General features: G+C 43.3%; 1 protein-coding gene across 1 annotated transcript; it reads right to left on the bottom strand.

Annotated features, from left to right (window-relative positions):
- Positions 1–11,043: 11,043 nt before the first annotated feature.
- On the bottom strand, positions 11,044–42,724 carry GNG4 (G protein subunit gamma 4). The gene is made up of 3 exons (XM_004372799.2): positions 42,644–42,724; positions 34,139–34,247; positions 11,044–11,172 (listed from the first exon to the last, which is right to left on the bottom strand). The coding sequence occupies exons 2-3, from the start codon at positions 34,235–34,237 to the stop codon at positions 11,044–11,046; spliced, it is 228 nt and encodes a 75-aa protein (XP_004372856.1). The 5' UTR covers positions 34,238–34,247; positions 42,644–42,724.
- Positions 42,725–57,749: the final 15,025 nt, after the last annotated feature.

Raw genomic sequence — 57,749 nt, 5'->3', positions numbered from 1 at the left:
GCATAGTACTCCATTGTGTGTATGTACCATAGTTTGTTTATCCATTCATCTGTTGATGGGCACCTACGTTGTTTCCATTGTTTTGCTATTGTGAACAATGCTGCCATGAACATAGGTGTGCATAATGCTTATGTGTATTTAAATATAAATATTATACTGATAAAGCTTAAGCTCAATGTTCTATTAAATGAGTCCTTAATTTATTCTCAATAGGTCTGATGGGCCTTATTTTTTATTAGTCTTCATGATTAATGGAATATGTATGTTTTAATTTAACTTTATCAGCATTTCAATTATAGTAAGTGAGAGTGTTGTTAATGCACAGGCTAGCATCACAAACCATCACATTTTCTGCAGCCAGGATGGCTTTATATTGGAGAACTGTTCAACCTAGATGCTTTGAAGTTCGTCTCTTCAGGTGACTGCCTCCTTCAGAAAAAAGGAATAGCTTGCTTGTATGATGTTTACAGTGGAGTCCCTGGGTGGTGCAAACATTTAAGCGCTGGGTTACTAAGCAAAAGGTTGGTGGTTCAAGCCCATCTAGAGGTGCCTTGGAAGAAAGGCCTGGTGATCTGCTTCTGAAAGATCAGAGCCACGAAAACCCTATGGATCATAGTTCTACTCTGCAACACATGGGGTTATCATGAATCAGAATCAACTCAATGGCAACTGGTTTCTGGGTTTTATGACATTTTCAAAATAGCAGATGTCAACGGTTAAGAAGATAACAGAGCTCGAAGCACCATGGAAACCTGCTTCCTGGATGGAGGAGGCTGAATGCTGTGGCCATTGAAGCTCTTCTCACTCAAAATGCCCTGAGGTCACCAGACAAATACCTTGTTTGCCTTGGTGAAGTCTCCCTTGCAGTGGGAATCCTTTCCAAGAATTTTTTTTTAAATAACAGGAGTTGAGTCCAGGCTCAGCAACCAGATTGCAAGAAAATCAGTATAAACAGATGGCGCCTCTTACGTAGGCAAAAAGGGACACTCCCAGGGGTGCTGGGGATGCCCCCAGGGAGAAGTGCTTTTCCCATACTTCCCTGTTCCTGCTTCTCCAGGCCCCAGAGCCGGGCCTCCTGGGTCCCATGTGACTTAGTTCCAATTTGTGTTCAAGTAGTTTGGCCCCCTCTGAAGGATTTTGTCCCCGCCCCTCCTCAGGCTGAGCTGGGATTCGGTGCCCAGGCTGCCCTGGCTGAACATCTGTGATGTTCTTCTGACCACAGCCCCCACTCATCCTGCTCATGTGGTGTCTGCCCTGGAGTCCCCAGGCCTGGGTTCTTCTGCCCATTGGGTGCCTCGGTCTGCAGGATTAGGCTCCTGCCTTGGTCTCCATCCCCCGTTCTTTTCCACAAATTCTCATTCTCCAGACTCATTACTCAATCACGATCTTGCTGTAGCCAGGCTTATCATGGGGGCTGGAGCCTGACACAGTGCCTTTGTCCCAGCTCTTTGTAGGTTTATGTGTACCCCATCCCCACGTACAGGGTCCCCATGATGACTGCCAACCTGCCAGGATTCTTCAGCATCACCTGCCAATATTCTCAAACTCTCCTCTGCCCCCCTGTTCAGTTGCCCACGATTTCAACTTGAACCCTGGGTATCAGAGATTTTCCTACTTACTCTGAGGGGCAGCATGGCAAAGTGGGTAAGAGTCTGTGCTCGGTCACTGGACTGCCCGACCTCAAGCTCTGCCCTTTACAGGGCCTGTGACTCCGGCAAGTTATCGACCTCTTTGTGCCTCATTTGCCCATCTTAAAATGGGTTAAATCTGATCCTCCTAGGGTTGTTATGAGGATTAACAAAGTGATGTTTGATTAGAAGAAGGATTGGCACATAATAAGCTCTATGGGTGCCACAACGGTTAAGCACTGTGAAATAAAAGTGTAAGTTTTGCTTCATGAAAACAGAGAGTTCTCTCACCCATGACACTAAAGGTCACCTTATTAAATGTTAAAAACCTATGTGCTGTATAATTATATATATAATTTTTAAAGCTTATAGTTATGCCTAAAGTGTAACTAACCTTTAGAAGCACTTTGTCTTGTTTCACATAGTTGTATTTAGGTGATCAGGCTCACTGAAACACTTGAAACTTGTTCTTTCAGAAAACAACCTAAGATTAAGGAACATGTCCTGTTTCTAAGACTCCAGAGGCCTTACAATCATAGCTCGCTGATCTTTCAATTGTCTTAACAAGATTTCTATTTTTCTATTCTTTATGTTTGAGCACATACTGCTCTCTTGTAAGATTTATGTATTCTGACATAACTGTAAACCAATCAAAATTTTTTTTGTTCAAAGTTCTGATGAAATTATATATAAGTACCCTGAAATCTTAATTAATCTTAATGATGTACTGCCCAACTTTAAAGTTGTCTATTAAACCTGCATAGCAATCTGTTAATGGTGTTCTGAGTTGTTTATTTTTGATAGTGCTCGACTACTAGTCGAAAGGTTGGTGGTTCAAACCCATTTATAGGTGCCTCAGAAGAAAGGCCTGGTGATCTGCTTCCAAAAGATCACTGCCTTGAAAACACTATGGAGCAGTTCTACTCTGCACATGTGGGGTCACCATGAGTTGGAATCAACTCAACAGCAATAAATAACAAGGATTTAATAATTAAACAAGTAATGCACGCCTGGACAATGAATAAGGAAGACCGAAGAAGAACTGATGCATTTGAATTACGGCATTGGCGAAGAATATTGAATATACCATGGACTGCCAGAAGAATGAACAAATCTGTCTTGGAAGAAGTACAGCCAGAATGCTCCTTAGAAACAAATATGGTGAGACTTCATTATATTCTTTGGGCACATTATTAGGAGGGACCAATCCCTAGAGAAAGACATCATGCTTGGTATACTAGAAGGTCAGCAAAAAAGAGGAAGACCCTCAATGAGATGGATTGACACAGTGCCTGCAACAATGGGTTCAAACATAGCAATGATTGTGAGGATGGCGCAGGACTGGACAGTGTTTCCTTCTGTTGTACACGTCACTATGAGTTGGAACCGACTCGATGGCACCACCACCACCAACAAATGTTTTACCAAACACTTGGACCTTCTTCAAGTGAATATTATTATCACCCCTTTGAAATAGCAAATTTGAAGTTTGCAAACTTTGAAATATAGGATTGACCTCCCACTTGGCTGCTGCTTACCACGGCATCTAGTCTTCCCTGCATGTCATGAGGTCCCTTCTACATAAAAAGTCTTAGGTTGTAGTCATGTACAAAAAAGCCAGTCATTTTGATGTGTTAAGTTACCAGGGTGTGATGGGTGCCCGGAACATTCTACTTTCTCTCCTTCCAGCAATGCATCTTTGATAAATGACAGATTGACATAGTGGGCAGCTGAACAGGTGGGCAGAGGAGAGTTGGGGCATTTTGGCAGGTGATGCTGAAGGTGGTCCTGTTTCCACAACAATCGTTAACAAGGCAAATAGAGTTAGTCCCTGTTTATTGAGCATATATTATGTCCCAGTTAGTGCCAAGTTCTTATGTTATTTCATTTAATCCTCAAAAGCCCTCCATGAGATAGGTGTTATTATCCTCATTTTATTAAATGAGGAAACTAAAGTTTAGAAAGGTAGCAAAGCTAGTAGGGGCGAAGTCAGGATTTGAACTCAAGTCTTAACTGCAAAGCATTGCCTCTAACCACTCTGATTTTTTTTTGGGGGGTCTATTAAATACTTACTGGCTCAATCATTATTTCTCTATTAAATGGGGCCTCTCCTTTCTTCTTGCATTTTTCTGGTTCCTATGTAATTTTAAGAACCAGAATGCTCCTTAGAAGCAAGAATGGTGAGATTACATCTCACATACTTTGGACGCATTATGAGCAGGGATCAGTCCCTGGAGAAGGAAATCATGCTTGGCAAAGCGGAGGGTCGGTAAAAAAGAGGAAGACCCGCAACAAGATGGACTGACACAGTGGCTGCAACAATGGGCTCAAGCATAACGATTGTGAGGATGGTGCAGGACCGGGAAGTGTTTCGTTCTGTTGTGCATAGGGTCACTATGAGTCAGAATGGACCCAACCTCACCTACCAACAACAATGTAATTTTAACTAAAGAGAGATGTGACTTTGTAGAGCTGCACTTCCAATGTTAGAGAGCAGTAATGGCTAAAATGAAACAACTCATTATTCTATCAGGAAACAGGTATTGTAAAAGTGACATCCTCTACAAAGGACTGAACTCATTTATTCTATGCCAGGGATTGGTTTACACTTAAAATTGAGTTGAATGAATTTCTTAATTTTCTTAAACGCACACACGCAAACACACAAAAACCAAAATAAAATAAAATATGATAACAATGCAAAAGCTCCAAGTAAATGATCAGAATATTTTCAAAAGATTTGGAAAGAAAAATCAGACAATTAACACTTGCACAAACCTGTCCGTGGCAAAAATAGGTCTCTTTTCTCCCAGAGACTTAAATACCCCCTATTCCAAATAATGGGCATTAGGCATGAATGAGACCTACTAATGTTACCTTTATGCTTCACGGGACAACGTTTCTTTCCTGTTCAAGCTGTGCTTTTATTTCTTCCCCAGAAGTGGCCCTCCCCTGGCCTTAATTACCACAATTAAACCGCTGTGCAGCACCATAGTGCTAAGGTGCATTTATAGCATGCAGGTGCTTTATGGCTTTTAAACGGCAAGTAAATGGAACCATACTATAAAATCAATAGTGTGTTTCAGGTTCCCTAGTAGCTTTTTGTTTTGGTAAATGGAGTTCAGAGTTGATGAGAGAGATTTTTGGCTTTTACACTCCTCGGTCTAACAGCAGGCAGTGTGGTGGTGGTGTTACAAGGACTGATTTGGATTGAAATCCAGCCACTTAGTGGTTGCTTGGAGTCACTGGGTAGTGCAAACAGTTAATGTACTTGGCTGCTAACTGAAAGGTTGGAGGTTTGAGTTCACTCAGAGGTACCTTGGAAGAAAGGCCTGGTGATCTACTTCCAAAAGACCAGCCATAGAAAACCCCTGTGGAGCACAGTTCTACTCTGACACACGTGGGGTTGCCCTGAGTTGGAGTCAACTCCACGGCAACTGGTTTGGTTTTTGGTTTAGTGTCTGTCCGGCCTTGAACAAGTGACTTAATTTGAACCTCAGTTTCCTCCTATACCTATGAGGCATACACATGTACAGAAAGCGAATAATAAATCTCACAACTCTTGTAAGGATTAAAAAATTAACTGCTTTGCAGAGTGCCTGGCACATGTGAGCACTCAACAATTTCCTTCCTCCTCTTTTCAGTTCTACTACGTCTTATAGGGTCGCTATGAGTTGGAATCGACTCGACGGCAACGGGTTTGGTTTGTTTGGTCTCTTGGTTAGGAGCTCTGGTGGCGCAGTGGTTAAGTGCTCGGCTGCTAACTGAAAGGTCAGCAGTTCGAACCCATTAGCCTTTCCATAGGAGAAAGACGTGCCATAGTCTGCCCTATGGGGCAGTTCTACTCTGTCCTATAGGGTCGCTGAGTCAGAATCGACTCGATGGCAATGGTTTTCCCTTGGTTGCTCTTTCACAGAGCCTTCTGAGGGTTCAAAATAAATTGGTTAGCAGCTAACAGCAAACCCCCAAGGAGAAGCACTGAATGTCAAAAAAAGTAATAGTAGCACTTATGCTCATTTACTCAGACAATACTTACTGAGTGCCTATCAGGTGATATGTTAAGTGTGGGAGACACAATGATTCGTAAAAGCAAGGCCTCTGCTCTCAGAGTTGCAGTGGTGTCGGGGGGACACATCTTCACTGAGTAATTGCATATACAAATGTAAAACTGCAACAAAGATGGGTCCATAAAGGAGAGGTTTGTACACCAGGGGTCAGAACATACTCGATGGCAACTAACAACAGGCCTATAAACAAATTTGACCTGGTCAGAGACGTCAGGGAAGGCTTGAGCCTTCAGTAATGCTTGAGTTGAGATCTAAAAAATAAGTAGATGTTAAGCTGGCAAAGCGAGGAGAGAAGAGTGTGCTAGGCAGAGGAGGCAAGAGGTACGAAGGCCCTGTGGCAGACAGAACAGGGCTAGTAAAGTAGGCTTGAATATGACTAGGGTGGATGGAGCACAGGGTTTTGAGGCACAGTGTGGTGTGACTGTGAGGCTGGAGAGTAAGTAGGGGCCAGAACATGCAGGCCTTTGTAGGTCGCCCTATGTCGTCAGCGAATCCTTGAAAGTAAATGGTTACAATAATACTGGCATATGTTTAATTACCACGCATGGCCTTAACATTTTTAAAGTTAGTAAATTACTTACAACTAAAACAGAATCAAATGTAGGGATTTTATTAGGAACCAGCTGAGATGTCAGGCTGTGACCAGAGGAGTTGACACTGGTTCATCTACATTTACCTCCAGAAGCGTTAAAGTCACGCAGCACCCAGCTTACCTGCCATCACTGCTTCTCTGGCCCACACCCTCGTCCTGGGAGGCAGAGCAGTGTACCAGCAGGGGACACAGCTGAAATGTGGGGTTGGATAGGGAGCTTTGTTCTGATCCTCCATAAAAACCACCCCAAAGAGCCAGAAGAAATGGCAATGTAAATAAAGTCTGTGTAATCTATTAACCAGGTGCCATTTAGTCAATTCCAACTCATGGTGACCCTATGTATGCCAGAGTAGAACTGTGCTCCATGGAGTTTTCAGCGGCTGATTTTTTGGAAGCAGATCACCAGGCCTTTCTTCTGAGGTACCTCTGGGTGGATTTGAACCTCCAACCTTTTGGCTAGCAACTGAGTGCATTAACTGCACCACCCAGGTGTAATCTATTATCCATATTCTTCTTAGGTCAAAATGTTAGTTGCTATCACCAGTATTATTATTTTAGTCTCAACTTTGAAAAGCCACCGGAACAAACTTCTGACCTTCAGTGTGCTCACCTCCCATGGCTTCCTTGCAGGAGGCAGCTGACAATCCATCGATTCATTGCTGAGTTCCGTGGGGACTGGAGTAATCAAACGTAAGACTTTTTGACTCATGTATCAGGGGCCCCAGCATGAAGCCACTCTGTGATCTCCCTGGGATTCAGCATGTCAGAGCTGAAAGAAGGAAATGGCAGTTCGCTTGGTAGCCGAGAGCATGTGGGACAGCACCGGGAACCCTCTGGAACAATTGGAGGTTTGAATGGGGCTAGAGCTTCCCAGGAGTGGGAGCAGAGCCAAAGGAGCAGCTTGTGACACCAGCTGTGTCTCCAGGCTGGTGTGGCCTGGGAGGCTGGGGTTGCGTTTAGAAGACAAGTCATCACAGGGCAAGATGGTGTTTGATACTAGGACTTTGTGGCAGGCTAGTCCCTCTATTCATCCCTGATGGTCGGAAGGCAGGAGAGGCTGAGAGGATAGCATTTGCCTCATCACAGAGAGGTTGATCCAAGTGGGAAATCCCAATAGGATTCCTGACTGTTGTCCCGGAATACAAATTCCACAGTGTGGCATTCCCATGTCCTATTCACAGGGAGCCCTCAGCATAGTGCTCGCTGTGGATGGTATTTTGTATTTCGACATGCCTATCTCAATGCTGCCAAGCACTCTTAAATTGCCCTGCTAATGCTGTTATATCTAAAGAGTGAAAAGTTGAGCAAAGTGCCAAAAAAGGAAGAAAAGTTTTTTGGTTATTGGCCACAGAAACCAACTTTTTATTGAAGTATAACATACTTACAGAAAAGTGCGCAAGTCATTAAGCATACAGTATGAAGAATTTTCACAAATGGAATACACCCAGGCAGCCAACACCAGATCAAGAAACAGAATATCCCAGAAGCTCCCCTTCTGGTCACCATCACCTCAAGAGAAATCACGATCCCTACTTCCAACAGCATAGATTGGTTTTGCCGGTTTTGTACTTTCTATACATGCAATCTTATAGTATGTATGTATTCTGCCTTATCTCGCTCAACATTAGGCTTGTGCGATTCATCCATGTTGTGGTATGTAGTTGCAGACCATTCGTTTTCAATGCTGTGTAGGATTCCATTGTGCAAATATACCATAATTTATTCATCCACTCAACATAGGCATTTGGGTACTTTCTAGTTCGGGGTTATGATGAAGAGTGCTTCTATGAACGTTCTAGTACAAGTCTTCTGGTGAATATATATGCACACATTTCTGTTGGGTATACACCTAGGAATGGAACTGTTAGGTCATAGGGCACGCACATTCAACTCAAGCTATTTCATGGAAGAATAAGGAATTTAATTGGATGCAGCCTAGAGGATCAAATAATTGACAAGAAGCTAGAAGGGGGAGCTAGGAAGGTGGGTGGGAGCCAAGACAGCTCTGTGGGGCCAAGGAGAGGAACAGGAGTGGTCTGCCCAGGACTCTGCCAGCCCTGAATGCCATTGTCAGTGGACACCACCATCCCTACAGACTGCCAGCCCTGGACACGACCGCAGGGATCAAGAAATTAGTCTCATATCCTTTCGTTTCTGTGTCACTTGCTCAAGGTTCACAGTCCCAAAAGGCAAGTCCAACTAGCCCCTCCCAGGTCACTGGCCACTTCTGCTGGTGCAGCGCTGGCAGGGGGTGCATCTGAGAGAGACGATCTCCCTACCTCAGCTCCCACAGGGGAGGTGGCACCACATCCCACCAAATCTATACACAAGGCGTCATCTTCCCAAACAGGAGCGGAGGTCAGATGTTGGCCAGCAAAGTGAAAACCAAAAATGACAAGTGTGCACTGCAGGCACACTCCATGTGTGAGCAGGTTTTATTTCATTCACCTTCCAATGGCTGTTAAAAGGGACAAGGGCACTCACTCACGGGTTTGTATACCTCCTCTGCCATGGGCATGAGCCTGTCCTTGACGAGGGGAACACTGAGTTCTTGGGACATCTTGGGGGGAAAGAAGCCATACACTGCCTTAAGCTTAGAAGGCAGAGGTGTAGCAAAGGACAAAAAAGCATCCCTTAGAAGAGAGGAGGAAAAGGAAAAAAGGAGAGAGTAATGGTGGGCAGAATGTGGAGGCATGGTCAAAGGAAAAACAAAGAGGAGAAGGCTTCGTGGAAGACAAAAAGCAAATTTTTTCGTGGCCTAATTTCACTGAGCATCTGTGCTGTCCCACTTTCCTGGCTTCTCTGATGTGCTTTTATGGATTGTGCTTTGCCTTATCAGGTTAATGATGTTGACACGGACAACAGAAGAAAAGGACGCTGGTCATAAACCAAGATACAGAAGGATCTGGAGTCTTATTATCACACACAGCATACAATTCTTCCTGAGCTTGAGCACGCAGCTTCCTAATAACACTGGCAGTATCAGTGAGCTTTAATGAAGCCAGGTATGGGTTTCAATAAAAGAATCAAAGAATTAAAATGTACTAAAGCCATTTACAAGAGGAGCAAGTCATTAATTGATCTGAAAATCATATTTGCTTCTTTGTAGGCAATTTTTCATTATTCCTCCAACTAAACCACGCTACCTTTGAAGCTGTTGCATTCTTCCCTACATTAGATCTTGGCAGTTAGTACATTTATATGTTTTAAATAATAATCAGAGCTTTAATCTATGTAGCACCTCTCTATTTATCCCTAGACAGAAAGGCAGGAGGAGTAATTACCATTATCTCCAGTTTGCAGATTAGAACATTTTAGGCACACAACAGCTACATCCCTACATCCCACGGTGCTGCTGTCAGAGCCACGGGGAAACTCAGTTTCCAAACAAATGGCACCAAGCAAACCTAGACAAAGAGCTCTCTACCCCTGCGCTGCAGCCTCCTCTTTCATCAGGTGTGGTAGGATTTTTCAGGCGGGCCTGCAGGTTTGTCTCAGAAAACCAAGAGCTCATTTACTGAGGTCTAGCCTTTCCCCCGGGATCCAAGTACTGTCTTCTGGGAACTGCCAGAATATGGGGTCAACATGCTGCCTACTGGTAAAGAAGGGAGGAGTGGTGTGCAGCTGAGTGGACCATGGACAGTGCAACACAGGGTGTCTGTAGGTGGACCTGCTTGGCAAGCGGAAAGAGAACAGCTCAGGGGTTAAGAGAGAGGATTCTGGGGCCAGACTTCTGTGCTCAAATCCCAGTTTTCCTGTTTACTATCCATAACCTTGGGCCAATGACTTAATCTCTCTGTGCCCCAGTTACTTAAGCTCTGCCTCAGTTTCCCTATCTCTAAAGCAGGCACACACTCATGGGATTGTTGGAGGATTGAATAAATGTATATGTGGGAATGCTTAGACCAGTGTCTGGCACATAGCAAGCTGTTGCCATATGACTCACTGCTCAGGGCAGGGGCTGCTCTGGTGAAGCCCCACAGGGTCTCGGGCACAGGACGGGCACTTACTAATGCCAGACAGGAGGGAGCAGGCAAAGGTGGCATCTGGAGAGGGCACATCACTCCCTCGACAGGTCTGGCAAGTCGGCCAGAGCACACGAGACAGACAGCTGTCAAATGTGCTAAAATGCTCACCTAACATCTACATTTGTTGAAGGGTTGCCTACAAAAGGGTCAATAACAAGCCATGGGAAAGCAGGGGCAAGGACCCCCACAGTAGGAACATACAGTCCTAGGAAGATACAAATTGAGAAAACCATTCCAATCCTCTGGATTGTTCTCTCTGAACAGGGTAATGGAAAAGCAGGAAGGAGAGAAATTTCCAGAACGGCTGTCTCCCAGAAAGGAGATGGAAACGTTCCCATATATTTCTGTTGCTCAAAATGCTTTAATCTGAAACAGAATTACTTTGAATGGGGGAATCTTGGGCAGTTTTCTTTCCAATAAATTATCCACTGAAATGTACTAACTTTATGTGTTTGAACTTGGAAATTGATGTTTAAAAATTTAAACCCCTAAATCTGTATTTGTTTTTACTTGGTACATTTGTTATTTGGCTAAAGAGATGTCTATTTTCTTTATCAATAATGAAAATGAAATGGAATGCAATGCAAAAGAACAAGTGAAAAACCAGGTAAACCGGGGTAGTGGTCCTGGGTCGGGGCTATGAGTGGGGCTCACTAAGGCTCAGAGCATGCACGGTCTCTACGAGGGAGCTCACGGACGGACATGGAGACATTTCCTCACACATGGAGTTACAGGATGGTACAAAAGAACTTCTTCTCTCGGAAGGGGTTTTCTGACACAGGCACTGGGATGATGAGGGGGTCTTCCCGTACGTGGGCTTCACAGTACGCCAGCAAGTCCGCTGCTGCCTGGGAGACCTGCGAGGAGAGAACAGCACAGGGGATGGTGAGAGTGGTCCAGTGAGGATATGTCCCCGGACAGCCTCCAGCCTGGAGGGAGGGTCCGTGCACACCTGGGGAGACAGGCTTGAAATGGGCCTCCGAGGTAGGAGATGCTGCCCTGGGATGACGCAGGTCAGCATCCAGAGGGGAATGGGTTGAGTAAAGGGTCTAGGCCAGTAGCCTCACAGTTACTCTGCTAAACCATTTCTAGAAGGATAAAGCACAGTGCCACCCTGGCCATGCCAGTATAATTTATTTTGGTGTCATTGAAATCTACTCTCCTGGCCAACATACCAAAAAACAAAAAACCCCCAGTTGCCATGGATTCTGACACATGGCGACCCATGTGTGTCAAGTAGATCTGTGCTCCATGGGGTTTTCTTTTACTTTTTAAAAAAATAATATTTTATTGTGTTTAAGGGGAAAGTTTACACAGCAGACTGTTGTTGTTAGGTGCTGTCGAGCCAATTCCGACTCATAGCGACCCTACGTACAACAGTAGGAAACATTGCCCGGTCCTGTGCCATCCTCACAATCATTGTTATGCTTGAGCACAGGGTTGCAGCCACTGTGTCAATCCATCTCACTGAGGGTCTTCCTCTTTTTCGCTGACCCTCTACTTTACCAACTGTCTTAGTTATGTAGTGCTGTTATAACAGAAATACCACAAGTAGATGGCTTTAACAAAGAGAAATTTTTTCTCTCACAGTTTAGAAGGCGAGAAGTCCATATTCTGGGTGCCAACTCTAGGGGAAGGCTCTCTGTCTCTCTGTCAGCTCTGGGGGAAGGTCCTTGTCATCAATCTTCCCCTAACGTAGGAACCCCGGGACCAAAGGACGCGCTCTACTCCTGGTGCTGCTTTTTTGGTGGTATGAGGTCTCCATAAATCTCTGTTTGCTTCTCTCTTTCAAATCTCAAAAAAGACTGGCTGTAGACAAAACCTAATCTTGTAGATTGAGTCCTGCATCATTAACATAACTGCTGCTAATCCCACCTCATTAGCAGCACAGAGGTAGGATTTACAACACATAGGAAAATCACATCAGATGACAAAATGGTGGACAATCACACAATACTGGAAATCATGGACTAGCCAAGTTGACACACATTTTTTGAGAGGACACAATCCAATCCATAACACTAAGCATGTTACATCTGTCTACAGGGACTGGTCCCTCCTGATAGTAGGTGAGACAAAATCTTGCCATCCTTGCTTCTAAGGGAGCATTCTGGTTGTACTTCTTCCAAGACAGATGTGTTCGTTTTTCTGGCAGTCCATGGTATATTCAATATTCTTCACCAACACACAATTCAAAGGCATCAGTTCTTCTTCCATCTTCTTTATTCACTGTCCAGCTTTCACATGCATATGAGGCAACTGAAAACACCATGGCTTGGGTCAGGCGTACCTTAGTCCTTAAAGTGACATATTTGCTTTTAAACACTTTAAAGAGGTCTTTTTGCAGCAGATTTTCCCAATGAAATGCCTTGGGTTCATGACTGCTGCCTCCATGGGCAGTGACTGTGGATCCAAGTAAAATGAAATCCTTGACAATTTCAGTCTTTTCTTCGTATACCATGATGTTGCTTATTGGTCCAGTTGTGAGGATTTTTGTTTTATGTGGAGATGTAATCCATACTGAAGGCTGTGGTCTTTGATCTTCATCATTAAGTGCTTAAAGTCCTCTTCACTTTCAGCAAGCCATGAGTCTTCCTCCAATTCTGATGCCCCGTTCTTCTTCATATAGTCCAGCTTCTCAGATTATTTGCTCAGCATACAGATTGAATAGGTATGGTGATCGGATACAACCCTGACGTACACCTTTCCTGATGTTAAACCACACAGTATCCTCTTGTTCTGTTAGAACAACTGCCTCTTGGTCTAAGTACAAGTTCCCCATGAGCACAATTAAGTGTTCTGGAATTCCCATTCTTTGTAACATCCTCCATAATTTGTTATGATCCACATAGTCGAATGCCTTTGCATAGTCAATAAAACAAAGGTGAACATATTTTTTGGTATTCTCAGCTTTCAGCCAAGATCCATCCAACATCAGCAATGATATCCCTTGTTCCATGTCCTCTTCTGAATCTGGCTTAAATTTCTGGCAGTTCCCTGTTGATGTACTGCTGTAGCTGCTTTTGAATGATCTTCAGTAAAATTGTACTTGTGTGTGATATTAATATTGTTTGATAATTTCTGCATTTTGTTGGATCACCTTTCTTTGGAATGGGCACAAATATGGATCCCTTCCATTTGGTTGGCCAGGTAGCTGTCTTCCAAATTTCTTGGTGTAGACGAGTGAGTACCTCCAGTTCTGCATCCGTTTGCTGAAACATCTCAATTGGTATTCCGTCAATTCTTGGAGCCTTGTTTTTTGCCAATGTCTTCAGCGCAGCTAGACTTCTTCCTTGAGTACCATTGGTTCTTGATCATATGTTACCTCCTGAAATGGCTGAATGTCAACCAAGTCTTTTTGGTATAGGAACTCTGTGTATTCCTTCCATCTTCTTTTGATGCTTCCTGCATCATTCAATTTTTTGCCCATAGAATCCTTCAATATTGCAACTCGAGGTTTGCATTCTTTCTTCAGTCCTTTCAGCTTGAGAAATGCTGAGTGCGTTCTTCCCTTTCGAACTCTAGGTCTTTGCACATTTCATTACAAAACTTTATTTTGTCTTTTTGAGCTGCCCTTGAAATCTTCTGTTCAGCTCTTTTACTTTATCATTTATTCCTTTTGCTTTAGCTATTCTATGTTCAAGGGCAAGTTTCAGAGTCTCTTCTGACATCCATTTTGGTCTTTTCTTTCTTTTCTGTCTTTTTAATGACCTCTTGCTTTCTTCATGTATGATGTCCTTGATGTCATTCCACAACTCATCTGGTCTTCGATCATTAGTGTTTAATGAGTCAAATTTATTCTTGAGGTGGTCTCTAAATTCAGGTGGAATATACTCACGGTCATGCTCTGGCTCTTGTGGACTTGTTCGAATTTTCTTCAGCTTCAGCTTGAACTTGCACGTGAGCAACTGATGGTCTGTTCCAGTCAGCTCCTGGCCTTGTTCTGAGTGATAATATTGAGCTTTTCCATCGCCTCTTTCCACAGATGTAGTCAACTGGATTCCTGTGTATTCCATCTGGTGAGGCCCACATGTATAGTCGCCGTTTATGTTACTGAAAAAAGTTATTTGCAATGAAGAAGTTGCTGGTCTTGCAAAATTCTATCATGTGATCTCTGGCGTCGTTTCTATCACCAAGGCCATATTTTCCAACTACTGATCCTTCTTTGTTTCCAACTTTTGCATTCCAAACACCAGTAATTATCAATGAATCTTGATTGCATGCTTGATCAATTTCAGACTGTGGAAGTTGGTAAAAATCTTCAATTTCCTCATCTTTGGCATTAGTGGTTGGTGCATAAATTTGAATAATAGTATTAACTGGTCTTACACAGCAGATTTGGTTTCCATTTAACAATATCTACACAAATTATTCAGTGATATCGGTTAATTTTTTACAATGTGTCATCATTCTCATTCACTCCGTTCTGGTTGCACCATTTTCAGTATGCTAATTTCCCTGCCCCCTTATCTTCGCATTTTTGCTTTAAAGTAATTTTTGACCATTTGGTCTCATATAGATGGTCTTTAAAAGGAGCTCATTACTTATGGGTGATAATATTTAATTAATGAGCCAATCTGTTATTTAGCTAAAAGGTGACCTCAAAAGATAATGTTGGTTTAAGGTTTAAAGAGTATCTCAGGATGATTGTCTCAGGGAGTCCTCTAGTCTCAATTACTGTAAGAATAGCCTCCCAGCTGAGGTCCAGGAGTTCCAGAAGAAAGGATGGGTGACACAGGGTAGGGCTCTGATGAGTACCACTAAGAAGATGAGGTTACAGCTCATTTCACTGTGCACTGTGTCATGTGCTTGGCAAACACATGGCCTGTGCATTAACTCATCCTGCCAATTAGATTGTCCCACCTGTAAGTGCTTATTAGAGGCTTACAGGCAGGGGTAAGTATACAGAAGTCAGATGAAATCCTTTTAGTACACTTCAGCGTCTAAAACTTCTCCAGAATGATAAAAACACTCCACAAATGAATGAAAAAAAAAGTTTTAATGCTTCCAGGGCATGCAAGCCACACACTTCCCCTTCTGGATTTTTAAAACTGGCTCAGCTTCCAAAATTTAAAAAGATTCTACTTCTGATCTCCAGTCCAGACTTTCGCAGTGGCTGGACTCCTACAAATAATTCCAGGAGAGATATACGATGAATTCTCCCCACAAATAAATCAAGTAGAAATTGGGCAGATGAGTCAGCCTAATGCCTGGCAAAGCCTACATTTGCTGGGAGTGTGGCACGGAGAAAAGGGTACCAAAGAGCATCACGCTTCTAGTTCCAGCTCTGCCCCTAAGCTGTGTGACCTTGGGCAAGTAACTCAATCTCTCTGAGCTTCCATTTCCTCATTTGTAAAATGTGGGAAAGGTAGATTTCTTTAAAGTCTCTTTTATCCTAATAGTCTACGATTCTACCTCTAATAGCACTATGTTCAGTATTTTAGATCCTGAATAAATGTAAGTTGAGTTGAGTGCGGGTGTTTGAAGTGTGTAGTGGTTTACAGGACACCCCATACAGGAATCTTCTAGGTGAAGCAGAGGCCATATATATAAGCCCAGGGAGGACCAGGCCTGCAGGGGACCTGTGAAGCTGTCACAGGGAACTAGAGCACAGGAGCAGGGAAGCTGACCTCTGAGGCCCTCACGGCTGTAATGAATACACACCAGGACAGGAGTCACGTAGGGAGTATGTCAGGCACAGATCATGGGTCCGGGCCAGTTGAGCCCTTCATGCAGCGTCATTGCCACCATCTTCTGAACTAAAGCCAAGTGCTCTCCTCAGCTGCCTAAGTCCTGACCTCTCTCCCTCCACTACCGGCTTCTCACCATGACCAGAGATGCAGATGCTGCTGGGGTATCCCCCGTGGCCTCTGAATTCATCCAGTGACCCCTCTGGCAATCAATGCACTGCTGTCCTGGCCAGCCCACACGAAAGGGTTGTTGTATTAGGACTGACCATTGTCCTCTAACACCCACCTAACCCCTTCTCTGAGGTGTTCTAAGTCTCGGTCCTTGACTTACGTGAGCTCTTCCTGGTGGTTCATTTAAGAATGTCTTGTCTGACTATGATCCCTCTCAAGTCTTCTAATTTCCATTTTCGTATCTATTTCATTTTTTGGACATCCTCCAGTTTATTTCAAATTCTCTATAAACCTTATTATCTCATTCAGGAAGTATTTACTGAGTATCTACCTTTTAGCTCATTGAGAGGACACAGGGGGAAGATTAAGGCATGATTTTTGCCCTCTGGAAGATCTGAGAAGACTCAAAAATTATAAAGTTAGCATAATAATCAAAACCCAAACCAAACCTGTTGCTGTCGAGTCGATTCTGACTCATAGTCACCATATAGGACAGGGGAGAACTGCTCTATAGGGTTTCCAAGGCTGTAATCTTTACAGAAGCAGACGGCCACATTTTTCTCCCTTGGAGAGACTGGTGGGTTTAAACTACTAACCTTTCAGTTAGCAGATGAGTGCTTAACCACTGTGCCACCAGGGTTCCTTAGCATAATAATCAGTATGTGCTAAAATGGCACAAGAGCATAGCTGCATTCCACTATAGTTCCATGAAGAGAGGCAATGTGACACAACATGAGTTGCCGTGGAGTGTTTATCTCAATTCATGGTGTCCCAGTGTGTGTCAGAGTAGACCTGTGCTCCATGGTGGCTGATTTTTGGGAAGTAAATGGCCAGGCCTTCCTCCTGAGGTGTCTCTGGGTAGACTCAAACCTCCAACCTTTCGGTTAGCAGCTGAGCATGTTAACCATTTGTACTACCCAGGTATTCCAGTGGGCAAGGTCTAAAACCCAGCCCAGTCCCACATGGTGCCGTTATCTTGGTAAATCTGCCACTTTATCCAGAGGTGAGTCCTCAGCCTTATGGGTCCAGAAACATGATTTTCTAGTACATTGAGAATGGATCTTCTCTTGTGGCAGACTCATATTAAACAAGTTCAAGAAGATACCTGTATCAAACCATAATAAAAATAATAGCTAACATTTACTGAGTCCTTATTATGTGCCAGGCACTGTGCTAAATGAATCATGTGTATTACCTCATTTAATTCTTCTGATAAGTACTATCTCTTAAAGGTATTTTACAGATGAGGAAATTGAGACACAAAGGTTAAGAAACTTGCCCAAAGTCATTCATCTAGTAAGAGTTGATGCCAAAATTTGAACTTAAGAAGTCTGGCCACAGAATCTGTACTCTTAACCACTATGCTTTAGCAGTCAATTTATTAATTGATAGTGAAAACTGTACCTGTCTGGTGGGTCAGAATGTTCTTGTCCACCTGGCCAGCACCCTCTCTCTCTGTAGACAAGCTACCTGGGAAGCCGTATGAACAAAAGAAGTCTCACGCCTAATGTTCCTTAGGTTTCTTACTTGATAGAGGGACAGTCTTGCTAAGGAAACTCTGACAAGTCTCCTCAGCTGGGCCCCGCTTCTCTCCCCAACGCCTTGGGCAGTGCCGAGTTGACACTACCAACCTGTGCCTCCAAGAGTCTCCTTCCTTTAGGCTTCCATGGCCGATTAATCCCCTTCTATCTATACCTCCAACAGTGCGCGAGCCAGCTGGCCAGAAGTTGGACTGCTAAATTAGCACTCACAGCACTCTTCCTCTTGGTAAATTTACTTGGACAGATGGTTGTCTACCTCCATCACGCGTGGATTTGACTAGTTTAATTCTGAGAACAACCTCAAGGGGGCACGTCACTGTGGCTGCTGCACTGTCAACCAATACATCACTGCCAAGGCAATTAGAGGAGGAGGCTCAAAACACGCTGGGGCTCTGAGAGACTGCCTAGTGGAGGAGAGATTGGGCTGGGCCCACATGCTGTGCTCATCTCACATCAGTGTATCTTCTCTCTTCACAGCCAGTGTCTGCAATACCCCAGCAAACATGCCTTTAATGTCTGCCCTTGCTAGTTCTAAGTCAGCCTAATCTAGGAATTTTTCTACCACCTCCTGAAGGTGAGACTGTACTTGATGTCATGATTTTTTTCTAGGAAAACAAGTTTTTCTAAGATTGCCTCCTTTTGTTGTTGTTTTAAGATCACAGTTGTGTTTGCTTAGTTATAACTACACCCATTTGGACTGCTGAGTCCTGTCCATGCACCTGTACAACAGGAACGAATAAATCCAGTATCAGTGTCAAGCAACAAGTGCTCAGTTTGATACCGCATGTGTGGACCTGGGCTGGTTCCATGCAATACTAATCTCCTAGGTGCACTCAGACTTATTGAAAAACAGCAAGTCCACCCGTGAGCAACTGTGTTCATTACCATACAGCAAAGTGATTGAGATTTTTCCACCTTAACTGTCAGCCCCTTATTTCACAGTGTTCAATGGCCATCGAAATGTTCCGTGTTCATCAAAGTATTGTGGATAACCCCTGAAACTTGTTGCCATGTGATCTGAAAAGATAAATACAGGCAATGAGCAGCTGGGAGAAAGACCTGGCGATCTGCTTCCGTAAAGATTTCAGCCTAGGAAACCCTACAGGGCAGTTCTACTCTGTCACATGGGGGTGCTATGAGTTAGAATCAACTTAACGGCACCCAATAACAAAACAATAAATGAGCATCTGATAAGCCTTACACATGAAAGGTGACATCCAGACACATGGCTTAGTATCCAGGCATGATTTAATCTCAACCTGCTCCTTAAATTGAGTAGGAGGGTTTTCTTAATCGGCCCTAGATTGATTTTTATGGTTGGAGGTTTCCTCCAGTGCACATAAACTATGGGTTACAGGCATTGCCAAATCCCCTGAAACATCCTCCATCTTTGAAACATAATATACAATTAGCTTTCAAAGAGAAGATTGTATTCTGGTTGGAAATTTAAAACTCCCTTACCCTTTATGCTTTCTCCTCAAGTCTGAAGTCTGCTTTATCTAAAGTCCTCCACGATGCCCAGAGCCTCACTGCCTCCCCTCCTCAGTACGGAAGTGAGTTACAAGATAACAGATGTTGAAAAGGAATCGACAGCTCAGGAACAATTGTGGGATTTTACCATTACATTTCAGAGTAAAAGAGGTGGTTAAAACAGCCCAAGTGAGCACATAATCCTGTTAGTTGCACTATAATTACAGGCTTCAATGATGGGAGAAAATGTTGCAATTACTATAGTCACATTCCATGACAAGACCGATGACATAATTACTATTTCGGCTGTGACACCCACTGCATTTATCCTTTGCATCTAAAGTAGAGACCCACACCTATTTCTCAGTAATCCCAGTCTATCCAACAATACTACTCAGAATCAGTTAAAAGCATCTGTGTTGGCTTTGCCTGGTCCTCCCTTCACCCCAAGAAAACAAAGCAGAATTATAGTCCAAGAGCACAATCAGGGTGCAGCTACCTCCATGTTCCACCATGGTGCAACGGTATCTTTTACAAGATCAAACTTGGGCATGCTCCAGCATTAAGAAATCACAAGCCAGTTATTCCCAAGTTTGATCCTCAGAGCATTACAAGTCTATGAGTCACCTCCAAATTTTGAGTAAATACTTCAGGATGAATACTTGTGAAATTTTTTTTCTTTTTCTAACATCGGTAATATTTGAGATCAACACACCAGTTCTTAAGGTCAATTTCTAATTACTCCCATATTATGGTTTCCAGTGGATCCCAGCCACTACTTTACGTTGATTCAATCAGTATAGGCAATTCCCAATCATTGGTAAATGGCTAGTATGGGAAGTGGCTCTGCCTACCCAGTAGGTCCTAGGATGAAGACAGTGTCTAGTTGGGAGTGGGTAAGGTCATAGATGGAGGTGGATACCAGAGGAGTGGGTAAGGTCATACATGGTGGTGGACACCAGATGCTCTAGTGGGTGGTAAGGAGGATATCTGTGAGTAAATAAATAATGCAACAGAGAGTCTCCTTCTGAATTCTAAAGTCACGTCTCCATAATAGTGGATTAACCAGTACCACTTGCCATTGAGTCAATTCCAACTCACAGAGACCCCATGTGTGTCAGACTAGAACTGTGCTCCATAGGATTTTCAAGGGCTGATCTTTTGGAAATAGATTTCCAGGTCTTTCTTCTGAGGTGCCTCCAGGTGAACTCAAACTGCCAACCTTTTGATTAGCAGTTTAGTGGGTTAACTGCTTGCACCACCCAAAACAAACAAACAAAAAACCCAAACCTGTTGCTGCTGAGTCGATTCCAACTCATAGTGACCCTGTAGGACAGAGTAGAACTGCCCCATAGGGTTTCCAAAGCTGTAATCTTTACAGCAGCAGACCACCACATCTTTCTCCCACAGAGCGGCTGATGGGTTCAAACAGCTGACTTTTCAGTTAGCAGCCGAGCGCTTAACCACTGCACCACCAGAGCTCCTTTTGCACCACTAGGGACTCCCAATAGTGGATTAGCCACTGTTTACTATCATCAGCATAAAGGCTTCCCCCCACCACATCAAAATTTGATTGCACATTGTGAAGTAAATCTGCAAGTTAACCTAACTCAGAGCTGTTATTACACGGCTCTTACCACAAGAACAGCAAAGCCCTTGCTTAGCTGGTTTAGAATATGACTGACCCAGATACACCCTGGACCTTGACTTAACCAAACTCTTTAAGAGGTTGGCACCTGTCCTATCTGACTCGGATTACCTCTTAGTTTTGATATTTCCTGATTTTCCACAAAGAAAGCCATAATTTTGGCATTTTACGAGTTTACCAAAAACCAACAAAACCAACCCCATTGCCATCAAGTCAATTCTGACTCATAGCCACCCTATAGGACAGAGGAGAACTGCCCCACAGAGTTTCCAAGGAGCGCCTGGTGGATTCGAACTGCCAATCTTTTGGTTAGCAGCCATAGCTCTTAACCACTACGCTACCAGGGTTTCCTAGTTTGCCAAAATAATGATTTATTTGTGAAAGAGACCAGTGAATCACTCAAATGATTTTTGGGACTTAGAGATGGAAGATGAATATAACAAGAGCCCTGACTTAAGGTTCTAGCTCTGGGAGGATTCTAGGAAGGTAGCAGTGCCTCTTAGGTAGAAAGCACTGGGTGTGAGTCAAGAAGCAATGTCCCTGGCTCAGCTGTCCTCAGAACTAATCAGCTGTGTCACCCGGGGCAAGACGAACCCTGGGCACTCAGTTTTCACTCTTGTAAATGGGAACAGCACCGCCGGCTGGCTTATGGCTAATTGATACAATACATGTCATTACACATACAGGGTGTTATTATTTCATTATTCATCTGGCCACATTCTAATAGGATCAAAAGGATGTTCGAGAACTATGTGTGAGAAAATTTTGTCAGAAGTTATTAGGGCAATCGGATGCTCAATGTGCCCATGACGAGAATATATCCCCTTGGGGTGGAATACCTCCTTTTCTTTTCCAAACACACCTTATATTAGGGATACCTTTCATCTTCTTGCTCTACTTATAACGATCTGTTCTACTTACAATGTTGTACTCTTGGATTTAATTCAAAGATTTTTCTCCTTTTATCTGATCACAGTTCTAGAATTGCTCATTCTGATCACCCTTTCCTTGAGTTTATTTCTGAATTTGATTATAGAAAGTTATCATTTGAATAGTTTAATTTCTAAAGGCCTAGGTGAGAGTGTCAAACTTTTCTGGTAGGAGATGAGAAAGTGAAGAAAAGGGTTAAACCTAAACTGCGAAACTAGCAGAAGGTGGAGTGAGAAAGCATCACTCCACATGGTCCAGACTAGACGCACTGAAAAGGCAAGATCTACAACCATTGCCACCAGATTCCTGGCTAGTTCAGATGATGTTATTTATATTTATTTTCTCTGAGAAATATGTTCTCTCGACTTGACATCACTTAACATCCCAATTACATCCTTACCCTGGACTTCGACAAATCCTTTCAGTCATCTGTGAAGGAGATAATGACCTCCTGATTTTGTTATTTTTCAATTTTTCACAAGAAACACCATGATATTTGAGCCCCATTCATCCTCTGTTTTAACAACTATTGGCTTTGGCTTCAGAATTTTCTGGTTTGGCTTTAAAACACGAATCAATAGCATTTTGTCTTTTGGAAAAAAAAACAAAAAAACATAAAAAACACAAACATTTTGTGCTTTCAAAAGAATTCACAAACTGGCAGGCCTGCTTACAGCTCCTAGGAAATGCTAGAAAAAATATGGGTAAGATGTGTGTTATGGATTGAATTGTGTTCCCCCAAAATGTGTGTCAACTTGGCTAGGCCTTAATTCCCTGTATTGTGTGATTGTCCACCACTTTGTCATCTGATGTGATTTTCCAATATATTGTAAATCCTATCTCTATGATGTTAATGAGGCAGGATTAGAGGAAGTTATGTTAATAAGGCAGGACTAATCCACAAGATTAGATTGTATCGTGAGTAAACCTCTTTTGAGATATAAAAGAGAGAAGAGAGCAGAGAGACTGGGAGACCTCCTACCACCAAGAATGAAGAACCAGGAAGGGATTACATCCTTTGGGCCCGGAGTCCCTGTGCTGAGAAGCTCTAAATCAGGGGAAGATTGATGACGAGGACCTTCTCCCAGAGCCGGCAGAGAGAGAAAGCCTTCCCCTAGAGCCAGCACACAGAATTTGGGCTTCTAGCCTACTAGACTGTGAGATAATAAATTTCTTTTTGTTAAAGCCATCCACTTGGGCTATTTCTGTTATAGCAGCACTAAATAACTAAGACAACGTGTGTTAAAGACATATCTATTAGAAGAATTATGAGGAAAAAACCCTGGATCAAATATAAACGTGGAGTAAAAGACAAAGGTGGATGCCCAAAGGACTGTGTCAGCAAACTCCTGGACATTCACCATTTGGCTCCTCTAATCAGACTCTGGATAATCCATGCTGATAGAGGAAACCAGCAGTGAAGATAACCTCAACCTAATTTACACATATATTTATACATATATACACATAACTAATAATCTAACACATAATCTAGTAGATTCCGACTCAGTGACCCTATAGGATAGAGTAGAACCGCCCCATAGAGTTTCCAAGGAGCACCTGGTGGATTTGGAACGTACAATTTTTATGTAGCATGTCTACATAAAAATATGGTCATATTTTGCATTAAGCTAGTTACATGGAGTTAGTGTCGATACATGATGACCCCATGTGTGTCAGAGTGGAACTGTGCTCCATAGGGCTTTCAAGGTCTGATTTTTTAAAAGTAGATCGTCAGGTCTTTCTTCCGAGGCACCTCTGGGTAGACTTGAACCTCCAACCTTTCAGTTAGCAACCAAGCATGTTAACCGTTTGCACCACCCAGGAATATGTTTTGCATTAGGCTGTCAGTATTTAAAGGAATAGTTAAAACCCCCAAAAACCCACTGCCGTTGATTGGATTCTGACTTACAGTGACCCTATAGGACACAGCAATCCTATAGGGTCGCTATGAGTTGGAATCGACTTGATGGCAATGGAACTGTGGGGAAAAGGCTACTTCTCTTTATAGGCTCTAAAAATGTTAAATGTTCACATTCCCAGATCTCTTGCAACTTGGGCACAAGTGTGTCACCTTAGTTCTGTCAATCAGACACAGAGGGGCCAGACTTTGACTAATGATACAAGAGGGAATGGGTTGGGAGCTCTTTCTCTGGTGGCAGTGGCAGTGGCACTGGTTACAGGGTTGAGTTGCTGACTCAGAAGTAGCAATGGAACAAACTGTAGCATGTAGTGCTTGGTTGTGATTGGAGGGGTTCCCTCATCAGACTATTCTGCAGCATGGTTTTGAGGACTGTCACCAGAACTCAGCCTTAAGCCCAGTTCTCTAGGCTTTCCAACAATTCTGTGAGTTATCAAAAAATCCCTTTAGTAGATTCCTTTTATATTTACTCTACCAGGGTTGGCTTTTGTTATTTGCCACAAAGGACCTTGACTGACAGTTTGGCATACTTATACTACCCACCTTCCCCCGCACCCCTGCCTTTATATAAGTATTTTCTGGGATTGTATAGTCTATTATTACCAATACATATTTATTTTTATATCATACAGATTGTCTGAAGAGAATGATAAAATTTACATTCTATTTTGCAAATGGGATCACCGGTTATTTTTAATTCTAAGTTTACATTGATTCAGTAATCACTGCCACTTTTTCATACCATGTCATCCCCATTTGGAAGTTATTTTGATTCAGCTTTCAGTTGGCTGGATTACATGTTACCTATAAACATATGCAGAGTCCAGAGAAGGCAGGAGACTACTGGGGCCATGGCATTGGCAGGAATCCTGAACCGAAAGGTCATCTCTAAGCAACAAGGGAGACAGAGATTAAAGAACCAAGTCACTGAGACCAGGAAGCAAGTAGGTAGTTTCACATCAGACCTGGCAATTTTACAGAGCGGCAAGGGAAATAATTCAAATCTTTACACAGATGTAAAATTGAAGGCTGCTAAGAAGATAGAAATCGAAGCCTCTCATTTTAAGTTAGCAAGAACAGCAACAAAAGTGGAGGTGTTAAAATAACATTACATTTTTGAATGGACTCTGTAGTATATGTGGATTCACAGCAAAGTTCCCTTTAGATTCAGAGAATCCACTAATACCAAAACAGCAATCAGTGCTACTGTACCCCTCAAAAGATAGACTGACTAGCACCAGTGCTGAAAACATTTGCTAGATGTCACATAAATGACTGTTTTATTTCTTGTGCACCTAAAATATGCTTGTGACTCCTCAAAGAGAAAGCAGTGCACATTGCTTAAAAGCACATAGTGGTGATAGCACGCAATAAGAGACTCGGCCCCAGTGATCACCCATTTCTGTAAAACAATTCCAGAGCGACGGCATGCCACTCAAAGACTGCTATTCTAGATGAGGACAGAATCAAGCCAATGTCTTGGTGGTTGCCAATGACTGCCTCGAAATGGTGAAAAGTGAGTGAGTCAAACCTGGAGCAATAGTTGTAAACTTTGAAATCAAGCATGCCAAAGTGTGCTGGGAAAAAAGCTGTGAGCAATGTGGCTTAGGATAAAGGAAAGAGAGGACGGTCCTTGTCCCGGTTGAGTTGGACCAGTGACAGCCGCAATGTTAATGCAGAGCACACCTCCAGAGAAATTTGGGCCAGGAAGTGTAACCAGCTTAGTCTCAAGTGATACTTGTCCCAAGTAATACTGATATAGCACAATTTTACAAACCAAAACCCACTGGTAACCTGGGCTTGAGAAACTGGTTTGCTTTTTATAAAGGCAGAATTATATGTCAAATTAAGATTAAGGTGCTATCAAACACGAGAATGCCTGAATCACAAACCTAATGCAAAATATGTGGGGTGAGGGTTGGGTGGGACTTAAATAAACCCAAAGGTCCTGGGAGTAAAAAGTGCAAGCAACAGGTTGGTGCAAATTCTTCTTCAGATTGTGTTTGCTTATATTTAACAGCATACCAGGGCCTAACTTTTTTTTTTTTAATTGTGGCAAAATATAGATAACAAAACGTATGCCATTTTAACCATTTTTAAGTGCAATTCAGTGACATTAATCACATTCACCATGTTGTGGTACCATGACCACTATTCATTTCCAAAAGCTTTTCATCACCCCAGACAGAAACTCAGTGCCCCTCAGTAATAACTCCCATTCCCTCCTCCCGTAGGCCCTGGTAACCATTAAAAACTTTTGTCTCTATGCATTTTCCTATTCAATATATTTTATGTCAGTGGGATTATGTAATATGTGTACTTTTGTGTCTTATTTCACTTAGTATAGTGTTTTTGAGGATCATCCAAGCTGTAGCATGTATCAGAACTTCATTTCTTTATTAGCTGGATAACAATCCATTCATCTGTCGATAGACACGAGTTTTTTCTCCTTTTTAGCTATTGTAAATAGTGCTGCAATAAACAGTGGTGTACATGTGCCTGTGTGTCGGTTTGCATGGCTGTTTTCAAGCCTCTTTGGGTATTTCTGGGTCATATGGTAATTCTATGTTTAAATTTTTGAGGAACTGCCAGACTGCTTTCCACAGTGGCTCCACCATTCCACCAGCAATGGATGAGGGGTTCAATTTCTCCATATCTTGTTGTTGTTAGCTGCTGTTGAGAGTCACTTTCAACTCATAGTGACCCTAGGTGTGCAAATGCAAAGCAGAACTGCTCCTAAGGGTTTTCAAGGCTGTGACCTTTTGAAAGAAGATCACCAAGCCTGTCTTCTGAGATGTCTCTGGCTGGGTTTGAATCGCCAATCTTTTGGCTAGGAGTTGAGCACTTAACCTTTTGCACCACCCAGGAATCTCCATATCTTAGCCAATGCTTATTTTCCATTTTTCTGCTAATAGTAATTCTAGTGGGAGTGAAGTGGTATCTCATTGTGGTTTTGATCTGCATTTCTCAGGGCCTAACTTTTGGGTTAAAAGGTGATGCTATGGGAAGTAGACCCCCAGGTCATTCCTATGGAAGACTTCAACCTCCACCTCACTGGTGATATCCACTCCATCAAGACACCTAATAATCTTTTTGCTGCTGCTGTCAATAATTGTGTACTCCATGAACTCACATAGATGGATCTATGCTAACCATCTGATACCTTCAGTAAATGGTTGATGCCCAAATCTGAAGGCTAGAAAAAGACTTGAAGACTGATCACAAGACTAGATATTGATGCACAAACTATAACCTGGTAAAGACTATTGGATACCAATGATAGATTCCTGAGGGGGATCACCACTGACCAGTGATAAATAATATGAGATACTAGGCAAAATGGTGGTGCTGTCTAGTGAGAAAGGATCCTATTAGTGCTGAAGAGCTGGGGGTGTGCTGTGCTTTGACAAAGCTTATGAAGAATGCAATCAAGTCCAAACTCACACAGACATTAGAAGGAACTCCAATATTTATTCTTATGGATCACAAACTCCTTTAGCATATCAGACCCAACTGCACTAAATCTTGTTGGCTCTTAAGGCTTTGTAGTGATTGAAGCTGAACTTGGAAAAAACTTTCCACTGAAAAGTTTTTAAACACCAAATCCTGATATTCTCTTCTCTTCTTTCCTATGGTCATGCCTATTGCCACTGTCAGAACGCTTAAAATGCAACAGGGAGCCCACAAGACACAACTGGATGAGATCTACCAAAGGCTTAAATGGAAGACAATCTTAAGATGATGGAAAAGGCTTCAATAACCTGAAGAAAAAAATCAAGATGTTTGGGGTTCCAGTAGCAGTGACCCTGAACGCATTTTAAATGGACACAGACTCCGGGTGTTGGCCACGCCCCCCTGGATTCTGGATGGAGGCCCCTCAGCCCTGGGCTTCAGCTCTGCCATCCAGGCCCACTGGTACAGCAACTCTGCTCCCTAGGCTTTGGGCGGCCCCATTCTGCTAGTCCATCTGAGTGGCAATCTTATCTCTTCGGCCCCAGCATGCCCTGTTCTTCTACCCCTTAGGCATGTCAGTCCTGCCCCCTCAGCTTTGGGTGGAGGTCCCACCTCCCGGCACACCTTAAGGGCAGCCCCACATTCTGGAACCGAGTTGGTAAAAATTCGACTTTTTGAAACCTAGGAGGCTGTGGCCCCACCCTTTGAAATCAAGAAGGCCCTGCTTCCCGTGCTTCTTCCAACAGTTCTGCTGATCTCCGAGCTGCTCCGGGGATGGTCCTTTTCTTTTCCTGGAGGACAACAGACATAGCTCCTTTGGCCTGTTTCCTACCAGTAGAATTCCAAGAGGCAGACAGCATTGTTTCCATTCCTTCTTTCTCTGTCCCCTTCAGTCTAAGTTGATGAATTTTCTGCTGTGGTAGCTAGTTAGATCCATCAGACACAGGCTTAATCTCTTTAACAAAAGATTGTGTAGTAGCCACGTCCTTAGTGAACATTCTAGGATATGTGTCCTTAGTTTGTACAACAGAATTTTCCAGATTTTTAAGTTCTGTTTTCATTTTGCACAGTTGATTTTTAAGTCCATCTTTTTCCTCTCACATTTTACTATAAGCAGCAAGGAGAAACCACATGGCCCTTGAAGATCTTGCTTAGAAATCTCCTCAATCAGATATCCGAGTTCATCATTTACAAGTTACATCTTCTGACAAATATCTGAACATAATTCAGACAAGCTCTGTTCCACTGCATAAAAAGCATCATCCTTCCACCACTGTCCAATCACATGTTCATCATTTTCTTCTAAAGCTTCACCAGAACCACATTTAACATCCACATTCCTAGCAACATTCAGTTGCTGGTGCCGTATGTATTCTCTAAGACAACAGAGACTTTCTCTATAGCTCTTCTCACTTACTTCTGCGCCCTCACCAGAGTTGCCTTTGACATCCATAATTTTACCAACAGTCTCTTCAAGGCAATCTAGGCTTTTCTATGGCACCTTAAAACTCTACCAGCCTCTACCCATTACCCAATTCCAAAACCACTTCCAAATTTTAGGTATTTGTTAGAGCAGCACCCCCGCTTCTCAGTACCAAATTCTACCTTGGTTATCTAATGCTGCTGTAATGGAAAGACCACAAGTGGGTGACTTTAACAAACAGAAATTTATTTTTTCACAGTTTAGGAGGCTAAAAGTCTGAATTCAGGGTGCTGGCTCTAGGGGAAGGCTCTCTCTGTCAGCTCTGGAGGAAGGTCCTTGTCTCTTCTAAGTTTCTGCTCTTGGGTGATCTTCATGTGGCTTGGCATCTCTTTTCTTCCATCTCTACTTCTCTCGCTTGCTTGTTTAATCTCTTTTATATCTCAAAAGAGATTGACTCAAGACACACATTACATTAATTCTGCCTATTAACATAACAAAGACAACCCATTACCAAATGGAATTATAACCACGGGCATAGAGGTTAAGATTTACAACACATATTTTGGGGGGACACAATTCAATTCATAGCGGCATTCATCACCCGAAATCCTTTCCATGCCCTCATTTTTTAATAGTCTATAGAACATAGGTCAACAACAGGTTGATATATCTGTCAACAATCAGCAAATAACACCTGTGTTGACAAAATTAATCTCAGTGTGACAATTTGTTTATTCAACAGCCATTTAAGGGATTATTAGCACAACCCACAATGTTTAAGTCATCTACCATAGGTCATGGAGTACCTGGGCAGTGCAGATGGTTAATGTGCTTGGCTATTAACCGAAAGGTTGGATGTTTAAATCCACCTAAAGGAGCCATGAAGAAAGGCCTGGTGATCTACTTCTGAAAAATCAGCCATTGAAAACCACATGGAGCACAGTTCTACTCTGACACGCATGGGGTTGCCATGACTCAAAGTCAACTCTGCCGCAACCTGTTTACCATAAGCCATAAAGGCAAATAAGAGTGATTGGGAGTAATGTTACTTGGCTAGTTTTCCTTGGCAAGTCTGTCACTTGCCAGGTGCTACATCTGTTTCCTCATTCCTTGCTGAGAGTTGCTGGTTTGCTCAAGAGGTAGCCACCTCCAAAGCCTCACAGCCCATGGGATTGGTCCAATGTCAGCGAATCCCCTTTCCTCTGGGGCAGGAGAACCAGGGTAGCCTGAGTGGTGGCAAATGGAGACAGGCCACCATTTGGTACTCCTTCTAGAAGCTCCTTTCCTTCTGGGTCTTTGATCCCCACCTGGGAGCCTGCCTCCTAGGGACTGTGCAGGAGCTTTGTACCTCACCCCCACGGGAGACCAACTTCTCTGAAGTTGAACTCTGCTCTCAGGCAGCCCAGGCAGGTCCCAGACACTATCTTCTCTAGTTAAGCCTTTTATACTGTTTGGCTCATCTCTGCCATTGTTGCTCATCAAAGTTTCCCTATTTGATGGTAAGTGTCATGTAAGTCCTTTTCTGATAGAATTTTATATTGTTTGAGCCTATCATGGGTGAAAAAAAAGAGGGCCAAAATAGTTTCCTAAATTCATCTTTTATGTGCTCTCTAGTTATTTGTTAGGAACCTGAATATTATATTCCATGCGTTTCGCTCTTTGCAATGTCGTACAAATTCTATGTTGAATCTTGTTTGTACTACGACAAGGTGGAGAACATTTAAATTTTTTAGCAGCTGATGGAGGTTCTCAAAGAGGAACACCCACGTTTGTTGGCAAAATGCCTTGATGAGCTTCTAGGAAGTGAGACCCTGAAAAGCATGCCAAAGAAACGACAATGACCACTAGCCTACCTTTTCAGCTGCGGGCTTGGTAAACGGCTGTGTACTGTTTGCTGAGCGCTGGTTTGCATGTAGGGACAGAAGTTGGGGACTAACTGAAGTCCTCAGCATGACAGAGGAGAGTAGCATGGGAAGCGTGGCAGGTGGTCATGGGGGCGGGGGCAGGATAGAGGGAGGCACTAGATAAACATTAAATGAATGAAGGTGGGGTGGGGCAAGAAGGGTGCTGAGTGCTGTGTGGGTTGAAGTCTTGCTGTGGGCTACAGGTCTCCCCTCTGCATCTCCTACAAACTCTGGAAGAAAGTCTACATTTGCACAAGTGCTTCTGGGCAAATGATGTTTTTTTTTGAGGGGGGCAAACAAGACTTCAAGACGACAGTGAATATTTTGGCTGCATTTTTACCGCCACAAACTGCCCAAAGATCTCCGAGTTCTCATTATTATTATTTTTCTTATCTTTACCACCCAAACAACAGCTGAGCTTAATGCTGTTATTTTTTTCCCTTCTCTCCCCTGTGACGGACCCCCCCTTTATTCTCTTTCTTGAGTGGCAAACACGGTCCTTTCCTTCCTTCCTCCTCAGACACACACTCAAGCACAGTGAACACAAAGCCTGGAGATGCTCTGGTTGGGAATATACCACGCCCCGTAGGCTCTCATTGGTTTTATGCCTGATGTCTGCCCTAGTCCAGGCTGTTCCCCTTGGGTCCCCATCTGTCATGCTCCCCACGGGAGCCAGCTCTGTGCGACTCTTAATTGCAATTATTTCTCCCACGGAGCCTCTGGCTGTTCTTCCAGCCAGTAGAAGGCACTGCACGCTCACCCTGTCTGCGTTCCCACCATGCAGTCAGCGCGGCCTACCCTTTCTGTCCTCAGAAAGTCAGTCTCAGGGTCTTCATCTGGACCTGGCATTCCTGTCACAGTCTGTGTGAGTTCAATGAATTTTACAAACAGTTCCTCTGTTCTTTCCACTTGGTTTCTTTCTATCATTTACTGTTTAAACTGAAAAAAAAAAAACAGTTGCCATCTAGTTGACTCCCATTCATGGTGACCCCATGTGTGTCAGAGTAGAACTGTGCTCCTTAGGGTTTTCAGTGGCTGATTTTTCGGAAATAGATCACCAGGCCTTTCTTCTGAGGCACCTCTGGGTTGATGTGAACCTCGAATCTTCGGTTAGTAGCCGAGCACTTGACCTTCTGCACCACCAGTGAAACTCCCAGCATGGCCAACTGTCCTATTGCCAAAACCAGTCCTCTGCCGTGGACGTGGGACACTGGGTCCTAACTTCTCTCTCTCTAGTGTCTCCCACATTGAGTTTCCAAGTTCTGCTAATTCTACAGGTGCACCTGCCTCTCACACCTGACTTTTTTTCTCTGCTCCCCACCACAGCCTGTGTCTGCCCTTACGCCCCCTCTCCTGATTACACCACCAGCTGCAACTGCTGCCACACCTCTGACAACTTTATTGCTGACAGGCTAGATGACCTCCAACTCCTGCCCTCCGGCTTCACCTTCACACCTAATTGTTTCTATGATCTGCACCTGTGTACTCAAGGTGCTGATTATTAGCAGCAGCACCTCGCCCCACCCCATGCTGCCCAAAGCCGTCTTCCCAGCACCACCTGTGGCTCTTCCAGCCAAGTCCTTTCCTTCTCCTCCAATCGCCAGCTCAGCACCAGCTCACAGCTCGAACTCCAAGAGGACTTCTCCGAGCAGCAGGCAGAGCGCGGTCGGTTCAGGCTGTCCTAGGACAGCGCTGGGTGCAGAGTGCTGCTCAGGAGTGCTCATCCGAAAAGGAGTCCCCCACAGGCCTCCACCTCTCCATGTGATGCAGAATGCCTGCAGCACCCATTTTTTAAAAACGATTTTATTGTGCTAAAAGTATATATAACAAAAATTTGCCATTTTAACCATTTTTAAATGTTCAATTCAGTGGCATTAATTACATTCACCATGTCATGCGACCACCACATTATCCATTTGCAAAAGCTTTTCATCACCCTAAACAGAAACTCAGTGCCCCTTAAGCAATACCTCCCCATACTCCCTGCCTGCGTGCCCCCTAGCAACCACTAATAAACTTTGGTTTCAGTGCATTTCCCATTCTTCACATGTACAATTCAGCGACATTAATTAAGTTCATGTTGTTCAACCATCACTATTATCTATTTCCAAATTTTTCCATCACCCTTAACAGAAGCTCAGTGTTCCCAAACAGTAAGTCCCCCTTCTTTTCCCTCTCTCTCCTGTCAGCCCCTGGTAACCACTAATAAACTTTGGTCTCTATTCATTTGCCTATTCTAAATATTTCATGTAAGTTGGATCACACAATATTTGTCCTTTTGTGACTGACGTATTTCACTCAGCATAATGTTTTCAAGGTTCACCCATGTGGTAGCGTGTATCAGGACTTCATTTCTCTTTATGGCTGAGGAATAGTTCACGGTATGGATATGCCACACTTTGTGTATCCATTCGTCTGCTGAAGGACACGTGGGCTGTTTTCACCTTGTGGCCATTGTGACTAGTGTTGCAATGAACATTGATGAACAAGTCTGTTTGCATCCCTGCTTTCATGTCCTTTGGGTAAGCAGCACTCATTTTTTAATTCCTTTCTGTACTGTTGGGGCTTACTCTATTTTACAGTAGCTTTATGGGTATTAACCTTGCTCCTTCCTCTAGTCTAGAAATCAAGGACTGATGTCTAATTTGTAGTTGGTATCAGTACATGCAAAATACAGATGCTCGGGTAGCTCTGGTCCAGTTATACAAATCTATATAATACTGTACTTTGCTTGCCTCATACACTGTTGTGTCATTTTATGGGCATGCTTTCTGCCTCCTTGGATAGCTTGCACTCCCAAACCCTGGGGGAAGATACTAACTACCTTTATAGAGGTGAGAGCTGGTGCCACACCACTAGCATGAGGAGTAGTCTCCGTGATGGGAGCCTTCAGGAAGGACTGCCAACAGAAGCTTTAACAGTTGCCCGCTTCCCTGTGGATTCTTTTTTGAATTCCAGATGCCTGGGAGAGACCCCCTGGTTTTGTTCCCCAAAGACCCTAAGACACACTGGACTTCAGTGTTCTGATGCCAGGCTGATAACCAGGTTTCAACTCTATTTCAGTCAATGCCCAAACTGCATCTCCCTGCTATATGCATTTCCCACCTCCTGCTTGCCTCTACGTAAGTGGCATCTGGATAACAGGTGGCTTATCTTGCGCTTCAGCTCTCCCAGCATGAAGAGATCTACTCTCATCAGTGAAATGAGCACAGCGAGACGTGGCTGGCACCTTTCTTCACTTTCCTCAAAGGAACATTTGACAAACACGGTGTACGGTTCAAAGCTTCACTTCTAACGGTGCCCTTGTCACAATATCTGATGCTGTCTAACTGCAAAGTCATGGTATCAGGCAGGAAAACTGTGACTGATTTCATTGTTTAACTCTCTCACCTATTGGCATGACAACAGAACTAAATAGAGCTGAGATGACTATAAGCCTATTTCTGGCAACTCCTTAAGGAACTAGTGCACACTGTGTATTTTGCAGCATTTGAATCCTCGGACACACTCAGGACTCTGAAGCAAGTGCTCATTTGTAAATGTTACAGCTGCCAAGGTGGGTTGGATGTTCTGTTAGGTGACATATTAACTCTTGCAAGGCTGCTTTGGAATGGGAGGAGTGTGTTAGGATGAGTTTTGGTCAGATGGTGAGGCTGGCTTAGGCATGCTTACCTTCACCCTGTCCATGCAGGCTTCCATCTTCAGCTGCTCCACCGCTTTCCTGGCTTGGGAGATGCTGGTGGTGCTGTTATTGGACATCCCTTCTTTCATTCTGCTGCCCCTGAAAGCAACCAGAGTTATACTGTTGGAAAGCTGTTTTTCCAAAGACAGGTTAAGTCCAAGTTAGGGAGCTCTGGGAGCATGGGTGGCACTTGGTGGCAAATTCTCATGCGCTAAGAGAAAGCCACAACAATGGACTCAAGCATACCAAAGACCATGGAGATGGCGCAGGACCAGCCAACATTCGTTCTGTTGTACATGAGGTCTCCAACTGACAACAACAAAGAGAAAGGAACACTTGACTAGGTTTATGGGAGCAAGATATTTATTCTTTGATTTGAAGAGTTGATCAGACCTGGAAGAGTCTGATGTAAGCTGATGTAAGCCCGAGATAGTCAATAGAAGGTGATGGCACCAGAGTTACTTTACTAGCCCCCCTCCAACCATAAGTAATATTTTGACATTTGTACAGTGCTTTGGTAGTAATAAATCATTTTCATATACGTTTGATCATTCATTCCATATAGCAGCCCATGAAGCAGGCAGAACAATATTAATGTTTGTTTTGTAAATGAACAAAGTAGAAAAATCAGATAAATTAAGACAACAGCCAAACATCCCACAGACAAAATTTGTGGATTCAGAGCCCAAACTCAAACCTTTGAAGCCTACCTAAGTGTTCTTTCCAATGTCTCCCATGGCCTCTCTTAGCAATCTACGGCTCTAAGCTTATGTTTCTGATGAGTAAAACTGCTTTATTATGAATTTAATTTGCTGTAATTCCATAATTTTTACTGACTTTATGTTGGGAGTCTGTTTTCAAACGATATCACACACACCCATCACAAGCATAGATTTGCTTTTCAGGAAGAGGAAGAAATTCTCCTTGACCTGACATGTAATAATGCCACGTGACTAAGACCTCTGCAATGCCAACTGTCCCACAATAAAGCAGATGCTGCAGAGTTCACTTATCCTATCTAATGAGAAACTATTTGGAGGAGGCCTAACAATACAGTCTGAGAGGTGGGGATGGGTCACTGTAAGCATAAGTGACAATGGCTTCCAGTGGTGCAGACTGATGCATGAGGTGGCCTCAGCCAGGATCCTGGCCACTCTCTCTCTGTGGGCTTTTCATGAATGAGCTGTCTGGAGCACGATGGAAACTTCATTTGTCCACAGGAACTTTTAAAAAATAACAATTCTTGTTATAGAACATGCACAAGCCTCCTAAATCAAAAGTTTAACAGGTGAGCTTCTATCTTGGTTGAGACCTTCTACTCAGCAAGAAGAAGAACCATGAGCAGTTGGGGGTTTTGCGACTCAGGAAACATGCACCTAAGGAGATATGTTTGCATGCCTGCATGTGTGTTTGGGCCTGCAGGTGTCCTGGTGCGTGCCCGCGGGCCCATGCCTTGTGCCTGTGTGCATGTGAGACCCTCTCCATGTAGATGTGGTGTTTTGTGTGTCTGGTCCCTGTGTGTCCACACAAAATGCGGGGAGGAGCACAGTCAAGTTCCCAACTGTTGTCGGCCTGAAGCAAGCAAAAGAGGGCCTGAAATCACTGTCCTCCAATTCTGATCATCCTCTCCCCATTCTAGAATCCATCTCTCTCTTTCCTCACCATTGACTTGGGGCTTTCAGGAGTTGGGGAAGTCAAAGAGAAGACAGATGGCTGAGGAGAAGGAAGCAGAGCCTGGGATCATCAGGAGTGAAGAAAGAAGGTGTCGGGGAAGAGCAAAGTGAGGGGGAAAGGCTCTGCAACTCTGGGTATGTGCATGCGAGTGTGAGATGAGTGTGTGTGTGTGAGAGTATGAGTGTGTATAAGGCTGTGTGCGAGTATGTGAGTTTGTGAGTGAGGCTATGTGTGTGTGTGTGTGTGTGTACAAGAGTAAGAGTGTGTGTAATGCTGTGAGTGAGGCTGTGTGTAAGTGCGAATGTGTGTAAGGCTGTGCGTGAGTCTGTGAGGCTGTGTGTGAATATGTGAGTATGAGTATGTGTGTGTGTGTGATTGTGAAAATGTACAGATAATGTTGCCAGCAGAATCGGAGTCTCATCAGATCCCCTTCCCTCTGTTCCTGGGACTGGCCGTATTTATAATGTCTTGATCCCATTCAGCACTTTTCTCATCCTACCTCTCTTCAAAGAAGGGACTATTGTCAACATACTCCACTACACAAAAGGAGAACTCTGAATGCTTAATATCTGAGAAGACTCACACTGAGCAATATCTTCCTTTTGTGTCCAGGAGACAAAGTAAGCTGGTGGGGGGATGGGGATCCCACCTTCTGGGTGGCTCCAGCTGCAGGAATGCAGGACATCTTCCTGCACTGACTCCAATCTGCTCTAAGTTCTTTCTGTTCAGTTCCCCCATCTCCTCAGTTCCACCACCTGTGTCCATACCCTAAACCATTTCCAGCACCACAGTCAAGGTGCCCCTGGACCTGGCCCACCACTATAGGGCTGCCCACTTGGGCTCCATGTGATGCAGCTGGCCACAGCCTCTGATCCTTCTCTCACTCCCTTATTCCTTCTCTTCGACCTCAAAGCACCAGCCCCTCCAAGCTGGCTCCTAAACAACTGGCCTCTCCTAGCTTCAGTGGGCTCCATATTCAGCCTAAATGGCATGATCCAGGATTGCCATCACCCTCTCCCCAAAATTCTCTACTTCCCTTGTCCCTCCTTCTCTCCCTAAACCCAGACTATGTATCAACCCAATTCCCTCCCCCTCCACTCACACTGAAGGGCTGCTAAGCACTGCTGGAAAAGCCCTCCCACAAAGCCCCAAATCTCTGGGAACTGGTACCATCATACATTCACAATCCAGCATTATCTGGGTCCTCAAAACTGCCTGAAGATGATCCCCTACCTCCCGTCTTCCTGACTCTTTCAATGTTCATCACGTCATCACCATCTCTGTTGTCTCATTCTTAGCTGATGACCTCAGCTCCCACAGGAAAGAGAAAAAGGCCACTAAGGCATAACCCTCCTTGATGTTTCCCTTTTCCCCACTACCTACAGCTTCTGTGTCTACACCCACCTTGGCCTCCATTTCAGTGGAGCAGCTGTCCCTCTGCATCAGATCTGTTGGTGACCTGCGCAACACCTCTTCGCTTACCTGCTGTCCCTGCTACTAGAGGGGATGAAAATGCAGATTCTCACTTTTCTGACTCCCTTGCAGTATGGCCAGAGCATGTGGCCTTGTCCTAATCAATGGGACACAAGGGGAAGCTTGCAGGGACCCTAAGAAAGGGTTTCTCCCTGAAAAATTAGAACAAAATTGTAACTCACTAAAAAAGAGTCTGACAGAGACTGGAGAAACCCCGAAAATATGGCCCCTGGGCACCCTTTTAACTTAGTACTGAAGTCACTTCTGACGTTTGCAACTTCAGCCAAAGATTAGCCAGGCCCATAAAACAAAATGAGACTAAATGGGCCCACCAGCCCAGGGGCAAGGACGAGAAGGCAGGAGGGGACAGGAGGGCTGGTAACAGGGAACCCAAGGTCGAGAAAGGAAGAATATTGACATGTTGTGGGGTTGGCAATCAATGTCACAAAACAATATGTGTATGAATTGTTTAATGAGAAACTAATTTGCTCTGTAAACCTTCATCTAAAGCACAATAAAAAAAGAAAGGGAATCATGGGTTAAATTGTGTCCCCCCAAAATGTGTGTCAACTTAGCTAGGCCATGATTCCCAGTATTGTGTGATTGTCCACCATTTTGTCATCTGATGTGATTTTCCCATGTGCTGTAAGTCCTGCCTCTATGATGTTAATGAGGCAGGATTAGAGGCAGTTATGTTACTGATGTAGGACTCAACCTACAAGATTAGGTTGCGTCTTAAGTCAATCTCTTTTGAGATATAAAAGAGAGAAGCAAGCTGAGAAGACGGGGGACCTCATACCACCAGGAAACAAGAGCCAGGAGAACAGCGTAGGTCCCTGTGCTGAGAAGCTACTTGGCCAGGGTAGATTAATGACAAGGACCTTCCTCCAGAGCTGACAGAGAGAGAAAGCCTTTGCCTGGAGCTGGCACCCTGAATTCAGACTTCTAGCCTCCTAGACTGTGACAGAATAAATTTTTCTGTTAAAGCCACCCACTTGTGGTTATTTCTCTTATAGCAGCACTAGATAACTCAGACAGAATTTGCTACCGAGGGTGGGGTGCTGCTCTAACAAATACCTAAACTGTGGATGTGGTTTTGAAACTGAATGGGTAAAGGCTGGAAGTGTTTTAAAGTGCCTAATAATAAAAGCCCAGATGCCTTGAAGAGACTGTGGAATTATGGACATCAAAGACAATTCTGGTGAGGACTCTGAAGGAAGTGAGGAACGCTGTTACACTGGAGATGGTGCAGACTGTGAGAAGCAGCAGCAGAGAAACTGCAGAAGCAGAAGACCAGTGTGAGAGAGAGCTTGACCTGACCTACGGAGCGACAGAGTTGAGTGCCTTTGCGCAGGAGGCTTCCTGGCAGAGTGGGGTGCCTCTGAGCATTTATCAGTGAAGCTAGGCTTGCTGACTCATGGAGCAAGAGAGCTGAGTGCCTTCAGGCCAAAGTTTACTGGTGGAGCTCCAGGCACTTACTGGTAGAGCTACGGAGCTTTAGAACACTTGCCCCAGCAGGGCAGACATGGGTGGCAAGGCCTGAGGGGCCGAGAGTCCAAGGAACCAGGAAGCAGAAGCTGAAGAGACAAGGAACACAGGAAGCAGAGCTGCCTCAATCTCAAAGGGTGGAGTTGCCACTCAGATGGACTTGGAGAATGGGGCTGCCCAAAGCCAAGGAAGCAGAGTTGCCGTACCAGTGGGCCTGGAAGACGGAGCTGAAGCCCAGGGCTGAGGGGTGTCCACTCAGAATCCAGAGACGGTGGCCAATACCTAGAGTCTGGAGGGCAGGGCCATTGTGTAAATGGTCTCAGAAAACAGAGGATTATTTTCAAGCCTGGAGGGGTAACGTAATGTGCTCTGCTGACTTGCTTGGTGCCTCTTATCCCTTCTTTCCCTCCAATTTCTCCCATTTGTAATGAAAATGTCTAGTTTGTGCCTGGTCTACCACTGTAATTTGGAAGCAGTAAGTTGTATTCCAGATTTCACAGATGAAGAGGAATTTTTAAATTTTGAACTTAGAGTTGATTTAAAAATTTTGCTGTGGTATGATGGGGTGAATGTGTTTTATATGTGGCAAGGACATGAATTTTGGGGGGCTAAAGGGTGGAATGTCATGGATTGAATTGTGTCCCCCCAAAATGTGTGTCAACTTGGCTAGGCCATGATTCCCAGTATGGTGTGATTGTCCACCATTTTGTCATCTTATGTGATTTTCCCATGTGTTGTAAATCCTGCCTCTATGATGTTAATGAGGCAGGATTAGAGGCAGTTCTGTTAATGAAGCAGGACTCAATCTGCAACATTAGGTTGTGTCTTAAGTCAATCTCTTTTGAGATATAAAAGAGAGAAGCAAGCAGAGAGACATGGGTACCTCATACCACCAAGAAACAAGAGCCAGGAGAATAGCATGTCTTTTGGACCCGGGGTCCCTGGGCTGAGAACTCCTCGACCAGGGAAGATTGATGACAAGGACCTTCCACCAGAGCTGATAGAGACAGAAAGCCTTTGCCTGGAGCTGGCACCCTGAATTCGGACTTCTAGTCTCCTAGACTGAGAGAATAAATTTCTCTTTTTTAAAGCCATCCACCTGTGGTATTTCTGGTATAGCAGCACTAGATAACTAAGACAAAGGGTTTCTCCTTAGTAGAGGCAGGAGAGGAGAAACACCCCTCCTTGGCTGCCTTGATTGAATCATATCTGGAGCTACAAGAGCCACACTGACTATGAGGGGAAAGTCAAGTTACTTATGGAGACAGGGACCCAGAGCCCTAAGACCAGTGGCTAACGGAAGGTCTACTTCTGACTCCTTGATATGTGACAGAATATATTTCTCAAAGTTAAGGCCGCAATGTTGGGTAGTCTGCTACTGGCAGTTGAAAGTATCTTCCTCTCCAAGGCTAATGCTTCCACCTTCAGGGGGTCCCTCCTCAAGGGCTCTGTTAACCAATCACCCCCTTTCTTCAGTAATGCCAGTGTCTCTGGGATCCTTCTCCTTGGCATATAAAAATATATTCATGTCTTTTCCATCTGACCATCTAAAAACAGAAAACAATAACAACAGAACAGAAAACCCTCCTTCTCCCCCAATTTCCATTTTTGCTCAAGAAGGAGGTGGAACGGTAACTACTAGATTCTTGTAAAGGGCCCCCCTAAATAACTAAATGAGGAACGTTCTAAAAATAGGGATAAAAAAGGCTGCTTCCCTTCTCCCCTCTGCCCTGCTGTCCCCGAGCCTCTCTGATTCCATTCCCAGGACATTCGCTCTTGTTGCCATCACTGGCCCAGAAGCTGTCTTATGTGCCTGTTCAGTCTCTCTCCAGCTGGAGGGTAGGTCTTCCCCAGCACACAAGCCTGGAATCCAGGTTGTGACCCAGCAGACCTGGGCATCTGTATTTTACAGTCTTCCTAAATGATTCCGACACGCACCAAAGATTGAGAACCACGGCTGGCTGCAAATAGTTTCTACCCTACTGTTTCTTTGTATTCTCCAATTACCTTGTAAAGTTGACCTTAAAGGTTCTCTAAATCAGTCCTTCTTGAATTTTAACGTGCATAGGATCACCCAGGGAGCTTGGGAAAATGCAGGTTTTGATTTAGTTATGGATTAGGGTCCAAGAGTTGCATTTCTAACAAGCTCCCAATTGCTTCTGATCCATGGACCACACTTTGAATAGCAAGGCTCTAATCACATACTGTGAATATCAGAAGGGTACTTAGAGGTACAGGTCCAAATTCTGTATTTTTCAGATAAGAAAACACAGTCAGGAGGGTTGTTTTTAGCTGCTGTCAAGCTGATTCCAACTCATGTAGATCCTGTGTTTGTCAGAGTAGAACTACTCCATAGGGTTTTCTAGGCTGTGACCTTTAGGAAGCAGAGCACCAGGCTTTTCTTCTGAGGTGCCTCTGGGTGGGATCGAACCACCAACATTTCAGTTTGTACCACCCAGGGGTTCCTGGGTCGGGGGGTTAAGTTCCTTCCTTTCTCAGAGCTCTTTAGTAGAAGTGGAGGAAGCATTTCTCTGATGCTGCTACCAGCTTGTCACCCCTCCTAGGCCTAGTAGGGCCTTTGAGGCAGGAATAGGATTTTACCCCACAGACTTGGTCCATCCTGTCTCCCAGGACAGACTCATCCTTCAAGTGATCCTAACCCTCACCTAACTTGGAGAGAGATGGCAGGGAGAGGCCACCCCCCTGAGATAGCAAGGCTACCCAGAGAGGTAGCTGGCTGGGGAGAAGGAAATGGCTTTTGCCATCCAGAGCTAAAGACAACCTGAGTCTTTGAAAGATATGACCATTGGGAAAGTGTCTGAGACCCTCTCTCCCCAACAGGCCAGTTCCTTGGAGGTTCCACTTTAATGAAATCTCTGACCTTTCCAGAGGATCTAGATGCCACATTTCCTGTGAACTGAGAAATCTCTACCTCTACATATATGTATGTATGTATACACCCTACCTTAACCCAAAAGTTAGTTTTACAAGAAGGAAAAGAGATGTAGGGACAGAGAAGAGTTGGGATGAGGTTAGAAATGCACAATGGCTCTCAGTTACCAGTCGACCACACACTTGGCTCTTTTTAGAAGACAATGCAAAGGGAAAGAAAGTCAATTGCTCAGGAGGTGGCCTCTGGTAATGTGGTCAGATGGCTATTTCTCCTTGGGCACACAGGAATACACTTACGTACAGACAGGTTTCACAGGGATGTTTCTTATGGGTTATGTCTTGTGGTACAAAACCCAGCAAAAGCGAAGTTGGGGGAGACCAATGCAAGGTGGTTCAAGCCCCAGTGCTGCTGCTCTGACTAGATTTGAGAAGGCACATGGGATTGAGAATATCTGAAGAGTGGGGATCACCCTGTCTTTTCAGTTGCCCTCTATAAAGATGGTTTATCTCCACTGAGCTTTGACACCCATTGGGTGGCAGGGTGCTGTCAGTGCATGCAGACCCCTGGGCCTTAGGGACCAGCTAGCCTAGACTACGGGTGGGGGTGCTAGCTATCCTTCCTTTGTCACATGGAGTTGCTGAACAAGGACACTTATCTGGATATTTCTTTTCCTCTGGAGGGGGGCACATAGCATGGATTTCTCAGCCAAGGCCCAGCAGCCCACTAGAGCTGCCTCAGAAGGCCCCCTGCTCCCCCAACACAGGCATGTCCACTCACATGGGGATGATGTGAGGGCAGGAAGGGGGATATGGAGACGATAGTGACTAGAAAATGAATGCTGTGCATCTGGCTACATATCGGGGTTGACAGCCAACTCTCAATTCCAGGCCCATAGACACACGCCTGGCAAAGATGCCTGTTCTCCAGAGATGCCCACTCCTGGACAGAAGTAAGCCGCTTTCCTTACCTGCTGAGAGGTGGCACCGTGACAGGCCTGAAGCAGGTGACAGAGGCTGGTGGCAGCAGCTACCGGTGGTCAGACAAGAGGCTGATTCACGGCTGTACTTGGAGGCTCACCTGAAAACACAACAAAAGACAGGTCCACAGGTGTGGATGGGAAGTCCTACTCCTGCCACTCTCAGGGTCCTCAACCTCCCACGCTGCCCTCTGCCACTCTCAGCAGCTTTCTCTTTAAGTGTAGGGATTCTCATATCGGACCGTGGGCAAATGGCATGTAAAAGGCAGAAAGAGAACCCCCGGGGTGACATTGAGCAGAGAGGGGCACAGCTCTCCCCCTGAGACTGCAGCCCGAGCCAAGGAAGTGTGGGCAGCCACCTGGAGCCTCCATCAGACAGGCAAGCCCCAAGTGCATGCCCAGGTGTCTGCTGCTTACTTCATCTTGCCCCATACTCTCATCATCCCCACTCCAACTAACCTCCTGCCAAATGGTAATATTTTACATGATTTTTCTTATTATAAAAATAACATTAAAAACCACTGAATTCCACTAAAAAAAAAACAAAAACAAAACTCACTGCTGTTGAATCAGTTCTGACTCACAGTGACCCTCTAGGACAGAGCAGAACTGCCCCATAGGAGTCCCAAAGAGCAGCTGGTAGATTTGAACTGCCAGACCTTTTGGTTAGCAGACAAATTCTTAACCACTGCAGCACCAGGGCTCCACTAGGGAGCTACAAATCAAAAAAAACCATGAGATACCACCTCACCCCATTAGAATGGCTATGATCAAAAAAAGGCAAAACAATAGGTATTGATGAAGTTGTGGAGAAACTGGAACCCTCATCTATTGCTAGTGGGAATATAAAATGGTAAAGCCACTGTGAAAAACAGTTTGGTGGTTCCTCAAAAAGTTGAACACAGAACTACCATATGATCCAGCAATCCCAATCCTAGGTATATACCCAGAAGAAGTGAAGACAGGAATGCAAACAGAAACCTGTACACCAGTGTTCACTGCAGCACTTTCCACAACAGCCAAGAGGTTGAAACGACTGAAATGTCCATCAACAAATGAATGGATAAACAAAATGTGGTACATATATACAATAGAATACTAACTCAGTCACAAAGAGAAATGAAGTTTTGATGTATGCCACAACATGGATGAACCCTGAAAATATTATGCTGAACAAAATAAGTCAGTTGTAAAAGGACAAATACTGTATGAAATATATTCACTTATATAAAATAAGCAAATATACAGAAATCAAAAAGATTCATAGTGGTAGGAAAACCGCCTCTCCTACCATCCCTGCCAACCCACCACCAGCCACGCGGACCACCAGGTGCTATGAACTGGGAAAGTGGCCCCAGAAAAAGATACTGTTTCCCTAACCACCACACTCCCTGCCTATACAAACAGACAGGACCCCAAGCTTCTGCTCTAAAATCAGCAAGGCAGACCTTCCCAGGGGTCCATTTGGAGTGTGTCAGCACCTCTCCCACCTGGACACTGTAGGCTGTAAGCCTACTGTGAATTGCAGGGGTGCAGTGGAATCTGCTCTCATAGTCAACTCTCTACCTGCCTCCCTGTGCACCCCATAGCTCAGGCCTTTGAAACCAACAAGACAGACCTCCTGGAGAGTCAGTTTGGGTCCGCCTGCTCCTCCTTCAGGTTGGCGCTGAGGACTGCTGACCGAGGCTGCTGTGTATAAGGAAGCAGGCATCTTGAGTAGAGGCTACACCCACAGCCAACATAATATTGGGGGGGGGGGCTCTGATAGCAACAAGACAGGTCTCCCTGGGGGTTCACTTGGAATGTGACAACCTCTCCTCCACCCAAACTGTCACCTACAAGCCTGCAGGGAATTGCTACAGAAGGCCTCTAGAGTGCAGTCTGCTCCCATAGTCAGCACTCTACCTGCCTCTCTGGGTACCCTATAGCTCAGACCTCTGAAACCAACAGGACAAATTTCCCTGGGGGTCAATTTGGGTTAGTCTGCTCCCACTTCCAGTTGGCACTGAGACTACTGTTTGAGGATGCTGTGTGCTAGGAAGCAGGCATCTTGAGGGGAGACTGCATTCTCAGTTAACAATCTACTGGGGGTGGGGGGTAGTACTGATAGCAACAAGGCAGAACTCCATGGGGATCTGACTGGAGTGTGACACCCCCTCCCCCACCTGGTAACTGTTGGTTGCCAGGGTGTTGCAAACTGCCACAGAAGGACACTGCAGTGGGGTCTGCTCCCATACTCAGCACTCTACCTGCCTCCCTGTGCACCCCATAGCTCAGACCTCTGAAACCAACAGGATAAACCTCCCTGGGGATCAACTTAGGTCTGTCTGCTTCCCCTTCCGGTCATTGCTAAGGACTGCTGACTAAGGTTGCTGTGTTTTAGGAAGCAGGCATCTTGAGTGGAGGCTACACTCACAGCCAACATACTACAGGGTGGGCTCTGATAGCAACAAGGCAGACCTACCTGGGAGTCCACTCAGAGCATGACAATCCCTCCCCCATCCAATTGTCGGCTGCTGGACTGATACTAACTCCTACAGAAGGTTCCCTACAGTGGAGCCAGGAGAAGCATCACCTAAGAGGAGACTGCCCCCACCCTTCCAACCACCATACAGCCACTGGGACTTCGAAACCAACAAAACAGATCTCTTGGAGGTTCTTCTGAGGACTGCCAGCCCCTCCTCCTTCTGAAACAGAGGAAAGTCTGCTTGTGCTTCGCCTGAAAGCCAGCTCAGACAGAAGCAGCCCACAGAGCAAGGAAGGAAGCCTGGGGAAAAACTGGAGGGCAGCAGCCAGCCCTGAAGGGGGTTCACTGGATATGGGTTCTTTGAATGAAAACATCATTGCAGAAACAGAGAAGGGAAGAGAGCAATAACGAGAGACACAGAGACAGAGAGGATGGCGCCCCCTGGTGGACAGATTGATTAATATACAATATCTTGCCTGAGTGGTGGTGCCGGCTGGTGGACGGATTGATCACAGCATGTTTTCTGGTGTGTTTGGTAGAGACTAAAAGTTGAAAGCTGAGATCTGGAACTTTTGAATCCTAATTAAACCAGAGAGGGAAAAGGAGCTATTACAGAGAGGGAGAGGAAACGGTAAGCAAAGGCTGAAGGCTCTGCCTGCCTGAGAGTTTTTTTGCAGAAAGCAATGTGGGCAAAACCACTGAATACTGGGGAGAATTGAGAAAGTTAACACCCTTGAAAATTCCAATGCTCCAACCAAAAATAACAAGATTCAGGAAGAACAGAAAAACAATGACCTATCCAAATGAACATGACAAAGGGAATGAAAGTGCATCTAGGGATGACCAAATAATGACAAAAAATTGAAGAGCATAATACAGTAATGTTAAACATAATTAAATACTTAAGGGAAAGCATAGACAAAGATCTTAAAGAAATAAGAAAAACAATGCAAGAACAAAATGAGGGTCTAAAAAAAGAGATACTGCACCTGAAAGAGACAGTAACTGAAATGAGAAACACAATAGAATGTCTTACCAACAGATTTAACCAGGCAGAAGAAAGACTCAGCCAATAAGAGGATAAGACAGTTAAAATTACAGGGTCTGAGGAGCAACAAGAACAGAGGCTCAAGAAGGCTGAGCACAGTTTAACAGAATTATGGGACAACAACAAGAGACCTCATATATGTATCATTGCAATTCCAGAAGGAGATGAGAGAGAGAAAGGGACGGAAAGAATATCTGAAGAAATAATGATAGAAAATATCCTCAGTCTAATGAAGGACATGAATCTACAAATCCAAGAATCTCAAAGAACCCCAAGCAGAATAAACCCAAAGAGAGCTACACCAAGACACATCATAGTTAGGCTCTCAAAAAGTAAAGATAAAGAGAGAACCCTGAAAGCAGTGAGAAAGAAGCGAACAGTCACACATAAGACTAAGTACTGATTTTTCCTTGGAAACATTGGAGGCCTGAAGGCAATGGAATGATATATTTAAAGTGCTGAAAGGAAAAAAAAAAAAAAAAACTGTCAAACCAACAATACTAAACCTACAGAAACTATCCTTCAAGAATGAAGATGAAATTAAAGCATTCCCACATAAACAGAATCTAAGAGATTTCATATCCACCTGACCAGCCTTACAAAAAATACTAATGGGAGTTCTGTAGATAGAAGGGAAAAGACACTGGAAAGTAATTCAAAGCTATACACAAAAAGGTCCCTAATAAAGGGAAATGCATGGACAAGCATAAGGGCTAGAAATAAAGTATTCATGCTTGATAATTCTAATTATGTTGTCCTCCATGTTTCTTAATAACAAATACATAAAAATCAAGGATAAAATTATATTACAGGGCACATGAAATATAAAGACATAACTAGAGATAACAACAAAAATGTGTGTGGGGGGAATGGTTTAGATATAGAACTTCTTGTATGCTACCAAAGTTGGTACCAACTTACCCTAGGATGTCATAAATACAAGCTGCTAAATGTAATACTCATGGTAACCACTAAGAAAACTAAAAAAAACACACACACACACAAAGAAAAGAGAGGGAACCAAAATGGCTCACTATAATAAATCAACAAAACACAAAACCAAGCAGTAGTAAACGACAAAGACGAAGTCTTTAAAAAAAACAAAAACCTTTGCTGTCAAGTTGATTCCGATCCATAGTGACCCTACAGGACAGAGTAGCATTGCCCCAAAGGGTTTGCAAGGAGCGGCTAGTGGATTTGAATAGCCGAATTCCTAACCACTGCACCACTAGGGCTCCAAGAAGCCTTAAGACATACAAAACACAAATAAAAAATGGTAGAAGTAAGTAACTTATCAGTAATTATAGTGACTGTAAATGGACTAAATGTTCCAATCAAAAAGCAGAGAGTGGCGGAATGGATTAAAAACACATGATCCAACTATATGCTATTTACAACAGACACATTTTAAACTCAAGGACACAAATAGGTTGAAAACGAAAAGGACGGAAAAAAGTATTCCAGGCAAGTAATAATCAAAAGAGAGCTAGAGTGGCACTCTTAATGTCAGACAAAGCAGACTTCAAGATAAAATCTGTTAGAAGAGATAAAGATGGACATTATATAGCAATAAAAGGGTCAAATAATCAAGAAGACTTAACAATCATAAATACATATGCACTCAACATTGGAGCACCTAAATATATAAAGCAAATACTGATAACATTGAAGGGCAAAATAGATAGCACTACATCAGTAGTTGGAGACTTCAATATACCACTTTCAATGTTGGACAGAACATCTAAAAGAAGATCAAGAAGGAAACAGAGGACTTGAATGACACTATAAACCAACTAGACTTAACAGACATATATAGAACACTCCACCCAACAATGGCACCATACACATTCTACTCCAGTGCACATAGATAATTCTCCAGGAAATACCACATGTTAGGTCACAAAGCAAATCACAATAAACTTAAAAAGATTGAAATCATAAAACGTATTTTCTCTGACCACAACGGAGTGAAGCTAGAAATCAGTAACAGGGAAAAAGAAGGAAAATACATAACCATAGAAATCAAACAACACATTATTAAACTACCAATAGGTTAAGGAAGAATCAAAAGAGAAATCACAAATTCTTATAGTCGAATGAAAATGAAAGCACAACATACCAAAAACTTACGGGATGCAGCAAAAGCAGTACTCAGAGGGAAACTTATAACAATAAATGCCTACATGAAAAAAGAAGAAAGATATCAAGTCAACAATCCAACTTGACAACTCCAGGAACTAGAAAGAGAAGAGCAAATTAAGCCTAAATTTACCAGATGAAGGGAAATAACAAAAATTAGGGCATAAATAAATAAAACTGAAAACGGAAAAACAATAGAATCAATAAAATCAGAAGTTGGTTCTTCAAAAAGATCAATAAAATTGACAAACCTTTGGCTAGACTGACAAAGAAAAAAAGAGAAAAGATGCAATTAACCAGAATAAGAAATGAGAGGGCATTACAACTGACCAGATAAAAATAAAGAGAATTATGACAGAATATTATGAATTACTGTATAGCAACAAACTGGATAACCTAGTTGAAATGGACAAATTCTTAGAAGCACACAACCTACCCAAACTGACTCAAGAGGAAATAGAAAGTCTTAACAGACACATAACAAGTAAAGAGATCTAATCAGTGATCAAAAAACTCCCAACAAAAAAATGTTCTGGACCAGATGGCTTCACCGGGGGATTCTACCAAACATTTAGAGAAGAACTAACACCAGTATTGTTTAAACTCCTCCAAAAGATAGAAAAGGAAGGAATACTCCCTAATTCATTCTATGAAATAAACATAACCCTGATATCAAAACCAGACAAAGACACAACAAGAAAAGAAAACTATAGGCCAATATTTCTTATGAATATAGATGCAAAAATACTCAACAAAACGCTAGTGAACAGAATCCAACAGCATATTAAGAGTCATATACCATGACCAAGTGGGCTTTATTCCAGGAATGCAGGGATGGTTCAATATTAGAAATCAACCAGTGGAATACACGACATCAATCAAACAAAGAAAAAGAACCAGATAATATCTCTACGGATGCAGAAAAAGCATTTCATAAAATTCAACACCTTTTCTTGATGAAAATCCTAAGAAGATTGTAGTAAAGGGAAATTCCTCGGTACGATTCAGGGAATATATGAAAAGCCAACAGTCAATGTTATACTTAATGCAGAAAGACTGAGAGCTTTCCCCATAAAATCGGGAACAAGACAAAGGTGCCTGCTCTTACCACTTCTACTGAATATTGTATTAGAAGAACTAGCCAGAGCAATAAGACAAGAAAAAGAAATAAAAGGTATCCAGAATGTAAAAGAAGAAGGAAAATAATCTCTATTCATGGATGATATGATCCTATATAGAAAATCCTAAAGAGTCCACAAGAAAATTCCTAGAGCTAATAGAGGAATTTAGCAAAGTTGCAAGGTACAAGGTTAAAAAACAAAAATCAGTTGGGTTTCTATACACCATCAATGAGAATTATGAAAGAGAAACTGGGGAAACAACTCCATTTATAATAGCATCTAAGAGAATAACATACTTAAGAATAAATCTAATCAGGGATGTAAAGGGCTTATACAATGAAAACTATAAACACTGCTGAAAGAGATTACAGAAAACTTAAAGAAATGGAAAGATGCTCTATATTCATAAATTGGAAGACTTAATATTGTTAAGATGTCAATAATACCCAAAGCGATCTATAGATTCAATGCAATCCTGATCAAAATTCCAACAGCCTTCTTTACAGACATCTTCAGTTTAATATGAAATGGCAAGAGGTCCTGAATAGCTAAAGCAATGCTGAAAGAGGAGAACAAAGTAGGAGAACTCACACTTCCTAATTTTAAAACATACTATACAGCTACAGTAATCAAAACAGCCTGGTACTGGTATAACAACAGACACATAGACCAATGGAACAGAACTGAGAGTCCTGAAATAAACCTACACATCTATGGTCAACTCATTTTTGACAAGTGTGCTAAGTCCATTTGATGGGGAAAGAAGAGTCTCTTCAATAAATGGTACTGGGAAAATTGGATTGCCACATGCAGAAAATGAAACAGGACCCATGCCTCACACCATACACAAAAACAAATTCAAAATGGATTAAGGACCTAAATGTGCAAACTAAAACCATAAAATTCGTAGAAGAAAATGCAGGTGCAATATTGTCAGTCGTAGCTTTTAACAATGGATTATCTAATATAATAACAAAAGCACAAACAGCAGAAGACAAAATAGATAAATGGAACCTCATAAAAATTAAAAACTTTTGTTCATCAAAAGACTTTACCAAAAAAGTGAAGAGACAAGCTACTGACTGGGAGAGTATTTTCAGAAACCATATATCCAATAAGAATCTAATAACAAAAATATATATAAAACTTTAACTTAACAACAAAAAGACAAATAACACAATCATAAAATGGGCAAAGGACTTGAATAGACATTTTACCAAAGAGGACATTCTAATTGCCACCAGACAGATGAAAAGATGCTCAGCATCATTAGCCTTCGAAAAGATGCAAATCAAAACCACAATGAGATACCATTTCACTCCTACTAGGATGGCTAAGATTAAAAAAACAAAACAAAACAGAAAATAACCAATGTTGGTGAGGGTGTGGGGAAATTGAAACTGTTATCCATTGCTCGTGGAAGAAAGATGTGGCAGTCTACTTCCATAAAGATTACAGCCTTGGAAACCCTATGGAGCAGTTCTACTCTGTCCTATAGAATAGCTATGAGTCATAAATCAACTTGATGGCAATGGGTTTGTTTTCTTCTTCTTTTTGGTATCCACCGCTAGTGGGAATGCAAAATAGTACAGCCATTGTGGAAAACAGTGTGGTGGTTCCTCAAAAAACTAAAAACAGAACTACTGTATTACCCAGCAATTCCACTCCCAGGTATATACTCAAAAGATTTGAAAGCAGAGACTCAAAAAACGACTTGTACTCCAATGTTCATTGCAGCCCTATTCACAATAGCCAAAAGGTGGCAACAACCTAAATGCCTATCAACAGATCAATGGATGAACAAAATGTGGTACACACATACAATGGAATACTACTCAGCCAGTAGGAGAAATGAAGTCTTGATACACACTACAGTATGGATGGAGCCTGAAGACATTATGCTGAGTGAAATAAGCCAATCACAAAAGGACAAATATTGTATGACCTCACTTAAATAAAAAGACAAGAAAAGGTAAAGGTATAGAGACCAAAGTTTCTTAGTGTTTACTAGGGGCGAGAAGGATGGGGGGAAAAGAGGGCTTAACAGTGAGGGGAAAATCGCTCTGATTAAGGGTAGGGTTGCACAGCCGATTATTGTAATTGCTGTTAATAAGTTGCATACCTGTAAAAGTTAAATTGGCAAAAGTTGCATGATAGATACATTTACAATAACAACAACAACAAAAAAAAAGAGTAGCTGCTGTGACTGCTTACGTACAACCAAATACCTCATGGGTTTTGGTTTCTTGGTTTGGAGGTTTAGGGTCATGGTTTCATGGGACATCCCAGTTAATTGGCATAATTACGTGTTTAGTGCTTCTATTCTCTCCTAGTTTGTTGTGTAGTGCCTGGGGTCTTACAAGCTTGCAAGCAGCCATACAAGGCACAGTAATTGGTCTGTATTTGCCTGGAGCAACAGAGGAAGGACAGCCAGGAATAGGAAGAGGAAATGGAATGTGTAGGTAATTGCCTCCATGAACAACTGCCTCTTTTGTCATGAGACCAGAAGAACTGGATGGTGCCTGGCTACCATTACTGAACATTTTGATTGAAGAGTCCATAGAAGAATCCTCATCAAAAGGGGGGAAATGCAGAATAGAATTTCAAATTCTCATGGACTCCAGACTTTCTGGAGCCATGAAGGCTGGATGAACCCCTGAAACTATTGCGCTGAGATAATCTTTAAACCTTAAACCAAAAATATCTCCTGAAGTCTTCTTAAAACCAAACAATAGTTTAGCTTAACTAGTAAAAAAAGTTCTGCTTTTAGCATTATGGAAACCCTGGTGGCATTGGCATAGTGGCTAAGGGCTACATCTGCTAACCAAAAGGCTGGCAATTCGAATCCACCAGGTGCTCCTTGGTAACTTTATGGGGCAGTTCTACTCTGTGCTATAAGGTCACTATGAGTCGGAATTGCCTCGATGGCAATGGGTGTTTTTGGTTTTAGCATTATGCTCTTTTAAGAAGTATCCATATGGAACCAAACTGACAAGAGAACTCGAAAGATTAGATAGAAACCTTAGGGGGCAGTGAGTTTATGTTAATGAGGGAGGAACAACTCAGAAAAGGAGGGTGAGAATGGTCGCACAACTTGAAGAATGTAATCAGTGTCACTAAATGGTAAATGAAGTGTTGAACTGGTGTATGCTTTGCTGTGTATATTCTCAACAACAACAGAATAAAATTTAGAAAGAAAGAAAATCAGCAACATAATCACAATAAATTAACATTTTATATTTGACAAAAAAATATACCTACTTCTCACTAATCAACTTTTTGTTATCTGACATTTCACATTTGGACAATAGTAAAAAAATGTACTATCCAACTATTTTGCGCATTAAAGACGTACGTCTGGCAGTAACAAATGCCAAGGTGCAAGGTGAGAGTAATGCTGGCAGTGACGGTTAAGGTTACATGTCATGTGTTATGTGTTATTGGCTAGGCCATGATTTTCAGTGGTTTGGCAGTTGTATAATGATGTAATTTGGTAGTTATGCAATTCTATAATTTAGCAGTTATGTAATGATGTAGTTTTGCAGTTATGTAAAGCTGTAATTTGGTAGTTATGTAATGATGTAGTCATCTTCCATTTTGTGATTTGATGTGGTCATCCTCTATTTTTGTATAATGTTGATTTTCACATAATGACCTGGTCTTTGAATCTAACCATGTCGACAAGTGAGGAATGGGTGTGTATACTCATCACTGAATTGTACGTGTAGAAACGGTGAATTGGTGTATGTTCTGCTGTGTATATTCTTAACAACAACAACGAAATAACGTAATTAAAAAAATAATATATGCTCATTGTGGGAAAGTGTGAAGATAGAGAAAATGTCAGCAAAGAAAATAAAGACCTATAATTCTTTTTCCCAGCAATAACCATGGTTAATATATTGATGCACATTATTATTAGACATATTAGAAATAACTTGACTGAACCAAAAGACATTTAGTACAGAGATAACTAGATCAGATGAATTTAAAGGTCTCTTTCAACTCCAGATTCTCCATATAGAGCAAAATAGCGCTGTACACCTCCCTCTCTGGAGAGAGTCCCTCCAGAATGGCCATCTCTTGGGATATGGGTTCATTCTTCAAGGATTTTCTGAGTGTCCTGCCCTACAGCAGGATCCCAATAAACTTACAAAACAAAGAAAAAAAGCCTGACAGGAAATGACAGGAAAGGGCTAACAGCCTTGTTTGCTCCCTGGCTAGAATGGCATCCAAAATAGTTGTGGCTTTGAACTTTAGAGAGATTCTGTTTGAAGTTGTGCTTGGTATATTTTATTCAGCCTGTTTTGCATTTTCACAAACACCACAGGCTTGCTTGTGGGAATGTTATTGTTACTTTTTATAACTTGTTGGATTGGGATGCTCCCCACCTCCCAAAAAAGTTGTTTGGCTTTTATGTAGTTTTACCCTAATCTCTTCATTTTGTTTTCTCATCCATCTGCTTTCAACAAAACCTCTTTGATCTATTTACTTGTTTGTTTTCACTTTGTTAACAATGTTCCTTTTGGTGAAATGAATTCCCTTATTTGGCCTTTGCCCTTATTTTTTGGAAAAATAACCTTAGGGAGTTTCCTAAGTAATTAAGGTATACTGATGAGTCTGAGAATTTGTCGGGCACCAGACTGGCTAAGAGCCCATGCGGACTGACTGGTAAAAGCTCTGGAAAATGGTGGCTCAGGGAGCTTTCCTCGTCCGAGAGCTTCCCAGTTGTTGAAGGGAGAGACACTCTCTTTGGGGAAGATAGGAAGCTAGGCTTCCGGGAACCTTTACAGACCTTGCCTGTACCTCTTCCTGATGCTGATATTCTTTTACTCCTGAGTTATATTCTTTTACTCCTGAGTTGTATCCTTTTCCGTAATAAACCACATAACCTTAAGTATATGCTGTGAGCTCTGTGAGACAAATTATCAAACCCAGCAGAGAAGACAGTGCCGTGGTGGGGTGGCTGGTGTCAGAGATAAAGGAGAAGTAGGAAAGCGGAGGTTGGATTAATCTCCACATCTTGGGGATTGGACTCCTGGTGGTCCTAATCAGAGAACTCTTGAATCCCATTTCATTCTGTCACTGACATTCCAAATGACATAGAATTTCAGTTGCTAGCTGTTCTCAGCCAGGCATCATAGGCCCAGAGGAGTGATGACTAGAGAAGATGAAGTGGGGTGCAGTAGGTCCTCTTGCCATCCCTTCTCCACCATGAGTTCCCCTCCCCTAACACCATCTTCCAAAGGGAGGGAGAAAGACAGATGGACAAGTCCTACAGAGGAGGCCTGCTGAGAGGGTGCAAGGACTGTTTTCTGCAGGGACAAAGCCCAAACCCTACACACTAAGAAGGTAACTTTAAAGTCTAGTTCCAGGAATCTTTTCATGGTGTGTGTGTGGGGTGGAGGGGAGGCAAGCAATAAAGCAACTCCACAACTCCCCTCTCACCATCCTCTTCAGTGATCCTTAACAGTGGGCCTGTTGCCACTATTCTGTTCCTGGCACCCTCCAAATGCTGTTCCATGTCTGCTGAAACAGCAAGACCAACCAAAATCTCTCTTCCTGCCCTGACCTCTAGTTTGGGTATCTAATCTTTGTTCTAAAATCAGATTTGCCCAAGGGAATGTTCTCTACTCTCAGTGTCATCAGTCTCAAAGGAAAGATGAGCACTCCTTTAAGAGGGTGTCCATTATATCTACCATATCTCCCAACAAACATCCTGTAAGAAATGCTGCATGGGAGAGGAGCGGAGCAGGAAGGAACAAGAAAAAGGCAGATGTGAGTTTGGTATTGGCTTCATTAAAGAAATAAGATCTTTTGTGCATATTTGTATCTTTTCTGAGAAAGGTCTAAGGCTTTGTGCAACATGCTCCCCTTACAAACTCCATGAAAAAAGGGTTCCCCGGTCATGGAAGTTTGAGGCATGGCCATGATTTTACTCCCCCTTTGGAGGTTCCTAGTGTACACTAGCACATTCAAGACTTTGAGGAAACCTGTTCATTTAGCCCTGTATTTCTTGAAAGTAGTAATCCAGGAAGTCCCAGGGAATTTAAAAAAAAATAACAGTGGTTTCCGTACTGTCCTACCACATACTGGGTGTCATGGATTGAATAGTGTTCCTCAAAACTATGTGTCAACTTGGCTAGGCCATGATTCCCAGTATTGTGTGGCTGTCCTCCATTTTGTGACCTGATGTAATTTTCCTATGTGTTGTAAACCCTAATCTCTGTGGTTAATGAGGCAAGATTAGGTTATGTTAAAGAGGATTAGGGTGGGATGCAACATCCTTACTCGGGTCACAGTCCTGATTCCATGTAAGGAGAGTTTCCCTGGGGTGTGGACTGCATCACCTTTTATTTTACAAGAGATAAAAGGAGAGAGAAGCAAGCAAAGAGATAGGGACCTCTATCATCAAGCAAGAAGAGCCAGGACCAGAGCGTGACCTTTGGATCCAAGGTCTCTGTGCTGAAACGTTCCTAGATGAGGGGAAGATTGATGACAAGGATCTTCCCTCAGAGCTCACAGAGAGAGAAAGCCTTCCCCTGGAGCTTGCACCCTGAATTTGTACTTCTAGCATCCTAGACTGTGAAAGAATAAATTTCTGTTAAAGCCATCCACCCATGGTATTTCTGTTATAGCAGTACAAGATAAGTAAGACACTGGGTTAAACAGACCAGCAAAGGCAGTGGCTCCACAGACTATGGCTACCCAAGGCCCCACTCAGAGGGCAGAGAGTACATCCGTAGACCACACATGACATTCCTGCTGCCACACCAGCTCCCTGTGGGGAAGCGTTCCAGTGTTTTGCACACTTTGGTACCATAATCATCTGGGAACTTGGTAACAATCCTAAGAACCTGGCTCTATCCCACTTCAATGACCCTGGGCCTCTTTGCTCTTTCATAGTTTCCCAGGAAATTCTGATATACACCCAAGTGTTAGAACCACTGTTCTAAATATTCCAATGGGTCTCAAACTTTGCTGTACAAGTGAATCACCTGGGGAGCTTTTAAAAACCCAATGCCCAGGTCACACCCCAGACTGTTTAAATCACAGTCTCAGCAGGAAGACCAAGGTATACTTTTAATAGAATTGGAACCAGATGGTTCCAATGTGTAGCCAGGTTTGAGGAAGATGGCTTTAGTCTGTATGGTCTTATAGGTAGATGTGGCCATGTGGGTCTTTCTTGCCAATGGAATGTGAGTGGAAATGATGAGGGCTGCTTCCAGATCTGGGCCTGCCGTGTGTGCCTCTGTGTTCTTTCCTCATCCTGCGCCTGGAACTTGGATGTATCTGCAACTTCAGTAAGAGTAGGCAAAGACAATGCCCCAGGTGGTGGTTTTCCAAGTGTTATCCCTGGACCAGCAGTGCCAGCATCACCTGGGAGCTAGTTAGAAATGCACATTCTCTGGCCTCACTCAGATCTACTGAATAGGCACCTGGGAGCAGGCAGTGCGGTAACAAGCCCTCCAGGTAATTCTGAGACACAACGACATTCGAAAACCATAGTCCTAAGCGATGGGAGAGAAACAAAATGGAAGAAACCCGTGTCCTAGAAAATCTCCCTGGAACAGAGCTGCCCCATCAACCTGGACTACTCACCTCTGAGCTCTTATACGAGAAAAAAATAAATGTCTACATTCTTTAAGTCACTGTACTCTTGGGTCTCTTTGTCACAGCAGCTTTGCATCTACTCTAACTAATGCAGTATTTCAATGGAGGTCTGTATAAGATGCTACGGAAACACGGCTGTTGTGAAAATGCATTTAAATCTTGAAACAAAGATACTAATTTAGGAAATTCTATCTGGGGAACCAAATACATGAAGCATACAATTATAGCAAGGATTCCACCTTGAGAGTAAGCTGTGTTCACTTCTAGGGTTTTAACATTTCCAGGCACGGCAGACAGACTGACAGGTGGGCCTGCCAGGCCCTAGAGTCCCTAGGAAAGAACCAGCTTTCCTGGAGAGAGAGCCCAGCACACAAACCTGGTGGCCTTGAATCACTATTTCCAGAGCTGCATGATGTCTATCACAGATTTGTGTCTGGTATTTACAGTGAAAGGGGGACTGCAAGAAGAAATGGAAAGAAGTTATCATTTCTCCCTAAAATCTGTTAGATACTGTTGTGGATTGAATTGTATCCCCCAAAAATGTGTGTCAACTTGGCTAGGCCATGATTCCCATTATTGTGTGACTGTCTACCATTTTGTCATCAGATGTGATTTTCCTATGTGTCATGGTTTGAATTCTGTCCCCCCAAAAATGTGTGTATCAATTTGGCTAGGCCATGATTCCTGGTACTGTGTGATTTTCCTGTA

The sequence above is a fragment of the Trichechus manatus genome, unplaced genomic scaffold (genome assembly GCF_000243295.1).
Source record: "Trichechus manatus latirostris isolate Lorelei unplaced genomic scaffold, TriManLat1.0 scaffold00021, whole genome shotgun sequence".
Classification (NCBI taxonomy): domain Eukaryota; kingdom Metazoa; phylum Chordata; class Mammalia; order Sirenia; family Trichechidae; genus Trichechus; species Trichechus manatus.
The sequence above is the reverse complement of the archived record's forward strand: the minus strand, read 5'-3'. Positions and strand labels throughout refer to the sequence as shown.

Excerpts from the sequence above, each read along its gene's own strand:
- GNG4 (XM_004372799.2), bottom strand. The coding sequence starts at position 34,237 with ATGAAAGAAGGGATGTCCAATAACAGCACCACCAGCATCTCCCAAGCC. Across the intron at positions 11,173-34,138 it reads CCTGCATGGACAGGGTGAAG|GTCTCCCAGGCAGCAGCGGA; the intron begins GTAAGCATGCCT and ends CTCTCCTCGCAG.